Source organism: Caloenas nicobarica, chromosome 8 (assembly GCF_036013445.1).
Source record: "Caloenas nicobarica isolate bCalNic1 chromosome 8, bCalNic1.hap1, whole genome shotgun sequence".
In the NCBI taxonomy this organism is placed as follows: domain Eukaryota; kingdom Metazoa; phylum Chordata; class Aves; order Columbiformes; family Columbidae; genus Caloenas; species Caloenas nicobarica.
The window spans coordinates 19,438,911-19,510,999 of NC_088252.1; the positions used below are offsets into that span (position 1 = coordinate 19,438,911).

Sequence of the window (72,089 nt, forward strand, 5' to 3'; positions counted from 1 at the left end):
TCTTCCTGTAGTGGTGATGACTCCAAACAGATAACAGCTGTGAGAGGTCCAGCAGGTAAATATGGCACTTGCATGAAGGTCTTAGTAGGGAAACGTAAAGAATAGAGTCTTATCCCAATAGAGCACAGGCAGAAATAATGGTCAGAAGAAGGCACAGTCACGATCCCGGCTCTTCTCATGCTACCAGTGCTGCTGAAGGCAAAGTGTGTTCTTCAGATCAGCTCCTACATCCAGGTACCTCTTCCCACCCACCCTGCTACAGCAGTATGATTTAGCTCTTCTTAATTCAAAAGGAACACGGGTGATTCCACTCGCACCTCTTTTATAGAAAGGCCCAGTCACCTTGCCCTTCATTTCCAAACACAAGCGGTTTCAGCAGTTTATCGATGCTGCTCCCTGGTACACGAGAGGAGAAGACGAGAGGTTTGTGGCAGAAATAAACCCACCCGCAGCTAGGGCAAGCTGTAGCCTAATTAAACTTAACTGTCCCCAAGTGCTTTCTTGAGAAGAGTTGCTCAAAATTACCTAAACTAATCCACTTTGTTAAAACCCCCCAAGGTTTTGTTTTCCTTTGGTTTATTAGGATTTTACCTTTCTAATATCTATGATTGTGATAATGTGGCTTTAGGTTTATGCTGAGGAATCTGCAAGCAGAATTTGACCACTAGGCATTAAGACAGAAGTACTCATCTTTAGAGAGATCTTCAGCCTGAGAATATTTTCATCGCTTGCTCACTAACATTAATCGCAGCATTCTCCATCTGTTAGCAAGTAAGTTGCAAGCTAAACTGATTGTTAGAATTTTTTGAGAAAAAACAAAGACACTGAAAACAAAAGTTCACACTGACTTGAACAGTGGATTCAAAGCCCCAGAAAGAAAATGAAAACACTTTCTTGTTAATGAGAAAATATCGTCTTCTATTTATATAACTCCTTTTTGTTCTTGAGAACCTCATCAGTTTGGGCTTGACCTTATCTTTTTCCTACTTACGTATTTTCTATGCAGTGTCTCACAATTAAGGAGAAAAAAAGCAGAATTAGGCCCTTTAAAGTGAGTATCTAAATGAGTAGTAATCTACCACTTAACAAAAGCCTTTCAGAAGGCAAAAGAGCACTGCAGTGTTGTATAATGACTGTCACAGCTGAGTTCAGGACAGGAAACGGAGGAGATCCCAAAAGGAAAAGGGAGAATTTAGGCGCCTGGAAAATAATACCACCTTAAAAATGCTATTTTATCTGCTTGGCAGGCAATTTTCTTTTGAGGTAAAGCTGAGTAGTCATAGAAAGGCTGTTTTTTCCCTTTTCAAGCACATGCAAGAGCCTTCTGGACCCTTTCCTAAGTAATGCAAGACATATCTAAGCATTATATTCTGCCTTCAAATTGTGGATTTCTGCATAGAGGAAATACTTCTGCTCACAAAAGCAAAGCCTGGGGCCATCTACATTAACAATTGCTCTCCAGTATTTGCTAAGGACCTTTGGTGCCACTCACCACCGTGCCGTTACAGCCACGCTTTTGTGGTTACAGAGTTTGACAGCTGAGAACTCAATAGAGAAGGTAAAATGAAAGCAGTTGTGACCCTAATCGGTTTATGGGCTGGATTCCAGTCTCCAACACCCTCAAACCCATTCCATTTGCACATATATAACAAGCACTTTGTAGGAAAAAATGGAGATGAGAGACAGAAAGAGGATAAACACAGACTTATGTATCCAATAAACTAGAGGAGATTATTTTTCTGTTTGTCAGCTGAATATAGCTGCATCCCACCAAATTCAGTCTCTACTCAGTGTGATTCTCTGCATACTTTGATCAAAACCACAGGAATGTACTAAAGACAATAAGACTCCTTCCTTGCACCCCTTTAATTTTGATCGGCTTTTACCTCTGAAGCAGCTCTGACTGGAAAACTGTAAGAAATAGATTTGTAATTAATAACAACAGAGCCAAAATTGTGAAACTCTGAAGATGTAAGAAGGATTTTTTTATAACAAAAAGGACTATAATTTTATCTCTTCAAGGCAAATGTTAATATTTACTAATTTTATCTAGCATACTTAGCACATTAGGTTCCTCTACCTAGTTAAGGAGAACAATTTAAAGTGACAATACCAAACGCTCATTTTGAGTATTTGGGTACTTCCGGAACCTGAATTTGATTTTCAGGTTATGAATGGATCTGAGTAACAGTAATTTCTCTTTGGAATTCTTCAACACATCAAGCTGTTGCAAAGGCTTTGAAATGTGCTCTTTTCACTGAGATTTCTGACCCACTGGAGGATTTTAGGCAAGTGACTTGACCTCTGTGTACCTCAATTTCCCCATCTAGAAATTGAGGGTAATCTTATTTTTGTATGTTACTTTGAGCCCTACTGATTGCAAGTGCTGTATGAGAACAGTACTATTTTTATAAGAATTTATTTATTTAAACGCCTACATCTTGATAATTACAACAGTTTGGTTTTAATTCAAAGTGACAAGAAGAGACTTAAATGAAAACAGGGCAATTTGTGGATATACAAGATAATTTTTTTCATATATAATTCTTTTATATATGAACGTATGCATTTATTCTATACAAAATCTTCCTGAAAAGTTCAGAGCTCTCACCTCCCTTAACTGTAAATTATTGCTCTGCGCAACAGGTCAGACTGTGTGCTGCCCTGAGCAGCAGCTAATGATACTCTTAGAAGCCTGTTTTTAATGATTTCAGAGCACTGGTAATATTTTAAGCATTTTTAAAGATGCAGCCTATCCAAAAAAAAAAAAAAAAAAAAAAGGCAAGCCAAACAAAAAACCAGAGATTAAAGTACCTAAAGAAAAATTATATTCTGTGTCTCCATCAGGCAATAATCTCAGTCACATTCTAGCACTGAGTCGGGTAAGATTTACTCCATCCCTCTTCACAGACGGTGGAGAGGGAATTTTTGGCTATAAATAGATCTGAGGAGCTGGGTTCCTGTTAAGAGTTTGCTCATGAGCAAGAGAGAGGTGAGCTCTTGTTGTTCGCATCTTTGCCTGCTTTTCACAGCTGGGGAGCCAGCAGTAACAAGGCTGTTCTGGAGATAAATAGTGCCCTGGTGACACCAGACGGAACAAGAACAGCAGCAGCGGTGCTGCAGGTGACCCTTGTGGCCTTAGGCTTCGCTGATCAATCAGCAGAGCCTCGGAGAGCTGGCAGCTGGGAGACCATCTGGATCTCTGTCCCTGTCTGATGATTCCTCCTCATCCTCACCTTTGGCATCTTTTAGTTTGGACCTTGTTAGATATGCGGTTCAAAGCATTATGTATTAGAGCCCAAGCATACAAGCATGTGCAATTAACAGTAGATTTATAAATGTCACTGGCTGGCATTTTCACTGTTGTGGCACACAAAAGGCAGTTCTGAACTCTGGACTCCTGAAGGCACAAAATCAACGGGTAAAATTGTTTAAAAAATACACAGCTATACAGCTTTAGGTCCTTGTGCTTCTCTCTGGAGAAAAATGCATTAGTTCCCTGGGGAACCGTGGGAAATTACAACGGCTGTTCTAATTTTCTCAATAAAAGAAAATGTCAAAAGCCCTCAGCAAGCACTCGGGAAGTGGCACTTTGCAGTTGACGCTTGATGATGATAAAAATATTTATTCAGTGGAAGAATAACTGTAAGAGAACATTTTAAGAGCTTTTATATAGGCTTTTTCCACCCAAACTCATGTTGTACGTAGGCCTGTCAATCACGTGAAAATGCACATTCCAAAAATCTTTCCAAAAAGTACAATGAAACTATTCTTTGAGAAATAGGAAAGTTCTGAGTTGGCTTTTCTCTTTTCTATTCTTTCTTTTCTTTTCTTTTCTTTTCTTTTCTTTTCTTTTCTTTTTTTCTTTTCTTTTCTTTTTCTTTCTTTTTCTTTTCTTTTCTTTCTTTCTTTTTCTCTTCTCTTCTCTCTCTCTTCTCTTCTCTTCTCTTCTCTTCTCTTTCTTTCTCTCTTTTTTTTTTTTGGAATGGTAGCTGTTTCCATTGTGACATTGGAAAGTTCAGCTGTGACATTAATGGTTCGTGAAGATGAACTGGCCAGTGACTCACAAATGGCTCCCGAATTTGCTGTTCCAGGAAACAGCAGGCGAAGGAAAGCCGCAGAGTCTGTCAAGAGTTCAGCTGTTTGATCTGCTGCCTGGTAAAATCTCCAGGCACTATGCCCTGCTCTACCTTGTTTCTTATTATTTGTATTGAAGTTATTTTTGAGTCAGTCAGCAATTATGTATTGTGCTTTCTCTTTGCTACAAATTTAATGTTTAATAATATTGGTACAGCATCTATAGTTACGTATTTGCTTTTCTTGGGAAAATGTTTGCCTTAGCGGAAATTGGGGTAACATGGAGGCCATGGTGTGATAAATTCCAGCCCTACTTTGTGACCTAATACTTCTGAGATTATATTTTCTCAAATGTTTCTTTTGTTCTGAGCCATGGGCATCAAATTCAGAGATGAGCTGAAATAACTGCTGGCTGAAAAAGTTATAGATGATACAGATATCCATGGGAACTGGATTTTAGAGAGAACATTCAGGTTATACAGAAAGGAACACCAAATTATATGTCATTAGGCATGGGTACAGTTTCCTGTAAATGTTTTGAAAAATACAGTTGTGGACTAATGCATTTGGGCTAAATTTACTGCTGCCCTAAGTGTTGTGACTTCAATAGTGTTTGATATTGTGGAATTCTGACCTTTCTATGTCAATATTATTAGAAAACTTGTGGGGAGTGTCGTAACTTTCAGAATTCATGGAGATTTCAGCATGTTTTGATGATGTCCCAGAACACTACAAAATACATTCAGGGGATGGTCGCAAGAGAATGCAGAGGCCATTCCTTAACAATACATCCCTGTTCAACATACCACTTAAACATATGCTTGGTCCAGAGGCTTACAGATCACACTATCTTATACCATGATCTCTGCTGATTTCTTTTGTCTGCGACAAAACCTGTGGGTTCTGTTGTTAATCCGACCAAAAGAGGTACAATAGCAGAAGAGGGTGCCAGCCAGGAGAGAACTTCCCATGCTCAGGAGTCGTGAAGGGCACATCTACGCCACACAGTGAAATTGAGAGCAGTGTAAATTCTTTAACGCAATGTTCCTGAACTAATGAGCCTGCCTGTGAAGCTGGTGTTATCGCCTCAGACTTGGCACCGCACCAAAGCAGCTGCGTTGCAGTCGAGCCCTCGGCGCTGGGTGCACTGTCTGCGTGTCCCGGTGCTGGTCAGCAGCGGCGATGGGTTCTCCTCATGGTCCGCCCGTTGCCATAGAAAGCTGACTGCAGGATTTTTGTGTAAAAGGCACAATAAGGTTGAAAGACATATCGTAGATTAGACTGTATATTGATTTGTAGATTCTGAATTACGTCACAGCCCAGAGAGTTGATCAGACTTAAGTCGAATCCCCTATCAAGCCATAAAGCAGGTGTTCCCAAGGGGACTGAACCCACCACAGGTATCACCCAGTGTGGTCATGTACTGGGAGCAGATGCACAGCACACCAGCACCGTTGCAGCCGCTCCAGCTCTGCATAAGCCGTGCCGTGGGCTAGGATTTCTGTGCCGCATCGCTCGGAGGCACAGCACAGGAGATCACCATTCATCTTTCTCCCCTGTGGTTTGGCACAAACAAATAACAGCTGGAACTAAAATGGTTAGCATAGGTTTATTAACTTTGAGGGAAGCAAGTCATAAAAGGGTAAATTGAAATTAACTGGGTTGAACAGAGGGTAAATCAATAGGATTATACAAGGGTCACAAAAAGGGAGGACTTTATTCTGTGACCTTTTGTGAGGACAAGCTTGAAGGAACACAAGAGACAGAAAAGATTCTGAGCTCTAGCTAGTAGCAATAACCAGATGTTTTTAGCAGGTGCTGTAAACCCTGAACAGTGGGGTTTTGCTACGTGATGTCTTATTTGTCTAAATCCAAAAAACGACTTAGAGTAAGGCCAGAAATATGCAGGTGGCTATGGGATCTGATTCCAAAAGCTCAGTGGCATCTCATTTGCTCTGGCTGGAATGCAGAGGGAAAATTTCTTCTCAACGGGCTACTGAGCTAAGAATAACTCCATCAAACAGACTTTCAGGCTTCTTTTGTGCATAGATATTAAACAGAAGTAATTCTATGACTACTGAGACAAATTTTGTTGTTAGGAATTTGCAGAAAGTTCTTGAGGATTCCAGTTCACCATCCAAGGCAGTTTATACTAAGGTTGCACAGTGTATTTTAATAATGTCTAAGGCTGTGAGCTTGCATGAGCCGTTGCTGCAGGCAGCAGTTGCTGCAGTATCTACTATATTACTAGAACCTGATTGAAATAATTTTGAGTACGAAATACAAAATTATAATCTCTGCAGTGAATCATACTCATTTTCATAAGTGTACCTGTGCATATACACACCAAAATTGCAGTTGTCTCCATTCCTGGAATGGGATTTTAATGTAAGCCAAACAGTTATTTTCTAAAGCTAATGGCCAGTCAAGAGTAATATCAAGATCCAGTTTGATAACGGGGTGAATGCTGGGTTAGAATAAGGTGACTAGTTGTACAGTAGACATCACTGGTAGCTCCTGGGAAAATATAGTCACTAAGAACCTAGACAAAGAAGTAACTCACATGTTAATGAAATCTCCTGACTGTGCTTTGGGTATCCTCTGGATGAGTTATGAAAAAAAAACGATAGCAACCGGGAAACAAATAATCTGTTTCTTGGAAGTCTTTAAAACTTGATGAAATGCAAGAAAAATTGGATTCAACCTGGAAAAATGCAAAATAATCTATCTCAAGAAAAATAATTCTTGCTGTACATGCTTACTGTGAGGGACAAATCTGGAAAGCAGTAATGTGAAGGACCAAGAAACTGTTGGAGTGCCTGTGCTTGTGCAACATGAATAAGGAGGTAATTGTTCATCTCCATACAATTCTGATAGAATACATGCATTTCTAGGTAGCTCATTGCAACAAACAAATTGAAGGTCATCCAGCGTACAGCAGAAATAACTACTGAGGGATTTTTTAATAGACAAAATAGGGTAGATTGGAAGGGAACAGTATTTATGGGTTGGTAAAAGGCAGGTTAAATGGTTGAGAATCAAAGAACTTGCCAGCAATGTACAAAGGAAATAAACAGTAAGAAGGATTATTAGGATGTTCTGAGGCAGAAGGAAGGAAGAAATGAAAATTTAGGCTGGATACTAAGATAAAAACTCTTGATACAGAAATGAACTATACAGTGTAAAATTCTCCCAGGGAGCTATTTAAACTTCTTTGCTTGAAGCCATGGACAAAGTCTTGACTAATCTACTTCAGCAAATAATTTGTTTCTATTAGCATCAGGACACGACCTTCTCACAAGCTCCCATTAGCTTCAGTGCATTTTGTAGGTGCCGTATGCAGCGGCAGCAGGGACTGGGCCACTGTTAGCGCTGGGCTGGGGTGCAGCCAACTCCCAGCAAACGCAGTTCAGACCCACGACAGGACCTGGGACCAGTCCGACCTCCAAGATGAGCCTGTAGAGATCTGTTGGTTTTGTGTTCTAGAACAGGTGAAGAGAACATTTTCACTGACAGGATCCTTTTAGTTTTCAAGTGTGTTTTGCCCTGTAGAAATGTCCTCTGGTGTCATTTGTTGTGGTTTTGTTTTGTTGTGTCTTTTTTTGTTTGTTTGGGTTTTTTATTGTTGTTGGTTGGTTAGTTGGTTGGTTTGTTTTATGTCAATATAGGAGTACAGTGTGTGCCTGGGAGCAAATAATGACTTTAAGATGATTACCATGTTATTATTAAACTATGGGATAATCACCATCCTGCCAAGTGTCAGTGCGTGCCTTTCATCAGCCCCCATGTGACTGTGGCTCCTGCACTGAACTCCCAGTAGCTTTTTCTGATCTAAGGAGAATATTTTTCCTGGTCTGCTGCTGAATGTGATCCCTTTGGAACTGCAAACAGCACAAAGAAAACAAAGATGGATAAACACTACTAAGTCACCCCCCAAAAATAATACTTTTTTGTATTTGAAGTGAACCTAGGCTGACTTTTCAGATGGCAACATACTGATGTGACTGGTAACAGTGAACAAGCTGAGGCATAAGAAAGTATGAACTTCTCAATAAACAGATAATTTGGCTTTTAAGACTGCTGACGGGTCACAGACAAGGCATCTGCATGATGAAATGGACCTGTACCTCATGCTGCAACTGCTTTTCCACTCGTTGAAGTGCAAAGCCTGAGTTTGTGCCAGGGCTTTGAGAATACGCCCTTCTGGAGTCTAGTTGGCTAAGTTAAGAAGTTAAGTGGGCTGAGCTCTAGATCAGCTCCTTCGCTGACAAGAACTACTGTGAAGAAAACTAGAAGACAGTGCCTGCCCCTCCTTTCTCTTGGGAGTTGCTTTTCAGCTGAGGGTTTCCTCTGGCTTTTCCTGTGCCAGGCTCTGACCTCCAAAGTTAGACCTGGGTCCAGACTCACTGACTGGGCTTCTTGGCTGGGAGCTGCCTCGTCACTGGGGACTCACTGGGTGATTGCTGGGCTGTGTCCGACCCTGATCACTATCCTCAGCCCTGGCCCTGACCTGCTGCTCCACTTTCCAGCTCCTTGGTGGGGTCACTGCTCCCACCGGCCTCCTGGTTGTGCTCACCCCCCGCTCACCTTCCCTTCCACACGCAGATGGCCCTTGCTGCTCTCTGACCGTTTGTCCCTTCACTGGTTTCATGCACCTGAGTGACTGGGCTAATGCTGTTTGGGCGCTCAAAATAAAACACGTGGGCTTCCATAACAATTGCTTTCCACGGTCCAGCATGTTGCATAGCCAACAACTGAAGTCAAGTTTGTAAGTAATGGTGTATTTTGACCAAACAGATGAGTGAGACTGAAGGCAGAAAGAGATTCCCTGTGAAGTGGTATGTTCAAACTACAGTTCACCTGCTGATAGACTTTAATTTCTACCATCCTGCTGCTGTGTCTTTTCATCTGTGAGAGCCACTGTACAAGATAGAGAACAGTGGCTTTTTCCACTGAAAAATTCCTTTGGTTTGGTTTTTGGGTTTTTCCATGGAGCTGGCATTTAATCACTAAGATGTGTCATGCTGTTAAGCTGCATGACAGCTTGATGCACCAAAGGATGCTCCCCACTGAAAATGTAAGCTATTTATGCTGTATATTTTTCTACCTAAGGAACCCTGAGATTTGCTAGTAATGGCTTTCCTTTTTTCCAGCTAAATTACAAAAAAGTGTCTACATTTCCTTTCTGGTATCAGTGAAGATAAACAGCTCTTGTACTCTTACCTTAACAATATATTTTTCTTCTCTGTGATCATTATTTTAAAGCAGAAAAGCAATAATATGTTTCCCCTGTGAAAAAAATAAAGACTTGTATATCACACTAGCCAAGCTGCTGCTTTGTCCTGCTCATTCTGGCTTGTAACATAGCTCTTGAAGAGACCAAATGACTGTTTCATCTGCCAGCTGCAGGAGATGCAATTTCTGAAATAGAATACAGAGGATTATAGTCCATTTTAGGTACCAACAGGAACCTACTACTGCTCAGAGTCTGCAATTACGATATCTTAGACTTCTCATTGTAGCCCTTGTTGTATTTTGATATCTCTGTTTGGCCTTCCTGAAGATATTATGTACCCTAATCTACTTTTTCCCTATAATTTCCCTGTCCTACATCTTCCCTTGTTGTTGGGGTTTGGGGTATTTTTACAGTGCTTTGCAAGAAATGATTTGTCAAAGACTCTGGGTAGTTTCTGACCAGGTGATAGCGTAAATCTTTTCTCTGCTGCTCACTCACCCCTTACCCAAAGGCACTGCCAGCTCTGGTTAGGGAAGACTTTTCCTTTTACCTTGGCACTCAATGCCAAAATGACCCTTGCACTCTATGGAAAACCTCTTCTCACATTTTTAAATTTCCAAACCTCTTCTGAACTGCAGGACTCAAAACTCTATTTGGATGCTGTACATTATTTGAATTAACTGATTTTGAAGAAAAACTGTTCCTTGTATTTTTCAGATGTACTTTGTGATCACTCCTAACACAAGGCAGACGTTTTCAATTTTCAAGAAGCAAAGCACTACATTTGCATTATGAGATTAAAAAACAAGTTAGAGAAGTGAAAGATAAAAAATAATGGAATGCTGCATTTAAGGGCCTGACTGACAATAATCTATTTCCCTGTCTGCCACTTAAGTTTCTCAGAGGCACATTCTGGCAGCGAGAACCAACAACGCAGTTCAACCACATCTGCTCGAAGGGTTGCTCTTCAGGACCAACCTTCTCCTGGAATATTAACCTGCTGTTTAAGCTTCTGATTGCATGTATGCTACCTGGCATCAACCAAGCCTTACAGCAGGTGTAAAGTGCTACATCATTTCCTTCCAGCTTCTCAACTTAAGGAAACATTGTGTTGGAGCTTTGATTAACTCTCACTGTCAGGGAAGATACAGAACTTGACCAGACTGAATTGTGCTTACAAGGGTTTTGTTGACAGCTTTTTATAGACAGTATGTTGACATTTTGTACAGATGGAGAAATTTGGATTTCTTTCTCCCACTTACTGTTCTCCTACACACGTACACACAGTCCCTCACGTATATATTTGCCAGTTTGGAGAGGATCAGATCATCACAATTGCAAGAGGGGAGTTTTAAGCACCAGTATTTTAAATTTGTATGTTTATTCCTCATTCACAATCAACTCAGCACAGAGCTACATCTGTAATTAGTTGTGACAGCAAACAATTCCATCTGCATATGTAAGAACTTCATTTGTGGTACTAATTATCATCCTTTCCTAGGGCAGAATTTGCAAGGGTATTTACATGCCTAACCTCCTTTTATGGGTTTTGAAACCTTATTAGGCACCATTCTGTGACTTCAGCTGCCAATACCTTGAAAAACAGAACTTGGTATCAGTGTAATAGAATATGCTACAAAAGAGAGATGAATGGAATACATAATTTCTTTTCTGTTTGCATTTGATTTGGAACACAATTTTAGAGGGTTTGTTTGTTTGTTTGTTTGTTTGTTTGTTTGTTTTTTAGGAGATAAATTCTGGCTCTTGGGTCTCTTCTACTCTAATTCCGTTACGTGCACACATAGACATCTTTTTTTTTTTTTTCACAGAAACATTATATTTTTCACATTTCAAGCTACTTCTTGTTTCTGCTTTAGACTTTTATTTGTTTCAGAGCTTCTGTTCCCTGTGATTATGTATTTGAGTTCAACTGCCTCAATAAGACAAGAATATAGAGAAAATCAACAGATGTACATTACTTACATTTCAACAGCCCCAGCCAAACAGTGTCTGGAATTTGACACTTGATTGCACTGATGTCTTGTAATTAATGCTTTCCTAATTGCAGACAGTAGTGCAAGCACAGAAAGTTTAATGACTGATTTCTGACTTTCATGCTTGACCTGGAACCTGCTGAAGTCAATGGGAGCGCTCAAAGTCTCCATCCAAAATCCATCAGAGGCACTAAACTTCCCATTAAAAACAGTGGCAGTTGTTTCTGTCTCAGCCTTTGTGACTTGTTCACTGAGTCAAAAGGCAGACTGGGACACCAGGCAACAGATTTTACTTACAGATTTTAAAAGTTTTATGATATAAAGTGGGAACCTCTAATAATACATTATAAACCTAAGGATAATTATGAAGTTCAGAGCAGATACATTGTTTTTGCATGACTTTTTAATTTACTTGCAAATCAGTTTAGCTTTCTGGATTTAACACTCTGAGGAATTAGACCAATTTTTAAACAAACAAACATCAAACACATACATCAGTTTGGCATTTCACTATTCCATTCAGCCTCTGCTTGTGGTTGTTGATTGGAAAAACAAACCCGATCTGTCAGGAGACCAATGAATGTCTACACATGAGGGTTGCTACTTATGGCCATTAGTTACTGGAATTATACCATCCAGATAATACTGGAATTAACTTGTCTTTCTATTTGCAAAAGTATTTGTTCATCACTGTATTTCCAGACAATTCTAATTGAGATAAAAAATAATTGGAAACCACATTAGACCAACTCAGCTTATCAGCTTTAATGGGAGTTTCACCTGCTTAGGATGAAACTTATTTTTTTATACTTTTAATGTGTTTTAAATAAAGGTAAGCTTATGTATTAAATGAGAGCAAACATGGATGTAATTAATCTGTGTTGTGAAGTTGCCAACTGTTTAACTCTTCATGAGTTAATTAAAACAATTTTTAACGTTTCCATTTTGATTTTGTTTAAATACTGACAAATTTTAAAGAAGAGGCTGATATTTAGTTTGTGACAACGGTTACACGCCTGGTTCATTGTAAGCAATTAAGAAAACAACTTCTGATATTTATTAATTGCTCTTTAGTCAGTATTTATTACATGTGCTGCACAGATGGAATGTTAGAGCAACTGACCACGAGATACAAAAAGCAGCACTTTGCTTTACCAGGAATAGAAGAACTCCAACCAGTTTAGATCTTCAAAGTACTTTAGAGACTTCTTTGAACATCTTTGGAAAGTTCATATATGTGACATGACAATTTAGAAAGATGACAATTGCTGGAGAAAGTATTTTACAATTTACAAATATGTATACAGCTCTATTACGGAGAAGAGACTTAATAATTCAGAGTATTTGCATGTTTAAACACCTCTTCATAGTGCTTGCAGACTTGAGATAAATATTCTTACTGTATTTTGTTATATGTTGGGAATATAATTTTGGGGTTTAAGTAATGATCTACACTGCTGACTGGAAAGTTGTGATTCTGACTGTAAGCTGCAATGACTTTAAAACCCAGAAACAGGATGACTCTCCCTTGCTATAAAGCAGTAGATACTATCAGTCTGTGAAGTGTTAGAAGCTGGAAAAATCATTAAAAAAACCCTAAACCTGTCTGCTTGGCATGCCTTCTGCTGAGTCCCTTATGTATCATAGGAATTGGCTCTGTAGGCAGTATTTCTAGATATGTGGCAAGCTGTACAGGTGGGTGTATACATATTGTCTCTGCCATGATTACCACTAAGTTGCCTGACTGGTGTTCCTGTCAGAAAAGCAAACCTTCATTCATGACAGCCTGTTTTTTCATAATTAGGTAAAAAAATGTCAAATCCAATGTTTCCTTTAGTAACATTTTCACCTGAAACCTTCAAACACTTGTCAGTAATCTGCAGGCACAAAACACAGCACTAAGTGCACAAGCAGTAATCCCTGCAGGCACACAAAGGCTCAGCAGTGCCACTGCCTGCGCTTTGACAGAAATCACCACAAGTCAGAGGGGGTTCTCAGTTGACATTTCTTAACTATTATTTCTGTTGTTTTCCAACAGGGCCTAATGGTTGATTCAGAGCCTGGGCAGTTTCCATGGTCTGTCTTTGCATATCTATTATGTGCGACCGACTATACTTTGTCTACACATTTCCAGAAATCCGAGACACCATAAGCAGGCGCTCAGCTTGTCTCCAGGTGAGTCACTGAAACCGTACTCTCTCCCACAGACAGTGCCAAAGTTGGACTTGATGATGAACTTGCTAAAAAGGGAAATGCTTGAATGGGCATGGCTTGAGTTGTTGCATCACTCTGGGTTTGGTGTTGTTTTCACACCTTCTCCATCATATTTGGCAATCATGATTGCAGACATAATGTTTTCCTCAAAGTAGAGCTACTAACTGGCTAGCAATTATTTTGTGCTGAACTTCACTTCATCACTCTTGAGCTAAAATAAAATCTTGGATATCATGTCATCTTTGAACAATCCATTTGCTGCTTCATAAATTAACAGAAAGTCTGGGCAGCAGGACAGCTTTTGGCAGAGTTTGCCAAAAATCCAACAACACAGCTGGAAGTATAGCTCTTCATGTTAATTCTCATTAGTTCTATTAGTTTCATCTTTCTTTGCCCAAATAACATATTTAGCTTAATATTTCATTCCCACTTGCAGTAGGCTAAAATTTACCTCAAATCTGCTGCAACTTTGCAGAAAATAATACTTTGACAAGCATGATCTTGGAGGATCTAATCTTTTTGTCAGAGATAAAATGTGGTTCTTGTCACAAAATCCTTTCCTCCATGTGATTTTCTTGTAAGCTGTACAACTGATACTGGGTATTTGGGAACATTTGAAAAGCAACTTGACCTTGTTGCATTCAAACTGTGCTTACTCAAGTTTGATGAAAATCTGCGTAGTTTTCACATAACTGCTTTGAAATTCTAACATGCCTACCAGTTTGGGGGTTGTTCAGGTGACCTAACCCTGTGAGTGTGACCCTGGGTTCAGAGCTAGCTTGGTGTAAATTCACACGCTTGTTCAGACACGTCTGGTTTCAGAGTATCTGGAATCTTCCTCTTCGAGTAGCTTGATGTGTTGACTTGTACCACTTTCTTCTGCAGAATCAGGACTCTTCCTGCCAGCTCTCTTTGTTTATTTAGTGTTTGGGATGAAGCACTATTCATCCAGGCAGTTCCTAAGTCAATGGAACAGAGGATTAATGATGTCGTAGGGTATGGAGCATGTCCCCTCCCCAGGCCTGGGTCTCTTAACTTGTATATATTCCCCTGGGTTTATTCCATACTGTCCCCTTTAGCATTATCCCTGCCTGAAGTGTGGTGGCTGCTATGACCGTCTATTAAAAATATTTTCTGTTGGGTAACTAAAATAAAACAAGTAAAAACTGAAGAGAAAAAAAAAAATCCACTGCTGAGATATCCACCATGCAGAGATATTTTTAAGAGCACAGTGGATATCCAGGCAGTATCCCATGAGATAAAAGGAGGGCAAAGGCTCGTGTGTGCCCTGAGCGAGGTGGAACAACACACAATGTGCCATAGCCTTGCTTTGAGTTCGTTACCATAACCTGAAAAATAGGAAAGAAAATTAGAAGCTCATGCTCACATACCCTGCTCCAGCAAAGCTCTTTCTAAAGATCAAATTATTTGTAGTATTTTAGTTTGTTTAAAATAACTAATAACTTTAGAATTTGTTTGGCCCAGTCAAAGAAAGGATCACTTTAAATACGATGTTAATCCTCATGTTCAGGGGCAACTAATCTACATTCTGTGTGTTAATATGATATAAATTATTGAATTTCCTAAAAAGCAAATGATTTCTTCTTAGAGATGAATGTGTCTGTAAGAAAAGTCCATAATAATAGGTGGTTCAGCTTTCACAATGATTTTTTTGCTGGTATGTGAAGTCCAAAAGCCACAACACATTTAAAGTATTTGTTCATAATGTCTTACTTCTTGTACACTGTGTGTGTACCTGCATATTAGACTGGAGAAAAGCTTACACAAGCAGAGTTTGTGTTTCAAACTTTTTTTATTTCTGGCTCTTTGTATTTACTAGGCAACACAAATCAGCTCTTCCTCAAAATACCATTCCCTCAAATAAAACTGCCATTATTTGCAATAGTTCAACACAGTTCAGGACATTGCACTTGCAGTCTGATTCCCTTTCTGCACCAGATCTTTGCAGGTGCATTAACCTTTCCATGTCAATCTCTCTCTAATCCGTCTTAATGTCTAGAAATTTCCATCTAGCATTCATGGGGTTTTTTCCACCACGGTAACCAGAAATCAAAGTATGCACGTGGTCTTATACAGATCAGGAAGACTTTAAATCAAAATTCTGACAGCTGTTTGGTACATAAGAAGTGTCCTTTATCTCGTTATATTAAAACAGGGGGACATGAAACAAAAATAAAAGATAAATTTGCCCTTCTAGTGTCTTACTCAAGTCTGCTATACCAGCAATATCCCTGCTGGCTTTGAACTGAGCTTCTGAGACCAGTGTCTTTGATATGATCCCTGCCCTCTCAGTCATGCTGCTTCCTAGAGGAGTCTGTGTCACTGATCTGCTGACAGCCAGATTGCTATTTTTTTCTTCAACGTTGAGCTGAGGGTAGAAGTGACATTATGCTGTTTGCAGTGGGGTTTCTTTTCCTTCCCTGCCCCCGCCCATGCCCTTTTAAAATTAATTATTAAATGCAATGCCATGGACAAATTATTCTTGGTGCGTGAGGGATCTTTTTAATAGACTGGGATTAATTCCAGCTGGTTTTAAGCACCTTTCTCCATTAGCTAGAGGAGGTGATTAGCATGAAGAGCCTCCTAAGTGTCTTTTTAGCATCTAAAGTTGGTGCTGGTAAACTGAACCACCGAATCCTGAATTAGGCCTGTTTTAATGGCTCAACTATAATCTCAGTACATTATCTTTTCCTGAGGTAATTGCCCATTTTCCCCTAGGTTTTAGTAACACTATTCTGACAAAGCAAGCCAGAACATCTCTCACCCGCACCCTTTGTATGAATTTCTGATGAGGGACAGACCAAGGAACCTGCATTATGGACATGGTCGTGGTTTCCTTCAACCTGAGCCCTGTCACCCCCTGGGGTGTCTGTGATACCCTTTGTTTATTCTCTTTGTCGTAATTAGTGCAAACATGTATGAACTGACTGAAAAGTAATCGAGAACTTCTTGAGTGAAGTGTCTCCTCAGATCTGAATGATCGCAGAATCATTTTGGTTGGAAGAGACCCTCAGGATCATCGAGTCCAACCATAACCCAACTCTAACACTAAACTACGTCCCTAAGAACCTCGTCCAAACGCCGTTTAAACCCCTCCAGGGCTGGCGACTCCACCACTGCCCTGGGCAGCCTGTTCCAATGCCTCACGACCCTTTCGGTGAATAGTTTTTTCCCCATATCCAATCTAAACCTCCCGTGGTCTGACTTGGGGCCATTTCCTCTCGTCCTACCACTTGCTACTTGGGCGAAGAGACCAACCCCCTCCACGCTCCAAGCTCCTTCAGGCCGTTCAGAGATCAGAAGGTCTCTCCCCAGCTCCCTCAGCCGCTCCATCACACTCGTGCTGCAGCCCCTCACCGCCTGTCGCCTCCTCTGAACTCCACCCTCTGAAACAACCACCGTCCAGAAGCAGCGCCTCCTCAGAGCGAGATGCGCAGGTGAGGAAGCGCTGCCTTTTCTCTGTGAGCACGGGTATTCGGCGGCACTGCGGCACGCAGACCGGCGGTGCGTGCCGGCCCCGCTGCGCTCCCCGCCGTGCGCGGCGCGGGCCCGCAGCGCCCTCTCCCGGCACCGCGCTCGGGGTCGCTCCCCAGCGCTGCCGGGCCGGCGAGACTCTCCGCAGCCGCCCGCCGTCTGGGTAATTTTTACTTTGGATATTTTTCTCTTTTATTATTCTCGTGGTGCTTCTCTAACACTGGCAAGGCGAACCCTGGAGGGGCCTCCTCAGAGCGAACCCCAGGGTCCTCCTGCCCCCCAGGGGGCGCTGCGCTCACCCCGGCCTTTGGCCCCGCCGTCTCCGAGCGGCGCACGCGCGTTGCCTCGCGGGGTCTCCTGAGGTCGGCGGGGGGTGGTTCCGGTTCCGGTCGAGGCGGCAGCGGCGGGATGGACCGGGAGCTGCTGCGTCAGGCGCTGAGCTACCACGGCCCCGCGCTGCTCTCGCTGCTCCGCGCCGAGCAGCACGACAACCCCGACTTCCGCGGGCTGCTGCCGCCGCCGGGGGCCGCCCTGGAGCCGCCCCGCGGGGCCCCGCACCCACCGGCCTCCTGGTGAGGGGCGCCGGGGCTGCGCCGTGCAGGGGAGCGAGCGGGCGAGCCCGAAGCGGCCCGCGGGGTGTTTCTCACCGGGTTCTCCTTCCCTTAGGAAAGAGAGGGCGAGCATCGACACCGAGATCAAGCGCTTCATCGCCAAAAAAGCCGATCTCCTTTTCGCTCACTCCTGGAAGCCCAACGGGCCTCCGGCCGACACGATCGAGGAAGATGAAGGTGAGGCTGTTGAGGCGGGTGTCGCTCTGTCTGCCCGCCGGGGAGTGCGGGGACCCTGCACGACATTAACAGAATGTTTATAAACAAGGTGAAAAAATTTCGTTGCTGCTTTCTGTAAGCTGTGCATAAGCTTCCTGTTAGTACAAATAAAGCAGATTTCAGCGTGTTTTCCTATCGTGATGCGGTTTGTGTTTTCAGGCTGTAGCTTGGTCGCTTCATAACTGTGAATTTCTCGTGTGTTGCAGAGTGTTACGCTGTTATGCCGCCCCTGGAACGGTTCATGGACGTTCCCAGGGAAGACAGGAGAGAATTACTTTTTCGAGACATCGAACGTGGTGACATCGTGATTGGGAGGATTACTTCGATTCGTGAATTTGGCTTTTTCATGGTGCTGATATGTCTGGGAAGTGGTGTCATACGGGAGATTTCGGATTTAGAAATCACTGTAAGATACAGCTGTAATCAATATTTTGTTCTTAATAAGTAGGAAGTTGTTGATGTATTGGTTGTTTCTTGCATCTGTTAGTGGAGTAGTACGTGTACAGGTAAAACTGAATTTTGGCACACTTGGTAGCTGAATTTGTGGACAGTTTATGATGCTTTGCTGCGTCAGCAAACACTTCTTTTATGACCCGTACTTAATATTTTGTCACAGAATCATAGAATAGTTTGGGTTGGAAGGGACCTTCAAAGCTCATCTAGTCCAACCCCCTGCCATGTTCAGGGGCATCTTCAACCAGATCAGGTTGCTCAGAGCCCCATCCAGCCTTGGATGTCTCCAAGGATGGGGCATCCACCACCAATCTGGGCAACCTGGGCCAGTGTTTCACCACCCTCATCGTAAAAAATTTCATCCGTATATTTAGTCTAAATTTCCCTTCTTCTAGTTCAAAACCATCACCCCTTGTCCTATCACAACAGGCCCTGCTAAAACGTCTGTCCCTGTCTTTCTTATCGGCCCTATTTAAGTACTGAATGGCTGCAATAAAGTCTCATCAGAGCCCTCTCTTCTCCAGGCTGAACAACCCCAGCTCTCTCAGCCTGTCCTCACAGCAGAGCTGTTCCATCCGTCCGATCATCTTGGCAGCCTTCTCTGGCCCCTCTCCAACAGGTCCATGACTTTCCTGTGCCGAGGGCTCCAGAGCTGGACACAGGACTCCAGGTGGGGTCTCACTAGAGCAGAGGGACAGAACCACCTCCCTTGGCCTGCCGGCCACACTCCTTTTGATACAGCCCAACATACGATTGGCCTTTTGGACTTATTTCTCTGGAGTTGAAAAGTTCATCATACATGGCCGCATAATTTTTATTTGAACCAAGTCATGGTTTTAACTATCACAGCTCTGGTGTGCGTTAAGATTAAACTAATCTTCTGTCTTAATCTTGGGGAGGAAAATAAATTTGGCTTTGTTTCTGATATTCGTATTTTATTCTATTGCAGGCTCTTTGTCCTTTGAGAGATGTGCCTTCTCAAAGCAACCACGGAGATCCTTTATCTTATTATCAAACTGGAGACCTTATTCGAGGCAAGTAGCCACAAAAGTTGCCAGGAATCTGTCTGTTTTGGTTTTGAGACTTTCTGTAATTTTATCTTAACTTCTATTGTTTGTGTAGCTGCAATCAAGGACGTTGATCGTTACCACGAGAAGCTCACAGTGTCGCTTTACAGCTCAGCTCTTCCACCCAACCTCGCCAGTACAAAACTAGGTGTAATTACTTCTGATGACTTCCCATTACATTATAAGTAAGAATATGCTGTTCATCTGTACTTGCTAGGTGTATGTAGTGTGTGTGAAGAGCATCTCTAAACTTGTCAGTTCTGATTTAATTGGATGATTACATACTTTTTGTTGTTCATCTCTTCAACGTACTTATTTCTGGATATTTCAGGTGTGGCTAGTTTTATAGCATCTTTCCCAAAATGTAAGGAAAGGAAAAAAACAGTGAGATATCTGTCACTGTGGGACTGTGCTAAAACAAAACAGAACAAACCAACAAACCAAAAAAAAAACACCACCAAAAAAACCCAAAAACCAAAACCTTGGGAGACTGGAATGGAGTATGAAACTCATATAAATTTTAAAATTATGCTTAAAGACAGAAGGACACAGCTATCTGTGTGGTTTTTGTAAGGTGTCTGTACTGAAGATACCTAGATGGGTGACAAAACAGGTTTCTAAAGCTCACTTAGGCTAAAGCATGTAAGGGTTGCTAAATAGTAGGAAAATACAGGCCTATAAAAGAGAAGAGTTTGTGAGCAGTAACAAGTATCAATATAGGCGGTTTTGTCCTAAGCATAAGCATCATAAAATGGAGTATAGTGTCTGTGCGATTGTGTTTGTGTACATTGGTGCTTTTTTAAAGGCGAAGCATGGAAGTCGCTAACACAGGAGAGACTTTCGAAGAGGTTTTGCATCGTTCCCCAGGATTTGCTAATCCATCGTTAGTTGAATATTTAGCAGAAAAACTAGGACTAAGTGAATCAAATCCACCATCTTTGTTGAGAAGTCTTCAAATGTAAGTGATTTTTTACGTTGTTCTTATCCTACAGCTTTATGGAGATTATTCAAATCCATTGAGATAGACTTGTGAGTGGAAGTCCTAGACCACTTATACTTAAACCTTTTTCATTTTGATTTGCATGACTGTAGCTTACATGTCCTCAAATATTTAAAAGCAAACTTTTCTAGAGTAAGAAATTTACATTTGAAATTCTCTTGCTCTGAATAAGCAAGTCGCTTTATCACACAATGTTTGATACCAAATGCTTTAGGAATTTATTGCCTAGATCTCATCAATATCTTTGGATTGAAGTAGGATGTGTAAGTTTTGTTGTTTTCTGTCAGATGTTTATTTACAATGTTTATTTTAGCAACAGATCTGACCTCTTTAGTAAAATAGGCTTAAAGATATGCAATGATCGATGTTGTGAGCTCTCTCTATATATAAGGCATCAAAGGTGTGACTAAGATATATTTTTGTTATATGTGCTGCAGCTGTACTAGTTCGATTCAGCACTTGTAGAACGGGTTGGGAAAAACTGGTTTCAGAAATGTGAAAGAACATTCTTGACTGATGGAGAGCAGTAAAGCATTGTATAAATAACATTTCAGTTTATTTTAACTGCATTGCGTATTGTAAGTTTAACTTTGTAGACTCAGAAGCCCAACTTGATGTTTTTGGTTTTTTCCTTAAAGGAAAAATTTCAATGAAGAAGATTTTGCCCCTGCATTGAGGAAAACACAGTCTGCATCTTGGGCCTTGAAATGGTATGCAGTACTTCTTGTCAGAGCTTATTAGTAGCTTAGATTAGGTTACAGGTTATATTTCTTAAAGTATACATTGAACCAGTTTTTCCACTGCATGTGTAGTGATGTAACCATGAAGATTTTATTGAAAGTAACTGTAACTGTCAAGCGGGTATGTGGTAGATGAAGTCTCCTGATTCAGTTCCAAAATACATGTCAGGTTTAAGGGAGAGCTTCTTAGAATATTTATAATATGCTGACCTACTGACGAGATGAGAGTGAGATTTGTGACAATACCAAGTACACGATTTTCCATTTTGTAATTTGATCTTGAATGACCTAATACTGTTTGTTGTGCCATTTAAGTCTCAACACATAGATGTAACAAGTGCACTTGCTGTCTTGGAAAAGTTAAATGTATTTCCCTGGCTGCATTTGGAACAGCAGCTCTGGACCAGGGCTGTTGCCTTTACACCATGCAGTGTATTGGGGCATACTACAGGATGGAGACGGCAGAAGTAAGAGATTTCTCCTAAAAATGTAATTTTCTTTGTGGAAAAACTTGAATCTTGGATCTACCAGCTCAAAAAAAAAAATCTGAGTGAAGCCTCAGTATTTCTGGTTTCTGTGCTAACAAAGCAGTGTTTTTCTTAAAACAACAGTGTTTTGCTACTTTCTTTAATTGCAGAAAAAGGTGCTCATAATGTTAAAGGAAATACAAATTTTAATTTTTAAAAGAAGTGTGTAACAAAAAGCTCTGAAATTCAAGTCATATCAGCTCTCTTCCAAGAAGTTAATCTCTTAGTAAATGCAGAAGAAAGGTTCAGGTAATATGAAATACAAAACCTCAGAATATTCCAGTTTGAGATGAACTGGTTCAGTGTTTATCATCTACCCATCTCACCTCGTGTCGTTCATCTAATGGTGATTTTTAGCTTTTGATATAATTAAGCCTGTTACAGTTTAGTGGTGGTAGGTCACACATAGTTTTGTGCAGAGAAGTGCTTAAATATTAATTCTGTAAATGAAACACAGTGTAATACAGATCTGCAGAAATGCTCTCTAGTGCCTTAAGATTTTGGATTGAAGACAATATATTGTTAGGTAATTACGTCAGAATCATGTTAATTTGAAATACCACTGTTAAAACTTGACCTTGTTATCTTGTACTTATTACCTATTACTTTCTGGAACCATATTTTGTGAGTAATTATCAGTATAAAATCTGCATAGGCTAACTGTACAAAATAACTTCTAAATATTTTTCTGCAGTGTGAAGGCTGGGGTTGATTATTTTAAGGTTGGGCGCCATGTGGAAGCCATGAATGAGTACAACAAGGCTTTGGAAATTGATCCACAGAATGTTGAAGCTTTGGTAGCACGTGGAGCTCTGTAAGTCTACTTGTTTCATTGTTTTTTCTACTTTATGAAAGAGAAACAGCACTAAAATCCATCTAACTTTTCTGTTGTTCTAGGTATGCAACAAAAGGAAGTCTGAACAAAGCCATAGGTGATTTTGAAATTGCTTTAGAAAACTGTCCTACCCATAGAAATGCAAGAAAATATCTTTGTCAGACACTTGTGGAAAGAGGCGGGCAGTAAGTCTTTAGGCTTTTTCTCCTAATATTTTTTTAATAATGTGCTAGTTAGAATACAAAATAGGATGTTTCTTTCTTGGTTATGTGTTTCAAAAAAAAAAAAGTTTTTGGAAATAACAGCTGCTTCACCTGCTTGTGCAGTTGGTTGACACTTTCTCTTCTGTCCCAGTTAGAATCCTGGTAAAATATTTGAGGTTTAATCCTTGATAGCCTTTCACTGGTGGGTTACCAGGCTTGCATAGTGTCTTGTGAAATGTTTGAATATATTCCAATAGGTTTGTTGTTGTTGTTGGGTTTTTTTAAGAAATTATTTGTAACAAAATTATGTTCTGTTACTCTACTGACATATTGGTTAACCACTGTAACACAAAATTTTACTTTTGAATGTTCAGGGAATAGATTTCTTTTAAGCTGTGTGTCAAGAAGAGAGAGACAGTATTTTGGAAATTGAAATTTCAAATTACTGATGATCAGGAGAGAACGTGTCAGAGATACTGTTTCATTTCTTTACTGAGGTGGGCTAAGCAAACTATGATACATAGCATGTTGGGTGGATACAGTGGTGGTGTCATAGTGCAAACAAGAAAAGTAGTTCTAAAAGTAACAAAAAATTGTCAAAACCTGTGGCTTAACTGTATATGAGTTATCACTTGAATTCTAGGTTGGAAGAGGAAGACAAACTAGTAAATGCTGAGAGTTACTATAAAAAAGCCTTAAGTTTGGATGAGACGTTTCAGGAAGCAGAAGAGGCCTTAACGAAACTCCGTAAGCATATGCAGGTGATTCTTTACTTTCTCTTCATATAGTGCTCTCAATAACAGTAAGTGAACATCAAAAATCATATTGAATCTTTTGAACAGGGAGAGTTTAAGTTGGTGGTTTGTCTTATTCCCTGCTGATCTCGAATAGACTTCAGTAGTTTAAGGATTATTCATCTGATGAGATGCCTTTCTGCATTTACATGTATTTTAATACATAAGTCTGGTACTATCACTGTTGTGCTAGAATGGTTGAAACAACACTGAAGTCTGTTTTCCTGTAATACTGATTATGTGTTTTTCTCCAATGCATTTTCTTCTGAATTGGACCGTTGTTGCTGTATCTGACATCTGGTGCTGCTCATCACCAACAAACCCTTGGAACGTGATTTCTTACATAAACTATGCATCAAACTGGTCTGTGAAATTGTTACAAAACGGTTTGTATTCAAACACGGCCAACTTGAATACACTTTACAATGGGTTCTACCATGTTTTACTTGTAAACTACCATAACGATACTTTCCCTCAAATGTTTTTGGTTTTGTTTTTTGGGTTTTTTTTTTTTGGTCTTCTCCATGTTGCTAACACTGTTTTTTCTTGCATATTCTATCTGTACCTTTTGGGCTCCATGCTTCACGGTGTGCTGGATCATGGGTACCTCTACAATGGCTGGTTAAATATATTTTTAATGGAATAAAAACTGCAATATGGTCCTTAATGTAAACCTGATTATCACAATGACCAATGCCAAACTCCTGAACAATATTAATTCTTGATCTGGGAATCCTGGTAAAACATCCCTGATGTAATTATATACATTTGAATGGGGTTGGGAACATGGGGAAAAATACCCGTGTTAACACTTTTAATGTAATTTTTTTTCTGATGCTTGGGTTCAAAAAAGAAATCTTTGGAAATGAGGGAGAAACAAGCTGCCAAAGAAGAGAGACAGAAAGAAAAGAAAGTAGAAACAAGTGCAGAAAAATTGCGTAAGCTCTTAAAAGAAGAAAAAAGGTAACTTGGTTATATTCAGTATACTGATTATGTGGCAATAAGTGAAGACACGACTATGAACAATCCCTTTCCAAACAGACTCCAGCAGTAAGCTAGGTAGAATTTCTACCTAGGTAAGCTGCTTTTCCTCCAGAATTTCTTTGTGGGTATTTTCCTTTAGTGCATATAACCTTTAGTAGAGATCTATGCGGAAGAGAAATTGTTTAAAAAAATACTTTGCAATGTGAAGCATTTGCGAAGTGTAATGCCATATTAAACCGGGAAAGATGAACAAACTGTTCAGTGGATTTAATCTTAATTTTTTTATGAAGAAATGACATTTGAAATTGTCTTGCCAGATCAGGCTCAGTTTCCATTAATGCCTTACAGTCCAATCTCAGCCAAGCTCTGGGGAGTACAAATTTGCTTTCTACATATATTTTTTCTGTGGTAGTGAAGATAATCTCACAGGTTAATTACATTTTTTAGGTTGAAGAAGAAGAGGAAAGTATCAACTCCTTCCTCCTCCTCCTCCTCAAGTGATTCTTCATCAGATGTATCAATTTCGTCTTCCTCCTCCTCCTCTGATCACAAGAAACGTAAGAAAAAACGTCGGCATAGATCTGAGTCTTCCCGCAGCTCCAAAAAATGCTCATCTAGAGCTTCTTCCCATTATAAAGATCAGAGTAGGAAAGAGGAGTGGTATTCGCCTCCAGCTGATACCTCTGCTTCCTTTCTTAACCAAAATTTTGAAGTGGAAAAACTGCTGGAAAGGCAGGACAGCTTAGTGTGTCCAAAAACAGAAGTAAGAGAGAAAGGCAGACACTGTTCTTTTTCGAGGACTTCAGGTGATGATGAAGACACTTTTGGAGGTAGGTCTGAAGATTCAAGGGATTCTTACAGTAGCTCCAGAACTCTGCCAAGTAGTAGCAAAAGTGAAAAATACAGTAAAACTGACAGATTTTTCTCCAGTCGGAGCTGTTCTTCGAGTTCCTATCATAAGTCAGGTGATAAACCCAGGATGCATCATTTTAGGAAATCAGAAAGGGATGTCGAGGGGAGAAAAGAGCAGTTTAAAAAACATGGTTCAGGTCAAGGCAGGTATTATATGTCTCCAGCAGGGTCTGACTATTCTGGCAGGTCAGTGGGAAGGTACAGATCGTATTCTAGCACCTCCTTACGTGAGGGTGATCGAGGTTATGATAGTGATAGGCATGTGGTAAGCGAGTCTAAGAATAGGAAAACAAATGATGAGGAGTCTGACGAAACAAAGGAACCAGAGGAGGAAATGTCTTTAAATGGTACAGCCCAAACGGAAAGTGGCATTAAAAGAAACCTGCCCCAGAACTTAGTTAACATATTTAATCAAATAGCTGAATTTGAGAGGGAAAAAGGAAGTAAGCAGAAGAAACAGTGAAGTACTCAAGGAAACACTATTCCAATCAGTGTAGTTAAATGAACTTTTATCTGAGTATCTCTTGAGGAAATGCATATGAAGAGTGATAGGCAGAATTTGTTCTGTCTTGCGGAATGTCAAAGGATTCTTAAAGATTGTGTGGTGGAAAGAGATGCAAGGATATCTTACATAAAATACCAGTTATTTAAACTCTTCAGTTTCTTATGCTCTCAATTTGAGATGTTCCTGTATAGTATTCTCTCTCTGATGGGCTGAAATCCTTGGACAGCCCCAGACTGTAGTTAGCTGTGTAACTCACATCAAATATGCACTTTAACGATGGCTTTTGTTTGTTTTCACTCCCTGGGGTACTATTGACTCTTGATATTTTTGTATCAAACTTAACTTCCAGCTATACAAAGGGGATAACTGAAAATCACGTGCCATCAATGTATATAGCTCATTTGATCATTAAATTTTCTTATTTTTTCTTGATTTTGTGTCTTGATTTTTGTTTGGGATGTTTCATACTGGTGCACTGGTTATATATGCTGCTGAAGGCAAGTGTATTACGTTCTTTAAATGCATCAAATGCATTCTCTAAATAATGTAAAAAAACCCAACTGAAGTAGAAGAGAGTTTTAAAACAGTGGTTATTATCTAGGTAAGTCGAGGTCTGGACTGTTTGGTGTTTGTGTTGTTGTTGTTTGGTATTTGCTTTACAAGTAGCTTGAAGGCAGTGGTTACATTGCTGTGGAAAAAGTCACGCTCTTATTTCCAGTGAGTTCCCCAGAGATGGTTGGCAAAACACGCCAAGGAGCTAATATCTGGCACACACACAATACTAATTGTACTTCACCTGTAAGTTGTCCATGTAATTCTGTAGATACTAATCAGTTGTAAAAAAAGGTATTGCATCATTTTGAATAGAAAAAGTACAGTTTTACTGACTTTAATTATACTGTGTCATCTTTCAATTAAGATATGATCTGAGATGACTATTTGATTAATAGTCAGGGTTGATCTTGAAACAAAGCATACATTTTCTTGTCTGGGTTGTTGCAATGTAATCTAGAACTATTCTGACAGCCATGAGATACCAGTTCACTAAAATTAACGGCTTTAACATAACTCTCCTTTTCATTCTATGATTATAAGAAAAGTAAATTAATGGCTTCTGAAGGGTTTTGCGAATTTTTAGTTCTCCAACAGCAAAATGAGAAAGAGAAAGTAATTTAAAGGTTAATTTATTTTATTATATAAAGCATATGCTTAACATTTCTCCTAGATAATTCATTGCATACTTTAGAAGAAAGTTGAAACATACATTTCTGAGAGAAATTAATGCTATGATTGCCAGTAGACCTTGATAAACAAGTTAAGACTTCTTAATTAATTAGTCTAACTAGTGTGAAGCCTTTACCATGGCCTTCAAAAGATTACTTAAGACTTTTTTTGCGTTTACAAATATCGGAGGTACTATCTCTGCTGGACGGCTGTGAACCAGCAGCAGCTTCTCCAGGAGTGTCGATAGGCAAGCTCAGGTCTATGACTTTGAGTGATGACGTCTGACTAGAGCCTGAACTTGTGCTTCTGGAGGATCTGAAAGACACAAGCTTACTCCTCAGTACACAGAAATCCCTGTACATAAATAAAACAGCTTCTCCTGGTGGCTTACAGCAAAGCCACCCAGTAGCAGCATATATTCTCAATAAGATCGCCTGTAGACATTCCCACTAATCGCTGAAGTAACCTATGGGAATGTTGTTAGATCATAACTGGTTCACCACATCACACGCACTGTTAGTTGAATATTATGTTGAACAGGGGAAAAAGGAATCGGTAAAAGCATACATGGCTGTCTTTCCTATTAGGAAAGGGAGCTCACACTACCAAGTGCAAAATGTGGCTGGAGCTCAAACTTGATGTGAAACCACTTTAATTAGAGCACAGTTAGCAAACTTAAATGTAATTATTCTGTAATTACAGTTTTATTTTAAACTGAGATGGATGCTGAAGTAAACTGAATGGTGTGCTAAAAAAATATCTAGTAAACTTAAAGGTGGGACAGCATAAGGAGAAAGTTTTCACAGAGCACTCAGGAAGATGAGATTGGAAGACCTTCAGGAGTGAGGAATTGAGTCATTTAGGGACTCACTTTGCTGGTTTAAGCTTTAACTTTAAAATAAATTGAAAAAAAATAAAGCCAAGAAAACAGTGCTAGCACTTACCTGGTAGAAGCTACTGAGCTTTGTGTGGATGATGATCGAGAACTTTGACTACTAGCAGCAGAAGCGATTTTAGGAAACTCTAAATTGGACTAGAAAATTTGGAAAGAAAAAAAAACGTTGATGTAATGGTGGTTATAATAGGACTGGGTATATCAGGAGGGTTTATAATCCTTTATATTTGAAGAGATGTTGAAAGCAGATGAACGCTTCTCCTCTCTTACCCTAAGTATAGTTTATTGTTGTATTGAGGACTTGCCCTTGATATCATCAGTAGACTAGAGCCATCAATCAAGATTTTGGGGGCAGTTAACTGGAAAACTCACCTGGTGGAAGTACATTTGAAAGGGTGCAATTAAATCAGGATTTGCTTCTAAAACATCAGCTAATAATTTGTTGATGGTTTTGTTGAAGATTTTCAATTCACGGAGATCGATGTCTCTTTCTTCCTGTGTTTCTGTTTGAGTTTTCTTCAGGGACTGAATTTCTCTGGATAGTCTGGAACACTTTTTAACACAAATACTTTTAAAGCATTGCTAGAATGGAAGTGCAGCACTTTTTCATAAACCTGCCAAGTTTGAATTATGTGGTTTTAACCATGCTACTGTCTATCACTACAAGGTTAGAAGTTGTCTTTAATGAATATACAGACCTGTTTTATAACCCTTTCCAGTTTTGGCTTCTGTTCTTTGATGTCTTTGTTCAGCTGCAAAACAAGTGCTTGTTTTTCCTTCTTTTGCTCTTGGAAGAATGCCTCCTGCTTCAGGAGTGTATCAAAATTTTTTTCCATGCTCTGCAAATTCATTTGAACAGCAGTTTTAGTTTATAAAGCAGTTCTGATATCCTTTCAGTGCCCGTGTTACTTTGTGGGAGGGTCTGTTATTGCTACTGCTTGCTTCTAAACGTAGCTCAAGCAATTAGTACTAATGGTAACACAACTCAAAACTTTCTGCCTGTCAAACTCTTTAGTAGATAAATACCTGGATAAAGAGACCACTACCTAATTTACTTATCTGTAAAAAAAATATTATTAATGAAGTTATAACTATATATTTTCAGGTGTGCCTCTGAGCAGTGTCTACTTGGCACAGTACCAACTTACCAGTGCAAGCTATCCTAAAAAAATAAGATTGTTTCCCATGGAGAGAAATGGATACTTTTGACTGGAATTAATACATTCAGCTCCATAAAGGTAGCTCTAATTTTTAAAAAATAAATACATAAAAAGACCTTAAGACCTCATTATATCCTAGGAATTACTCCCTGATGAAGATATGTATCTTTTATTTCAGTGATATTATTTATTAAATAACATATATGTCGTATGGTGGTAGAATAAGCAGCAGGAGTGTTTGTTGACCTGTAGCCAGTGACTTAGGGCTTAGAATAAGATATAACATGGATATAACAGGGTGCCTTTGATTTCTTCTGCCTAAGAAAATTTTAGCTAAAATGTCACACATCAGAGTTAAGTGTTGTTCCTTCTTAAGGGCCGAGTGGGCTTTTTGATAACAAAGGGAACCAAGAGTAAGTCCTTATGTGGAGCCTGAACACATGCTGTCCTTTGCCTGCCCTTAGTGCTCATCCTGCTCAGTTAAGAGTCAGCTAGCTTGCTTGAGCTAAATTAATACTGTTTAAACTGAAGCACCCTGAAAGCTAATGAAACAATATGTTCTCCTAGAAAAATTCTGGGATGTGAATGCCAGAGACACCAGATGTGCGGATTTTAACCTCTGCAGTACTGGACAGGATGATACAATATAGCCGTGGGTGCCAGAACAGAGCATCTGGCATTTTGAAACTTCTAGCTGTAAAAAAAAAAAACAACCCCAACAAAAAACAAAAAAACCAAAAACAAACCTGAATTTTCATTGTGATTCAAGGAAATTCAAATAAGCACTCAATTTTCGAAAGAAGCCTTCTAAAAAAGTTGTATCCATTCATACAAAGCACAGTATATCAAAGAACAGACAAAAATTTCCTATTCTGTCAATAAAATGGCTTGCATGGATTTAGCTAGGTGCTGCAGCCTTGTCCGTTCAACCAGAACTTTTGCTTGTATTTTACCTGCAGATTTTCCTGAATTTCCTTGATCTGTCTTCGTTTGTATCTGTATTTTTCATCAACAGCCCTCTTCTCCTCCTCTAGTTTCAATTTTTCCTCATATTCCTCACCTGTGATCCCAAACAATGAGGCAGCATTAATGCTGGACAAGCAGTGTATACAACTCAATTTTCACTTTAAATAAGTTGCACTTTGTAGTAGCTGCATCACAGAGTATTACTAGATTAGTCATGGCAGTATTACAGAGACCTCAAGGTTTAAGGGGTTTTTTTTAAATACTCTACTACTAATTCCAAATCACTGGGAAAAAATAACCAGCTTCATGGGAAGGATTTAAGAGCTACTGTTGCCAGAGCCAGCAGAGGGCACAAAAGTTAAATAATCAAATATTTTCTATAATTAACTTTATGCTATGGTGATGCTTTTTATATGCTAAATGAAAAAGTTCCACTGAAGGAGAGCAACCTTATGAAGTCTAAGTGGCAACACGAACAACAGATGAAGATATTTTCCAGAATTCTGAGGAATTTCCAGGATCCAAAAACTTGTAGTTGGGTAGTCTGTATTTTAAAGTCTACTGACACTACACTAAAGTAACACAGTTTAAGTTTTACTCTTCATTTTCCCAGATGACAGTTTGCTATTTTTTCCTCTCTTCCATGTGAAAATCAGAGATAATGCTGGTGTAGCTATGGGATGGATCATTCTGCTGAATGAGTAGCTATGTGACTCAGCACTACAGAGAATGTAGTGGGGTTTGTTCTGTGCAGTTTTATCCTCTAGCCCTATGTACTTCAGGGGGCACTTCTTTCTGCCTGTAATGACTTTTTTTTTTCTCCCCCCAATAATCGTCTTTATGCTTTGCATCTTCTGAATGACTGTTAACAAAATGTATATAGTCTTAGATATTTTCACATAAATCAGATGTGAGAACATAAACATTAGTTAATTATGCCTTATTGCACTTTCTTGTGTGCTTATTCTGCTGAACTGTTCACAGGAGCATGTGAATTACACCCTGCTGCTACTACCAGTTTTAGTCTCTCTCTGTGATTCATTGTTTTGTGCCATGGAATTTCCCCACTCTCTACCCAAGTTACACCATCATCTGTAACTCACACAGCAAATAACAATTTGTATTTTACATACTTGTCTCAGTGACCTCCTTGAAAGAGTTTCGGTAATTGCCGTTGCAGGTATTAAGTACACACAAAGTGTTTTCCAGAGCTACAATTTCTTTTTCAGCTGTGCAGATCTTTGCATCTAAATCATCACCTTCACGCTTAAGTGCTTCCTTTTCCTGTGCAGCCTGGAAATAAAACTGATACGTTAGGTGATTGCAGGCATACTGAAAATATTAGGACAATTATACAGAAAAAAATACCTGCAATATTTACAGGTTAAAATCCTAGGTAGATATGGGGCTTATCTGTGTTGTCAGGCTTGAACTGAGATTTGAGTTACTAAGTAACTGGAAGGAGTAGTTATTTACAGCACGGGAATTGTTTTGAGATATTTAATCCACACGCATTTCATTATTGGTGTCTGTCTCTCCATCTCAGCTCACAAAGTCCTGGTCAGCAGCATCCACACCATAAAAAGCAGTTTCCATGCTTTGCGCTGCTGATGGGAACTGCAGCACACGCTTCACGTCAGTTTTCCTTACCCACAAAATCCAAGTAAGAGTTGAGATTGTACGTTATATAAAACCACCAAGAGTGTTAAAAGTAAGCTAGTGTGACTGGGAATTACTCGCTTTGAAGTCTTCATTCATCTGATCAGCGAGATTTAAGAAACAGGCAGTTGGTGAAGTATTTTCTATAGCTCCTCAGAAAATCTGAGATGGTGAAAAAAAATCTCCATAGTTGTAGAGGATATACTACCAACTGTGGCCACAAGGGTTTTACTGAGGGTCTTCTGCTGTGCTAGATCTCATAGTAGCAGAAATACCATAATTCAGAAATTTAACACTTAAGAATGAGAAAAAGATGGACTTCAGAGCCAAGATCACAGCTAGAAGCATTTTGCTTTAAGAGGAAATAAAGAGAATTTGTGGACATCAAAAATAATAGATTTTTATTCTAGAATCAGGGCATTACATTATGGATAAAGACTGGTTTATTTTTTTTCTCCAATGAAAAGCTGAAGTATACATGGGTGATTGATAAGTAAGGAGGAAAGTTGACATTCTGCAAGGTTTAAACACCATAGGGTGAAATAAATACCTAAAAAATAACTCTGAAGGGTAGAAAAATTTAGAATCGTGTGAGGATGTGATAATCAGTCACAGATTACCACGTGGCTTCTTGTCTTTGTAAATTAATGAGCGCTGGAGTGAAAATTTTCAAGCTGCTCAAAATTAAGGCACCAGTGACATTAGGACTGACCACAGAGATTTACGTGAAATTGCTATATCATCTGAATAACCAACAGCGTCAGATAATGTAAAACAACTAGATGGAAAGTAAGCAGTAGGCAAGGAGCTTATCTTATTTACTTGAATAGAGCCCAGGGAAATCTATAGCTTAAATACTCAAATTAGAATGAATTATATTAATAAAATACCTTTATTACATAGTAGGTGAGGGTTTTCTCCTCTTCTCCGTCGGACGGCATCATGACAACAGTAAGAAATTCGTATCTGCATCTCAGTTTATCAATTTTACTTAGGCGATCTTGAAATTCGGCACTGATTTATTTGGGAAAAAAATAAATGGGTTGTGAAGGTATTTGTCTAGTAGTGTTTTGTGGGCAGTTCTTGCTGTAGCAGTTTGAATTACTGGGGTTATGGCAGCAGTTGTGCTGCTGCTGGTTTTTGCTGCTTTCTGTGTTGTTCCAGCTACAGTCATCTTGTTCTTGTGGTTACCCACACTTCTCTTGCAGTTCTAAGACTGGGACAAAATTATTTTCATATTCCAGATCATTGCATCTTGAAGGACTGTGCCGCAGTCCTTCCCCCAAAATTTTAAAGGTTTGGCATTTAAATTGTACAGCTGCACAAGCTGCCTCCCGCTGATATTATCTTAATATTGCCACTACTAGATGAGCGTAAGCAACAGTAGGCAACAACCCCAAATCAAATTACACGGAAGTATCAATTAGCTGTGTAATTACCAAAGGAAAAAAGCCACACAGTCTGCACTCTCGGTGAGCAGTTAAGCTTTAGTCACACTAAATCACTCTAATTTCCTATTGTGTGGGGTGTGGTTAGCAGAGGAGTGAATAAAGAGCCTGCCAGCTTTCCACAGCTCAGCTGCGGAAGCGTTGATTTTTGACAGGCTACAGATACTGGGATTGCAGAGCTAAAACTGTCTCAGATATTTGGCACTAAATATTACAGAAGGGGAAAGTCATTTCATACATGGTTACTTTATAATAGTGTATATACACAATTCACAAGGTTTAATTTTGTTATATAGGACAAATAATGGATAGTTCATTTGTTAAAAAGACAAAAAAAAAACCCACCACCAAACCAAACAGACATGCTATATGAGTCAAAGAAATCACAGTTTTATCAAGTTGTGAGTAAACCCTCTTTAAAAGCAACTTTTCTGTCACACCTCCAGGCACACTGATTTCACATTTCCTGATTACTTTGAAAAATGCACATGACATTTACTTTAAAAAGTTGTCTTCAACTGAGGTTTCCTCTCAGTACTGTAGAGGATCATCAGAATAAACAGAAATCTCTTGTTCACCAAGCTGTTAAAGATGTAGGCTGGATTTCAGAGAAGGGATTTCTTGCTAACCTCGACTGTCTTGCTAAATATATAGGGACTTATTTCATCTTCAATTTCTCTAACTGGTGAAACTGGATAAAATGCTGCTCTTTTTTCAGTAAGTCCCCATGTAATCTATACTCAACAAAATTACAAATTTAATTTATAGAAGAATAGTTACCTTATACGTTGCCGTTCCTGATCCACAAGTCTTATCTGGGAATCCAGCATTGCCTTATGAATCTTAATTTCCTCAGTTCTTTCTGCTATTGCTTTCTGTAACTCCAATTTTTGTTTTTCCAGTGTCAGAACTTTCTCTGTCTTATTATACAGAATATCTCGAAGACGGTTCAGTTCTAGTTTTAAGAGATTATCGTCGACCATCATCTCCTAAATAAATGCCAAAAAGGTCTCAAAATAAGAAAGCATTGTTTATAATTAAGATATCTATAGCAGTTAATAAGTTGTTATGTTTTGTTGGTGTTTTTTTTTAATAAAGCATCCATTATTTTACCTTTTACATATACAACTGTCAGACTCATTTTGCTCCACATTTAAAAATGTTCTCAATTTCTCATTTGCTAACATTTCACATGGTGAGTGCAATAGGGGTAGTTTGTTTCCTGAATGTTTACACAAATTCAGACCTTCTAATTCAGACTGAGATAGGGGTTGTGAGGCTTTTCCACCTACAGCTTTCAGTCAGCATTACCAGTGGTAAGACTATAAAGGTGGTTTCAAAGAAAATAAGTAGATCTTACAAGGAACTTTCTGAAGCAGTTAATATCTCACTGGAACCATTTTAACTCCCTTGGAATGTGTTATAGATTTTGTAGGTCTAAGAGTCCTGTTGCTATATGAGCAAATTTCTATATACCAAAACTCATGAAAAACAGCAAGTGGTGAACTCCATTACCATGCAATCACTTGGAATAATTTATAAAACAAAAATCTGTTATGGATTCCAAACTCTGTACCATTTCTTCTCTGAGTTCTTTAATGCCATCAGCTGCTTCTTTTGTTCCCCTGAATTTCATCCCCAAAGCAGAGTTCCAGGTTAGGGAGCGTTTTCACTGAGGAGCAAGTGCCCCAGTGAAGTCAACAGCAAAACTTCCCCCTATTATTTAGACCCTGTATTGTTCTACTGTCTTAGTGCTTCTTTTAGAAAGGCTAGAGCTTATTGCAGGGAAAAAACGTGCAGTAATTAGAGGACTAGGAACTGGGTTTTTTCTGTTTACTAGAATATGGGGAGAAAGACTTCCATTTTATTTCTAATACCTTAAATTGAAATGTAGGTAGAGCCAAACCATCTGCTGGGAAAAGTCCCACAACATAATAACAGAACTGAGCCAAACTTCTTAGCTGGCATCACAGATTGAGAATAAAAATTCAGTGCAAGGTAAAGATGTCCTTGAGTAGTAAATACATTTTCTATTTTAAAGGCAATCATTTATCAGAAAAAAAAAAAAGCAAAACCAAACACTGATCAAGTCGATATCATGGTATAAGTAATATGCAATTAAATTAATAAGCCAAAGAAACTTTATGCTGCAGACACAGGAGAAGCAACATGTTGACTAGTAAGAGAATAGTGACAAAAGTCAAGGCAAGACAAAAGGCAAGAAACTACAAAGAGGGTTGTTATGGATATAATGATGTAGCACTGTGGGAGGCAGACAACAGCCTTCAGACCAAGTCATGAGTTTATGTGTTTTAAGAAACAAACAAACATGTTCTGTGTTAGTAAAGCTGCAAAATGAAACTGTACCTGCTTAATGGCTTTCGCTTTTTTCAACTCCTGATCTGATCTCTCATTGAAAAGACTTAGTTCATTTATCTTCACCATCACACCACTTGTTTCTTCTCCTGTCTTATCCATTGCTCTCTTGAGGAAATGGACATCACTCTGTTTCCAAATTAAATTATGTTTAATTTATTTCAGCAAATGTAGTTTGCACCAGAAGCTACCAGTTAATTTTAAATTAGATATTTTTAAGTCCTGAAACCAGGAACCATCATCTTCATGTGTCTATATGCTGCTCTGCAAACAGTGCCTAGAGCATTGCAGTCCGCATGCGGAGTGCTGTTGCAATATTAACGTCATTGCTTGGTTTATTTGGAGTGTAGTAATTGTTATTTATACAGTATAGATATTTTAGCCAATAAGTCAGTTCTAATATAATAATGTAGTTTGGTCTGGATAAAAAAAAAAAAAAAAGAATCTCCTGGTGTTTCTGACCATGACTTTGATATTTGTAGTGCATCTTTGTAAAACCATCTGTCTTTGATAATACTCCAGAGTATGAATAAATTCCCAGAGGCATGTTTCAATGCTTGACTATACTCACTGCTCAAATTTTGCATCTCCCCAAAACTGAAGTGTGGGCAACAGTTGCCCAACACTACACCTTGTCATTGCATGCAGCTTCAGTTAAGGGGCTCTCCTATAAGCAGTTTCTTTCCCTCACTAAATTGATCAATTTTTTTCTTAACTATCACTTTGAGAAACCAGTTGTGATCTTTTATTCTTCTGTCTTTGTAGGGTTTCTCCTTGAAAAGAGGTTTCAAAATGTGCTAAAATGTAGCTGATTAATAAACAAATACATTACTTACAAAAAGAAATTATGAGTTGGCTACAGAATAACTGAGTGGTTCATATCTACAAGTGCATTTTTAGAGAATTAATGATGGTCACTAGATAGTGGAAAACCAGAGAACAAGCATGTATATGAAAATTCTTGCACAGGAATAAAGACAGAAAAATAGTATTTCTGAATTACATAACAGGATGGAATCAACTAACTCAAATACTGTGTCTTCAATTCAGTAATGTTACTTCATACAATTTTAAATGCAACCATACTTATAATTGTATGAAAACTATAAAAGCGAGTAGTAGCATCACAGAATAACGTTCTCCTATTTCTGCACGGTGCTAATGACAAATTCTGACATTTACAAGCAGTCAGTCACACCTTGAAGTGAAAGCTAAACTCGCCTTTCCAACATTTCAATGCTTGTCTTTCTGCTAAGGTGCTTCAGTTGTACAGTAACAACCTATTTTTCTGGAAGGTACAGGGAATGTATGAAGTTTTCCACATGTTACACAAAGTTCAGATATCTTTTAATCTGATACCAAGTTATTAATTAATAAGACCCAATCTACTTTGTTAGCTGAGGTTTCTAGATGTTACACAGTCAACCTGGATGTTCTAAGGAAGTTACCTCGAGTTTCTTGTGCTGCGCCTGTAAAACATCATATGCATTTTTCTTTTCTACTAAGGTTTTCTTAAGTTCAGCAATTTTTGCTTCCAAAGCTTGCCTCTCATCTGCATTAAGATCTCCTTCTAACCGTGACAGGCGTCTCTGTACTTGCTGAATATAAAAATCCTGTTAAAATAATTTTAAAGAGAATTAATAGTCTGAAATAAGCAATTATAGCCTTCATATAAAACTAAAACACCGATATAAACTTGGATCTAAATGTTGGCTTTAGGACAGTCACCCAATTAAGCTATTGTTTTATATTAATTTATGGCTTATAGACCTCATTAGCAAAATATTCTTAGATGACTGATGTGCAGTGACAGTTCAGGAATAATCTTCCAAAGCATCCTCAGCACAGTCTGCTGTAGGGAGGCTCGCAGTCGAGTTGCCGTCTTGCTGTTACCAGTAGATGCTGATATAAAGGAGCAAATTTCAAAGTGGTGCATAGGACATATGCACAAAATCCAATTAGTAAATAACAGGATTTGGGCATGTACCTCTTGTATTGCTTTAAAAATTTACCCTGAGGTGTCTTGTGGTTCAGAGGGATCAAAGTAAAGAACTGATTTGAGAAATTAGTGGGGAAAGCAGCAGATCCAAAAAAATAATGAAATACACAAGTGCATAATGTAGGTAATACTATAGCAAGTTTCAGTTATTTCAATTTTATCCATACATCCAGAGACAGAAATAAATGCAAACTTCAAATTATACTGCATGGCATTTCCAAAATGTTGACAAAGGTTACAGAACTCAAGCAATTTACTCTCATCAGACCCAAAAATCATAGTATGAAAGTGCGTTAATATTTTACCTGGTTATATATGTGTTCTTGTTGTTTTAATGCTTCTGCATCAAGTCTGTGCAGCTGACCCTTAAGATTTTTAAGTGACATTCGACTTCCCTCAATTTCTGCTAGAACACATTTCTCCTTATCCTTCTGCACCTTTAACTCTTGAGTTTTCTTGAAAAGTAGTTCTTTTAACTGGTTCACTTCTGTTTCTTTTTCCTGGTGACAAGTTAACAACTCAGTAGTAAGAACTAATTAATCACATAAGAAGTAATTTCTGAGGAATTATTTGCCTTTATTAATCGTATGTAGGACAATTTAAAAATTTCAATACTATATCCATTAATATGAACACAGAATTTCTTAGGTCTTCAAAATGCTTGCCAAGAAAAGTCTTTGACTTAAAGAGAAAGTTGCAGGGGTTTGTTGTTGGGTTTTTTGGTTGTGGTGGTGGTGTGGGTTTGTTTTGTTTTGTTTTGTGGGGTTTGTTTCTTTGTTTGTTTTTAAACTTGGATCCTACCCTACTCAGGCCATTCAACATGCTGGTGTCCCGTAAGGTACATCTCCAAAACGAGTGCTGTGGCATCACAAGCCTGTTCTGAGAGACTCATTTACGTTTAGCTCAAGTCTGGTACAGAGTTTGAAGATGCACATTTAAATTAATATAGCAAACCATCTTAGAATTCACTTCTCTAATTAAAAATGTGCTTCTTCTTGATTTTATATGTACACATTGTGAAATTTGCTTGTGAACCATTTCACTGGGTTTAATAACGGCAAAAGATAACTTAACTCCTTCTCTAAGAGTTCATAATTACATTCTACCAAACTGAATTTTTTTGTAGTTAAACTTGCTGTAAGTGCAATTCCAATTTGTAGCTCAACTTGCTGTAAGTTTAATATGAAATTTTACGTGATGTCAGTGGGCTTTGGATCACGCCTGAACAAAGGAATTCAAGTAAATTCTTTTTATGCAGATGCCCAATACCAAGCTGTATTTCTGAAACTAATGACAATAATGAATTCATCTCCTAAAACTGGATCACAACTGGACCTTCATTGCGTAGTCATTCTTGCATATCTAAATTAATTTATTTAATGGAAATTGTTTCTCTCCCTTTAATTGAGGTTTTTAATAGAGAGAAAATATTCAGTAAGCTTCACCATGCAACAGTGTTTTGCCACAGATTGAAGAGGGAGAAGTATCACAGAACTAAAGTGCAAAATGGTGACATTTCATGCACACTGTTCCTGTAAACATCTCTTCACAGTAAATTAATAGATGCAGCAAATAGCTATGTGTGTCTAATGGTGATGGGAAGCATGCTTCTGATTAATACGTCACAGACATTGTTCAAGAACAGTTCATCCTAGTTAAAATATCACCCTGAAGCTGTGGAGCTGCCAAGCTCAATGTCATCTTAGGTTATCCGCCAGAGATGTGAGTAGAGAAACCCTGCTAATGGTTTAGCCGCCCCAGTAACAGTCTTAAGGGGAGCAAATGAGATTTTAATTTCGATGAAATGTTATCTCATTCTAACTTGTTTTCAAATTATCTCAAAAAACCAAACAGTAAGTAAGGCCTGTAATTTAAGAAACTCTATAAAGGAAAGACATCCCCTCTCTAGTTTCTGTATGTATATTTAAAATGTACAGTTAATTCCTGTGGAGTTAAAAGGTTTGAAAAATAACACTCCGTCCTCTCAGTTCATATGTTAGTACGGGGGGACACCATGTTCTGAATTACTAGTACCATTTATTTTCCTCCAGTTTTCCCCAACACAGGTACTGATGTATCTACATGCACATTACTTCATCATTTGATGAAATAGCTACATGTCATATTAACACTTACATTCCATTTTAATCCATCAGTGTTCGTTCTAGATAGAGCTTGTAAATTAAATGAATCCTCATTTGCAGAAACCATTAAAAACATTTTACCTTGACAATTTTTTCTTCTTCCTTTAGCACTTCTTCCATCCTCAAAGCTTTTTCTTCTGAACTGAGTGTCTCCTCAGTCACAAGCTCCAGCTTGTTGGAAAGACTTGCATTTATTTCTTTAAGAAAGCTTGCTCTAAACAAAATTACATGATTTAACAAGTTAAATGTATGTTGCATATACGACACTGCCAAAGTTTATTAGGCTAATCTTTAACCTATGATAACCAAGGTCCTGATTTTTTCACACCCTTTAAAAACAAGAATTACCAGGAGTATTTCCTAAATTGCTCAGTGCCAGGAACTATGCAGTACATGAAATAACCAGAAAGTTGGAGGCTTTAATCATCAATGTTAAGGTTCTTCGCTAGCTCAAAGATTTGATTATATTACTAATCCCTACAAATTATGTTTTAAAGGTATGTTTCTTACCTGGCTTGTTTTTTCTGAATTTCTTTCTTCAGATTGGTTACTTGTCTTCTCAAAGACTCTAGATCAGAAGCAGTTCTGTCCACAGTGCATTTCAAATCATCCAGCTAATAAATTACAAAATGGAGCAACCAAGCTCTTATTTACTTTGGTATGTGTTAGGATAGTTAAAATATTAAGGGATCTATTTATTGCAAAGTATTCCATTTCTTTCTAACACTCTTCCAAATGAGAAGTGCTGCAAATTCTGAGGTGCTGTAAATCACGACAGCTAGTAAACTCAATAGACTAATTTACATAATCTGAATAGACAAAATACGTAAGAATACGCAATGAATCATGAAGGTGCTGTGGGCTGCAATTCTTCTCCAACAGCATCTGTATAAGTGGAACCATGGTTTTATAGAGCACTGCTTACTTGAATGAGGTTCTTTGTGAACATGGATAGCCTTACGTATCTACTAAATACCTCTAATTCAAACTTTGTTGGGTATATAAAACTATTTTGATTAAGGGAACACTGTGACAAAAATACACAGACATTTAATTTAGTAAAAGAAAACATGACAGCATACACTCATTAAACAGGATAGGAATATTTTACAATCGGTAGCTCATTAATCTTCACAGTATCGCTTAACACCATAATTGTCTTCACTTTCACAGATGAAGAAACCTGATCAAGGCTGCACATAGAGCAGGTCTCTCTCTGTACCAGAATGAGAAACTGGAAGGTCACAAGTTGTCAGCTGAACTGTAAGTCTGTTTCTTTCCTTGTTTCTCACTTATATGCCACAGATGTTCTAACACCTACTAACGGGAGACTGTCCTCATTATCACATTACGTAGTATTAATTGGAAAAAACATCAAATAAGAATATCACAGCTTAAGAGATGAAAACCTACCAATTCTGGGAACCCTCAAATTTGCATGAATTATAGGGTAATCTAATAGCCTACACCTTGCTTGAGCTACCTGCAGTTTAATTACTATATCAGTTTATGAACCATCTGCCGCAGAAAAGCTATCCAACATTAAGGCAACAGCAGATGCAGGGTTTTTAATCACCGAGCTTGCTCAGTAGGCCAGAGTTACCATTTTCTTGTTAAGAGAAAACTTAGGTAATGCAAGTGTATCCCTTCTCAACAGGGCCACGAGACTTGAATTACCTCTTAGAAGTACTTCTACAAGCATTTACGTAATTAAGCAGTGCACTCATTCCTAGTTTTAAGTGCAGATTAAATATAGGTAACAGAGTTAAGTATGGACAGCATCAAGCACGGCCCATTGACAGAGGAGCCCTGTCCTACTGCCTCTGGATTAGAAAGCCATGTGAGAGCATTTGGGTTTTGTTTTTTTTTTTTCAATAATTTCAACCTGACTACAAGGGCCATCAACACTCACTTCTGAGAGCACAGGATAGGAACTGTTTAGAATCTAGAAGAGGTTTCTCTCATCCTTATACAATACCGCAGCCTGTGTACCCTAAAGGCAAGACACGCCTCCTTGTGAAGCATCTAATAGCGTTTCAGACAAAATTCATCAATTTTATACCAACACAGAGAACACAAGCTAATCTCTTCACCACTACCAATGGAAGGATTAAGTTGAGGGTTCAGATCCCGATAATCACAAGTAGACTGAGAAGAGCAGACATTTTGTTGAATTATTAAGAGTCTAGTACAGAAACAGAGAAAAGCAAATGTGATTCCTGTATTTCCTCCATGTAGTCAAAAGTTAGAGTTAAAAGTTCTAGTTCCAGTCTGTTTTTCTGAACAGTTTGTTCATGCTTACCTCATCCTGCAGCCGAACTCTGTAAGTCTCCTGAGTTTGGTATTCATTTCGGAGGCTGGCAGCTTCCCGTTCAGCCGAAGAAATTTTCTTTTCGTATTCCATATTATTAAGAGTCTCATTTACCAAAAAGGAAGTCTTCTCTTTCAGCACAATTTCTTTCTCTCTGATCTCCTGTTTTATCTCTGCTATTAGCTGTCAGGATAAAAACGTTTTAGATTTGCTTGCATTCCTTAAGATGTGTTACATTACTAAAAGTACAGCCAGAAGATAGATTGCTGTTAAGACTATTCTTTGCATGAGACAGCCCAGTTAGCACATCATTTTTAAATGATTTCATTCCACCAATCTGAACACCAAATATAATTGTTTTGGATTGGAAACTTCCAAAATTTTCCAATAATTAAAAAAAACCCCATGACACTGTACACTTGTATGAAATAAAAATCATTTTTGATTGAATAGTTAAAAAAAAAAAGTCTATGCAAAGAAAACTTCAGAAAGACTTGAACTAGAGAAAATGCAAGAGGAAAATTACCAACAGTAGTGATGCATACTTTAGCTGACAGATTTATAGCTATTCAGTGAAAAAAAAAAAAGTTTACAAAAGCATCAGTAGGTCCATTCTATGGACCTAATATATACAAGGTTGGCCATAGCTGGGGGTTTTTTTGTTGTTGTTGTGTTGTGGGGTTTTTTTATATCTCTGTGTGTTGTTTGTTCTTTGCAGGAATCTTCTGACCTGAAATACTATGAAATCCAAAATATTTCAGCTAAATTAGAGCACTGTATTTTCTGTTTGGTAGTATTTCTTCTGGCTTGCCATTTTCTATTATTACATTTTTTTAGTGTTCTATCTTAAGCCTGTTTAAACCATGTTTCTGTATATCGAATACCCCTATGGGCAACATAACAAAGCTGATATTCTTTCAGCAAGAAAATATCATACTAGCAGAGCTAGGGATTTAGGTAGAGCCTTCCTGTACATGTAATTATGCATTTTTCTTCCCTTCAGAAAAAGCCATTGTTACTTTGGAATCCACATGTATAAATTTACATTGACCCTTGAGGCTTTTTCTGGTGCATCTGTTCTATTGCCCTGCAGAACTTTCTGAGGAGTTCACACTTCTTCTGATGGAGGATAAAATATACTTTATTTGTACCTCTTGCCTTTGTACCATCTGTGCATAAGACACTGACAAAACCAGTGAAGACTATATCTTTTAGAAATTAACATTAACTCATAATGCCCAGCAGGAATTTTTTTTGGATTAGAAGAGTATTGTTGCTTCTCTCCATTTGCAGAATGTACTTGAGGCCCAATTTTAATCTTAATCTGATTATTTATCATAATTCTGACATAAATGTTAGTCAGGCATTTGTTCACAGAGGCAGCAATGCGAATTCCTTCAATAATAATTTTTCAGTTTTCTTTTTTATATTGCATCTCAGACAAGGAATCCCCTCCTTGCAGTTGAATATCCTTACTCTCTCAGAAATAACACTTCATCTTGTTGCTTCTAGGATCACAGAAAATACTGAAACTGGCATGCTTTGCATTTTCCAGTGACCTTGAGATTGAAAATTAAATGTTGTATAGTATCAAGCAGAGCAGCATTACTTACACTGTGAGATACTGCTTTCAAAGTAAATTCTGAATGTATTTCAGTAATATCTGGACTTCTATACACCTTAATAAAATTCAGAGGTTAACACAAAGAAAACACTGAACATCTAAAAGACCAAGTAATTCTGTGTTTGACTGGCAAAATTCCTATCAATATCATAGATACAAAGTAGGCTGATATCCTGACATGGATCAGTTACAGCAGTTTTACCAAAGCACAATGATCAATCTGTTCATCTCTCTTCTGCATCTGCTGTATCGCGTTCTCCCACTGCTTGATGACTTCTTGCCTTTCCTGATGAGCTCTGCGAAAATCTTCAGCTGTCCTGTCAAGCTCTATCTGTTTAAAAGAAAGCACTCCCATGATTTCTGATTTTAAAAATTTCATATATAACAAGATCTCTTCAAGAACCTGAAGCACAAACCTGAGCCGTTATGGTTTCTGTAAGCTCATTATCAAGAGCTCTGCGCTTTTGATTTGCTTGCATGGTCAACTTTTCAACTTGAAGGGTTAATGCCTAAAATGAAAGGATAAAAAATATTATGTATTTGAAAACAAATATGTGATGTCTTATAAATTCTTAAAGCTCTGCTATAATTAGAGGTGAAATTACTGAGGCATCAATTTTATTGTGTTTTAGAAAAAAAAAAAAAAAAATAAAGAATCTAGCCTTTCGAGTTTTTGGCTATACAAGAGGCCATCATCTCGTCAGCCTCTGGGACCAGACTGGAGCTAGGTCAAAGTAACCCTTCATCACATATAAACTTGTATGCGGTGTCCTCAGCATCAGCTATTTTACTTCACTCTTCCAACTATGCTGTGTCACTCGCTAATGTAAATGATATCAGTAAGACTGTTCGTGTATGCTAAAGTTTTGGGGTTAAGCATTTAATGAGAAGAAAATAATTTTCTCCTCCCTGTATTTAAAGGCTCAAAAGAATATTAATCAGGGATACTTATCTCTAAATTAACATACTTGAGAACTAACCCTTATGAAGTCTGAACTCATGACTGGAGGGTCTATTTATACCATCTTTCATTATTCTAGGCAGCTTTACCGAAATAGACATACTTTGTTCTCAGTATTAACAAATTCAGTTCTAATGGGAAAATCTACACTATTTGTCCATATTTGGCATGCATTTTTGAACAAGCTCCCCTCTTAATTCAGTGATACTGTTTTCTAGACTTTATTATCCATTTGTGCACTTTCTTAGAAAAACTCAAACTTAAGTTTCACCCAAATGAACAAACAAATTAATGTCTTCAATTATGCCTTTCACCGTTTGTAAAACTTGTTCTCTGTCTTCAAATGCTAAAATGGTTCTGGTTTGATTCTGAAAATTGCTGTCATTTCTACTTACTCCTAGTTTCCCTTCATCTTGTTGTGCATACTTCTGGATTGTGAGAGAATCATTATCTTTACGATTAGTTTCCTTTATCCAGCTCTCCAGAACTTCCTCATCACAGTTCATCTGTTGTTTTAAGTCTTCTAACTTCTTTGTGGTTTTATCTATAGTATTCTAATAAAATAAGATATAATTAAAGGGTTAAATTAAATATCTACTATTTTATTTGAATAGCAATTGAAACAACCAGTTCAAGTACTGTAACAAGTTTACATATATCTTATTGTCAACAGAACTGCTAGTTTTCTTTGTTGTTAGTTGTGTATTATACTTGAGGAATGCTAATACATTTCCTAGTCTTAAAGAAGAAACAAGACCACAAACTTAAAATGCAAATAATTTTAAACAGAAAAGTCAGCCTCTGGTGAGGTATACCTATATGTGGGATCTTTACTTATTATGAGATAATAAACTCATCTGAGGCATCAGAGGGTAAAGTTTCTCCTTTGCACACTAAGGTCCAGTTCTTGGATCCTTATTCTGCATATCAATTTACAAGTGGCCCTTCATGACTGTGAAGAGATTTCTGACACAAATATGAGAGAATCTGGATCCAGCTGAATAGCAAGGATACCTCCATCATGCTACCGATTCTGAGGGACTGGAGATTACAAACAGAGTTGATGAGAACAAAGAGAGCAAATAAAAACCCAAACATACATAATTTAAATTATTGGTAGAAAGAAAGAGACAGTCCCATAAAACAGAAACACACCTGTAATTAGATAGCATTAGACTACTTTTTAATGTAAAGCAAATTTTTGACCTTGAAATCACGCACTCAATTTATTTATGTGGGGAAGAACATTTGCCATCTACAATTTAGTTTTAAAAACATAAAGAAAATACCCGTGAGAATTAACAAGATGGTGATATGGATGTGTGGCTGTGTATCTGGCATTAAGAACTGCAATCTTTCAATATCTACTTAATATTTGCTAAGCCTTGACCAATCTATGCAAGGAGATGCTCAGTGTCCCTCTACTTGCCTACACAGGGAAAAGCATATCCAGGTCATTTATTATACTTTAAAAGATTTAATTATAATTAGTTATTCTTGACTTATACTATTATTTCTGTAAGTGCAAGTGAGGACAAGTCACTTCAATATGGGTGTTCTACAAAAATTTTAAACCTTACTTCTTGGCTGTTTTTCTTTTCTCTTAAGGAAACAATCTCATCTTCCAGTCGTTTGATCTCACTTTTGAGACGTCCTTGTTCTCTCTCAGCAAGGGCTTTAAAGTGTCGTTCAGTTTCAATTTCATTCTCTCTGGCTCTGTAAAGAGACTAGAGAATAACACACTTCAGCATTTTACAATAATAAAGAGGCATATATGGATTAAAAAAACCAACTTTTTTTACATACAGCCAAATCCCAAGTCAGAGATGGTATGATTTTGTCATGCAAATATAGGAATTTTCAGAGCAACTCTTGTATAGATTTTAGTATCTCAAATGTATGTGTTCTTTTATATATATATATATATATATACATACACTCCCCATTGTATCAAATATCCACAGATCAACCATTTATAGCCCTAAAAACTCACTTCAAAGATATTTCACCCAAGATTCAGAATCTTCATCTTTGAAAATCAAAATCTTAGTGTCTTGATCACCAGCAGCTTTATGTCAGATTGAGGAGGCACAGCAAAATAAATCATTTTATTGTTGTGTCCAGAGACAGAGACCAGGCTGGCCTACAGTAGTATCTCTATATTGTCTAATCTATCTGACAAATGCAATTTAACAGGCATTATCTTCCTTGTGTAATAACAAATCTATTACTTGCTAGAAGCTTCTCTTGAGTAGAGACTACTATGTGCTGCCTCTTTATGTGCAAATTAAAACTTGAGTCTAGCACCAAAAATATTAAACAGTTGTTCAGCTGCAGGGAAGTTTCTTAGGACTTTTTCACCTAGGATATTTTACTTGAAGGGTGCGCAGCTTTGCCTCAGGACTCTTCAGAAATCTAAACCACCCATTTTGACCAATTAATGCAGAGTGTAAGCGAAGACTTGCACCTTAACCATCTCACTTCATTTTTCATGTCCACAGATTAACTCTTCACTAGCATTTCACAATTAACTCTTGGCCATTATAAAGGTTCTAAATTTGTTTTTCCCCTTACACTGATGTTTTGTTTTCCTTGAACAACTTTTTCTTGTCCTCTACAAGAGTCTCCATTAATCAAGAATTCGAAAATGCATCTTTCTTGGCTTTCTTCTAGGTACAACCATTTGATCTTGGAAAGTCTTTTTAATGATGATCACATAATGTCACTGAGATATAGTTTAACTTTTGTTTCCTGTGAAAATCCTGACAAACCTCCAAGAAATCTCCCAAAATATACAGGGACACCAGCCACAGAAAAATACTCAGATTACAAGTCTGTCTGATAAAATGGATCTGCTAGAGGTAGTGATTTACCGCAGTGAAGCTCAGCTCTTCTCTCACGTTTCTCAGATGAGATGTCATTGCTTTTATTCGCTCTTCTAAGTCGGTCAACTCATTTTGCAGGTTCAGTTTTTCTTTTTGCATCTTCTGCAGCTATTTAAGAGTTAGACTTGTCAATTATCTGGTTTTAGTCGAGTCCTTATTACTTGCAACAACTTAAAAATATAATAATTGCAGTTACTAATATATAAAAAAAAGTAACAAGTATGCACGGCATTCCTCCAAATTAGTGAAACGAGAGATTTGGGAAGAAAAGGTAGTGACAAAAACTCTTTTGCCGCTAAGTCCTGTTGTTTATTATCGGGACAACCAGACCTGCCCAGGCGCTGCACCTGAGGCCAACCGGGGGCCCGTCCGGGCTCTCGCTGCCCCCGCCGGGCCGGGTCCCGCAGCTCCCGCCGTGCGGCCGGGACCGCGCTCCCGGCCTCCCCGCGCAGCTCGGCGGAACCCGGGGGTTTTCCCGGCGGGAAAGGCTGCCCGGGGAAGGCGGGGAGGGGCAGGGGATGGTTCCGCGGCCCTACTGGGCAGCCCTCCGGGCCGCTGGCGGGCGGCGCGTCCCTCTCCCTCCCGGGCCGAAGCCCCGCGCTCACTTCGTCCTCCAGCGCCTTGTTCTCCGCGTTGGCCACGGGGATGGCGTAGCCATCGTCCCAGTGGAGCTCGGCCAGCACTGAGGCAGTGGAGCGGCTGCCGACGCTGTCCATGCCCGCTGGGGAACCGCGCAGGGCCCGGCCTGGCGTCCTCGGGCCCTTGGCAACGGCGAGTCCCGGGCAGCTCCCGGGGACCCGCCTCCCGCCCCGCCCCGCGCCGGCCGGTGGCGGCTCTGCCCCGCGGCCGCGGCTGGCGGCGCGTCCGGGAGGCTCTGGTGGCCGTGCCTGCGTCAGCCGCCGAGTGCGGCTGTGGCCAGCGGGGCTGCCGAGCTGTCCGGAGGCGATGGCTGCGGTCACTCGTCACCCTGTCAGACCCGGTGCCTTGGGCTGACAGGCCGCTGGCAGCACCTCAGAGCCCCCCAGGCTCGACCGCTCCCTGCCGAAGCACCAGCCCGTGGCACAGCTGCGGCAAACGCGGGGCAGCTCAGCGGTGGCTGCTGACACCTCACAGCACATTGCTGGGGCGGTACATAGTACGTGTCCTGTTTCTGAAGAGGCCTCTAGCGCTATCACAGAATCACAGAATATCAGGGATTGGACGGGACCTCGAAAGATCGTCTAGTCCAATCCCCCCGCTGGAGCAGGAGCACCTAGATGAGGTTACACAGGGAGGCATCCCAGGGGGTTATCTCCTAATGACCATCAGGTGGGTTTCCTCAGCCAGAGATTGCATCCAGGTGACCGTAGACACTAATGCCATATCCTTTGTAAACTTGGCTGCTACCTTTTTGAACTTATCTATACTTCTGTGTTGCAAATCATCCTGTGCTGTTGAGTTCTGTCATTTGTAGCTGGAGGAAGGCTTGGTAGGGAGCAGAGTCTTGCTGCAGAAACCCTCTGTTGGTGACTATTTGCAATATTGTCTGGCTGAAACATCTGAAAAGACTTAGAAGGAATCAATCAAAGCATGACTAAAAAGTGGATGAGCAAAACAGCCATAAGCACTGGGAAAGGGCTGGGAGGTGGTCTGGAGGAGAGAGGAGTTTGCAGGGAGGTTCGTTACAAAACATCGGCCTATGGCATAGTAGCAACACTGACCATAGCAGGAGATGTTATTCTTGCTAGATATCCACATATGTTATGGAATTATATTTTCAGAGAGGGAACAATTGCTGAAAAACAGTGAAAGTCAGTCCTTGATTAAGATACACCAAAATGGCAACTTGCAGTATTGTACAGATTATTGTTGGTTTTTGATTGTTGGTCACTTCACTGATCATCCCCCTGAGAAAAGTCCTGAGTTATTCTTAGAAGTGTTGTTCTTTTTTTCTTTCGATGTGAGGAGGCAACCTAGTTTCTTAAAAATAGAGGAATGGTACAGGGTTCAGTGCCTCAAGCTACCTGTGAAACAAATACAGAGGTCGTGAGGAAGGTATTCTGTGCCTCTGTTGTCTTACCTGGCATGGTGAACTATGGATGGTTCTAAGATGTGCTGCATAATATTTTTTAAGCAAGCTTAACAGGAAAATGTAGTGGCTTGAGACAGTAATTGGCAGCAGGAAGCCTCCTGTCACCTTCCTGTTTGCCCTCTGGGATGTCTGAATTTGTAATGGCCAAAGTCCTCTGTTTTGATCTCCTTGCTGTGCACTTTTACAGGCTGCAGCTCACTGATGCTGTCTGTCTGATTGTGAAAATGATATGCACAGTACGGTTTGTGTCTTCCAGAGGAATGTGGAATGATTTGACCTACATTACCAGTGTGGACAAGACAAAGATGGTCACCTGCAGGAGGATAAAAGATAGCTGAGATATACGGCCATTAAGAAGAAGGGAATTTTCTATAGGCAGAAAAATCAGGCCTCTTAAGACACATGTATTCCTGATTCCAGTATACATGGAGGGGACTTGTAGAAGATTGACATGCGCAGACAGTTGGCTTTTCAGAGGAATTCTTAGGACCAGCAGCTCTCAGCGCTGTCTCAGGAATGGGGATATGCACAAAAGGGATCGGTGCAGAAGTGATGTATCGGTGCGATAACAATGCGGGAGCTCCAGCTGTTGGGAAGGTGTCGGGTGGGAGGGCTGCTTGCTAAGTACCGGCTTTTTGACCCGGGGAGGTATTGCGGAGTGCGGCGTGGTGACCTGACTGAAGGGAAACGTTGAATTCCAAAGACACTACAAGCTACTAGAAAAGACAGCAGAGAGTGCAATGGCACATCGCTGTGCATGAATTAGGGGCCCCTTCATTTCCTACCCAACATGAGAACCTCCTTTCACTCACTGTATGTGAAAAATAAATGCAACTCACTTTGCAGGGACTTTAAATTAACATCTGTAATGCAATGTGGCATTGCAGTGATGAGCACCTGAATGTCTTGTGTTATCCAAGCAGAGCTTGTGTGTTAAATAACACATAAGGCCACACAGTGCCCACACAGTGCCCACAAAGAAGAAATCAAATTATTGGGTAGCTGTTCGTTATTAGGTAAACAGTCCTATTCGCTAAGCAAGACAGGCATCCAGTGAAACAATATTTATAATAATTTACCATGATGTGTACATGCAAGAATCAAAATTAAATCATTCTTGATACAGTTATTTAAAGCATATACCAAACTTTTGAATTTTTGTAATTATAAGTGTTTCGTTCATATGTTTTTGTGAGTACAGCATTTATACATAGTGCCTGGAAAGTGTAAAGTGTTATATGAGTAAAGAGTATTATTTCACAATTTTCATGGAAATTCCACACCCCTTGATTTCTCTTGCCTGATCCTGACTAAACAAATCTCCATGATATGCTTTTGTTTGTGTGGCTTTTCCCTTTTTTCTGCCCATGGTAACATATTCAGTAAGTGCATCCATGTCTGTTAGACACTAGTCCAGCAGATGGTGCTGCACGTCTGTGCATTTCAGGGGGATTTTTTGCTGTTTTCTTTTTTAACAATAGTTATTGACTCCCCAGTTAAAAGGGAAAATATAATTCCTATTCTTAAATATATGTATGCACAGAAGTGGGTTTTTTTCCCTAAATTATGTGTGTTATTTTTAAAGCTGTTAGAGAAACAAAAGTAATTGTAACATGACAAACTATTTTCCCCTGTTAACATTCCTTTTGGATTGAATTTTCAATTATGTAGACCACTGTGCCCATTTGTTCAAATTACATAAATGTAAAACAACTGCTTCTGGCCTTTAAAAAGACCTGTAGCTCCTCTTGTGCCTGTTAAAAAAATATTTTTTATTTGTTTATGCCAAAGCTCCTGAAATGGGTATCTGTGTGAAAACAAAGATTTCAATTATGATTTGCTTTCTAGCAAACAATACTTTTGTTATCTAAAATACATGAAAATATTTTTTCCTGGCTGTACATATAAGCCATCTAACTGAAAAAAAGATTCATTTAAAGGATTGTTGGATTATTTATAACTAAACCAATGCAGACAGTTATTGTCATTTAATCACTGCTTATTATAAATTTCACATGTGAACCTTTTCCTCTATAAGTCACACAGTGTTTTTTAATGGGATGTAGTGGGACACATTATATCTTTTCTTTCAAATGGGTGCACTAAGACTAACGCAATGAAAGGAGCAAAAATGGGAAGAGATACTGAGGGGACTGTGCAAGTGAGTGTGGATCAGAACATACAGGAAGTTTGAAGGATGGAGCATCTGGCATCATAATTTATGTATTGACTAAAAGTCTGATGGCTTTATTGAAACCTGGATCTTCTGACTTAGGAGAAACACAGTTGCATAAAAAGGAAAATTGCTCATAATCCAGGTCTGATGTGTTATCAGTTACTTCTTGCTAACCGGTGAATGATATAAATTGACACCAATTTTAATATATTGATCTTAGAAAAAAAATGACAAAAGCCAAAATCAAATACTTTTGAAGTTTGAGGAGGTTTAAATTTCTCACCAACAGATGCTCTTTTTCCTGTTCTACACTTTTTGCATAGTCGTGCTGGTGAAGGCTGTGACTTTTGCTGGCACAGTGCTGTGGGCAGGGGCTTTGGTGTGGTAGAGATGGGTGCAGAGCAGAAAAAACCCCTCCTTTTGCTGCAATATTCATTTGAAAAATTACTAGAAGCCTTACCAACATAGGGTCATTTATTTTACTTGTACAACCTGAGTTTTCACTAAGAGACTGCTAGGGCAGCTGTGACAACAAATCCCTTTAAGCATAGACAAAAGCTGATTTTATGTCAGTGGCGAAGGGTCCGCACGGCCCCTTTGAGCATCAGCCAACAGAGGGCATTGCAGCCAGCAGTCTGAATGGTGCCCAGTGGGTTAGGATGTACGTTTTCAAAACACTGTTCAGAAAACGTTCATGTAAAACCATTACTAGGTTTTATTTAATAACCTCCTAACCCCCTCTCTCTCTCCTCCTCCTCCCCTGTGTTCCTCTAATGCCTTTTACAGCTCTTGCTGCACAGCGTGAAGCCTTAGAGCTGTATTCATCAATGACTCACACCCTTGCTTAGGGGCCAATTTTCATGGAAGCTATACAGGAAAATCTTGAAATGCACCTATCTCATGCAGGGCACAAGATGATTTCTCTATTCATTACTATTCCAAAAGGACTTGTTGCCCTTTGGAAATGTTCAGATATTGCTTACATTTGTGTGCGCATGCATACATGTGCAGAGCTAACTTGCCTTTAGATTTGAGTGTTCTAAAAATAAAAATGTATTGTTATTATCATTGACGCTAGTCAGCTGAAAGGTAACTAAGGACCTGCTTACAGTGGCTGGAAGCAGGCAAATGCAAAAGAAAAGGCAGCGCTGTGCTTTAGATGAGCAAATCCTACAGACTCAAGCACAAAACTTGTTAAAAATCACCCTTTTTGAATGCTATGATTAGCAGCCTTCTGAGGAATTTGGGAGTAAAGCCAAGGACTTACTCTGAGAAACCAAACTGCACTTTTGCCTCCAGCAGTTGTGTAGGTCAAGGTTTCAGTACTTTTGTAAAACACTGGAAGAAAACATGTTCCTTTCCCTTAAGACCTTTCTGTTTAAAGACTAACAGGGAGTCTTGACTGCAAAATGACCACTCGTAGAATAATTACATTCTGAGAGGTTGCTGATTATAACCAAAATTACTTTAAACAGTTTTAAGGAAGGGACGGAGACTTACTGCTTAGCATAAAGGAGTTTTATTTACGCATGTATAAAGTGGCTTACATCCCTACAGGATTACAGTAATTGCGATATTTTACTGTAAGTTGTAAAAATTGTGTCACACAATGATGAATCAGAACTGTAGGAAAAAAAAGAGGGTAAAATTTTCTTTTCATAATTTTTCTGACTTAGGCATTTCAAATCATAATTCTAAAAATAGCATTTTCCTTCTCTTTGTTTCTTAAACAGAATGGAAAAATCTCTTTCTGCAGATCAAGCCTATTCAGTGATATTAATTTCTACCTTCAGTCTGCTCAGGTGAGTTACTCAGGAATGCTAAAGATCAGATTTGTTTTTTCCCTATTCGTGGATATTATTTTGTCTAAGGGAGTTTTGCTAACATAACTTTTTGCTTGGCAGATAGTTTCTTCCTTGTTAAGATGGCCTAACGAGAGAGTGTTGCCTTACAAGAGTGCATAGAATTACCAAGCTCTACTTGTGTGTTACACATAACAGGAAAATTCTTGATCCTATCAGATCCAAGAAATAGGAGGCAGTGAGTCCCATAAAGGCAGTAGCATGATCCTTGTTTTAAAGGTGATGAAACAGGGGCAAAAGAGGTTAAGCGACTTGCCTGACATTGCCCAGAATGCAAAGTAGGAGATAAGAATTTTTTACTTGCGTTTTACATTCAGACACAACCATAAGACCTATATGAAAGTAATTGCTATTTTGTTTCCATAGGGCAGCCTGTTCCATTTCTTCCTTTCTAAAGTCCATTTGTGCTGTAGAGAATATGTAGGGATTGTGAATGTACTCGTAAGTAGCATTCCACAGTTGAACTAATTGCCAGGCCAAGCAAGGGACCACAGTAAATGAGTGAATAATTTGATCCAAGATGGATTTGTACTCTGCCAACACAGCCTGAAATCTTCTAATGCTTCTGGATTTGGCTGTGAGCTGTTCATTGTTGTTTGTGCCTGTTCTTTTCTATTGCCATATTTTCTCTGGATATCGTTTCTGTTCACCTTATCTTCGTATAAAAGGCCACATCTTTACCATATTTCCAGGGAGTAGTCAGTAGTAGCATATGAAATTTACTGCTATGGACCAAAATATGACAGATAAAGGTAGTGCATTACAAAGTTCTTGCCCTCAATCATGCAGAAGGTGCTCTCTGCTTCTGTGAGCAGTGGTACAAATGTGGCTACACTGTAATGGGAGAAAGGTTAACAGCAAACCAAGACATTTTCTGCAGCAAAAGGAGCTGGAATCTTCCCTAAGCAATTACCTTTTATGTAATAAATAATGTCAGTGGTCAATAGAGGGAGTTTCCTTACCCTAATCCCCTTACATTTAACTGAAAATAGAAATGCTATTAGTTTGACTAGCAGGCTATATCGTGAGGTATGGCCATACGTGGTTGTATGGTAACTTAACTGCCAGCAGAACTGTTTCTACAGTAGCCTCTGTCTATCCTTTCCTTGAATGAAATACAATAAACGAATAAAATGCATGCTAGAGCTTCAGTGGTGTTAGGTGCTGTTGGCAGACATGTCTATTGATAAACTGCAGTTTCTCTGGAATATGGAGTACATTGCCTTTTATTACAGATTCCACTGGCATCATGAAATTGTGAGTAGCTTCTCCTGTAGTTTTAGCTTCTCTTGACTCTGAAAATCCATCTCTAATTACTAATGGATACTTTCCAAAACATAAACAATGTTACAGTAAAGCAAGGGCAGTGCCCTGCAAGGCCAGTGGCCTTGTAGTTACAGGAAGCTGATCAAAGAGAAGAACCTTAGGCTGACCTGAGCCATGGCCTTTCCCAGTGTTCTGCTGAAGTCTCAAGTAACTGCAATTTCTTCTGTTCCCCTCTTGTGTCTATGAATCCTCAGTGCTTGAATCTTTCTGCTTCTGGCTTATAAAATCCTGTGTCTGTGGTAAGATTCCTCATTTTCTTCCTCATTTTGGCAGTACTGAGACAATCAGATCAGTTGTTAATTGTTTATTTCTTAGCAGTTCTGGTTTTTGTGGAAGGAAATTTGCCTGCCTTCTACTGGCATATGTGTTGTCAAGGCAACAGCTTTTGCTTGGGGAACAGCAGAAGAGAAAGTGACAGGAACATCCTCCTGAGAACCAAGGTCTTATGTTGTATGTCATATAAACATGTGCGTGGTCTTTTTACTGCAAAGAGTATCTATTTACTGGTTAGTGAAAATAGAAGTTACGCACAGTGCAACATAATGAGATGGAGCTTATGCTTCTGATGAAAACATTCTAACGTATACACAGGTATATAATTGCAGGCCCGAACTGGGCTTCTCTTTCATGTATGTGTTCTCTTGTGGAAGGTCATTACATGGCCATGTTAAAACACTGGCATAAATCAAATGTTTTTGGACTTTTGGAAGGAAAAGGGAGCTTGTTTTTCTTTACTACCTAGAACTTTTAGCAAGCAAAACTTTCTACTTAATATTTTTATCACTGTTCAGTGCTCCAGAAGAAGGGTGTCTAAACTACTAACTGGATTTTTGTGGTGATATATTGCTTGCTTTCACAAGGAGATTTGTTTCTCATCTTGGACAAACTTTAAAAACAGTGGACCAAGATCTTTAGCTAGTAAAAATCACATAGCTCATCCGAACCAACAGAGCTATGCTAAATTTTATCTGGTGCAGATTGTGGAATGCATGAATTCAACAGGGAAAATACCATTGCGAAAGTGCTAGAAATGCATATAACCCAGCAGAAGTACCTTCTTTCTGTCACTAGGGCAGGATCCTTCTCCATTGTAATATTTCTGGAATTTCTATTGCCTCAACAGCCAACAATTAGAAAATCTTACATCTGTATATCATAGTTGGAATATTTGATGCATATTTCTATGATGCATTTCCCTTTAGACACAGATTGAGGCTATCAAGAGTTTAACAACACATTTTGTATTGGGAGATCAGATACTTCTAAGACTTGTTGCTGTGCTTAGTGTTTGACACACAGTGTTACCATCTTCATGCAATAGTTACTTGACATCTCTAAAGTGCATATTTGCAGTCATGTTACTGCTATATGTATAGTAAAATACTATATAGGACATAGCATAATCTTCTTTGATATTATGATCCTGTAATTTTCTTTACAAAGATTAATCTTTTAAATACGGTAAAGTTATATTAGTAGTTGCAGTAAGCTGTTTAAGATTAATGTTCAGCAGCATTATTTATATTTATAGTCAGTGACCTTGATAGCTTGCACTTACAGTTGAGATATTTTTCTCTTACTTTGTTTCGTTATTTTCTTGGCCTTGGTTAAAAATAACCCCAAACACTGTTTGATTTCTGATTTACAGAATAACTTCTAAACTGTTACAAACTGTGATACACATAGATTTTGGAGCTATTTTAACACTTAGTCCTATTTCTTGTAGTCATTCATGTCACTAGGGAGTCAGGTACACCTACAGATACAAAACATTACCTATGAGTTAGGCTCTTTGAAGTGCATTTCATTGCAGTTATCAGTCATTGCAGAATAAGGTTCTGAGCCTCGGAGTACAGATGAAAATATATACAATCCCTTTAAAAGGCAGAATATTTGAATTTAGGTTGCAACACAGACAGTTGCATGAAATGATCTCTCCTGACATGTCAGCTGAAATATCAGAAATCCTATTTCTAATCCCTTCCATGTAATATGGCATGGGGACATAGATACATATCAGCCATAAAGAGAAACAGCACAGCCTTTCAGGCAGGCTCTGCAGGCTGCCTAGGATTCAATCCCCCCTTCTCCAGCCTCTCCACCCACTGGTTGAGTCTCTTGTTGCCCTTCCAACACCTAATGCACTCCTGACACAATGGAGGGAGGGCAGGAGGAGCAATGTGGTGAAAAATTACACACTGCAGACAAAAACTTGACAGACTGTCTTTCTCTTGGTGCCACAATATGAACTGGCCAAGTGAGAAATAATGGCCATTATCCTGTCTCACTGAGTGACTTAAATGACTTACAGCCACATGCGGAGAAAGTTCTTTGGACTATTTCCATGGGGCTTTTTAATTTCATTTGCATGATAAGGTGTACTAGGTGGGTTTGTACAGTTTAAGCAGCTTCATTTTAATCTGACCCCTGTGTAAAGTGAGGATAATTTCACTGAATTTATTGGAGTAACTTCATTATCAAGTGGATGTTGCGAGAGCACTTTCGCAGTCTTTAGGCAACTTTCCAGTTGTTGCTTCTCTATGCTTATGATAAACTGCAATTTACATCTTCCCTAAGACTGAGGTTTCCAGGCCTGCTGGGCATTCAGCCAGCGCTGTACTTCTGCCTCCTGAGGCAAGGTGGCTCTTTGTGAATGGTGTCAGTGTTGTGAAGGTCGTAAGTTGAGTCAACATCCAGAAGTCTCAAGCAGCCAAGCAGCTGCCATATTGGTAACACTCCGGAAAATATAGATATTCTAATAAGTGCAATGCTATATTTACAGCTTTACAAAAGCTGTCTCAAGTTCACTTGAACACTTGCCTTTGACATTCCAGACTAGTACCTGCATCCCAGGATGCTGGTCAGGCCGCTCTTTCTTACCTTTGTCAGAAATCCTGTCTTTGACTTGAGATACTTTCCCCTCTAAAAGTTTCACTAAAATTGGTAAACTCCAGTGAAAAGTTTCAGTTCTGAGAAGAACAGTTTTCCTGAAGAATTCTCAGCAAGTTCTTTACAAGACCTGTGATAAAAGCAACTGTTCGCTGCCTCTGTGTCCAGTTACTCCTGCTAATTCAAAAGCATAGCCGTGGACTTGAGACGAGTGGCCGTATGAGCAGAAGCAGCCAGAGTCTAAATGTAAGAAGAGAGGGACCGAGAGCTGTGCAGTACTGTGAGTGCAAGATCACATGGGAATTGGAGCCACAAAACCCAGCTATCCCCTATTGTCTGCTACAGCTCCTGTAACCTGACCTGACCAATAAATCCTTTAATTAATTACAATTGGGGCCATACTTTTATACATGTACTAAAGCCAGGAGAAGACTGCTTGTACCTATTCAACCAGTTGCTGTTAGCGTGCACAGCTCTTAAAAATCACACTTGAGGCAGCCACGAGCATGATGTGCATCCTGAGCTTTCCATCTCCCACCTGCGCTGACGGCGTCTGCAGAGCCCATGGACAGCGTGGGCACGTCCTGGGTGGAAGCCCTTCCAACCCCCTGAGATGCTGCCTGGAGGTGATCGTGAGGCTTTTCTGGGTGTGCTCGAAGCCGTGTTTATATGAACAGCATGTCTGCTCTTGAGAGGACATGCAAGTATGACTTGAGAGGCAACAGAAGATGCTGTTTGTCTTTTATTTATTAGAGAAGATACTGGAAATGACGGCAAGCCAAATTCAGATTATTATAAGTGCAACACACCAGAAACTGCTTCCTTCCCTTTGCAGTGGAAATGTGTTTATCGATCTCTTCCCATTTGTTATTTCTGATGGAAGCATAATCTTGCCACAGAATTAGCCAGTATTTTATATTTATTCTACCATCAGCCTCCTTCATATTTTCTTCATTCCTTCTCTTTCTTTTTGGAATTTGTGGTTAGATGGAAGAAGGTGTTTTCTCAGAGCGCGTTAAAAAATGTCTTATCTCCTCCTGGTTGTTATTCTTCAAAAAAATGCTTACTGTATTTTGTCGGGTGGTATGGAAGTGAAATAAAATCAAAAACTCCCTGCAATGCATATAAAACTATGAAAGATAAGAACCTGAAATCCAGTGAAGGAGTTCTGATTCCATATTTAAAATGCATTAGAAATTTAATTTATAGTAAAATCAAATTTTAATGAATTGTTAGTTGCAGAGAATCAAATAATAATCTGTGTGCTCTTTTTTCCTTTTTTACGATTGTTCCAATGTGCTAAAATCATCTTTTTTCACAGTGTAGCACTCCTGTTGATGAAGCCTGAAGTACATGACACTATGACTGAAATTCATTATCAGGCAAATAGTGTAGTGAACTTTGCAGCAATTCATCACCAAGTAATCTTGCTTTTCTCTCTGGCCTTGCTCTAAATGTGATTTGCACCCTTATGGAAAGAGGACCTTGTGCTGGTTTTAATGTTACAGACAAATGCTTTTGCTTTATACAATTTCCACTGTGCCTGTTTACATTTAGTAGCAGTGTTATTGATTCAAGCTGTACTGATTTGAAAGTAGAAGTCTTTAACACATAAGCCTCTTCGAAGTTTCTCATAAATTTGTGGCATTTTGCCAGCTTTGCTCACAAAACAGCACAGAGCTGCTGGAAGGAAATGCTCCAGCTGCAGGAATAAGTGGAGCCAAAAAGTAACGTCCAAATAGAAATTATCCAGTTTGTGATTTTGCTTTGATCACCAGATGTTTGTCATGTGACTTCAGCATTAGAAAATAAGAGAGAGGAGACAGTGGGTGCTGTGATGCTCAGCTTGAATCTAACACAAAAGCTCATAGCTCAGCAATAGATATACACAAATAATTATTGGCTTTATCCATTTTGGTTGAGAGATTCCTTGTTTTATCATGATGTAGATTACAGCAAACAACGTCCCCATGTGAAGTTTTGTTTTGATGTCTTAATTCTTAAAACTCTGAAAGACTATGGAAGCAGGGCAAGGTACACTCCAGACTAACGGTATTGATTACTCTGGTTTGATTGGTAATTTGACTCTAACAAAGCCTAACTCTTCTCTGTGTACTGGTTTATAGCAATGTTAGTAAATTATAGAGAGTACTATTCTCGGCTTCTAAGGGCTGTAGAATTAGATTCGTATCTTCTTCCTGGTTTTAGCATTGGCGTTCATTTGATTTAACTTCCTCCAATACAGTGTACTTGAAGGAGCTTTTTTCAGCTTCTCTTAGTTATGAATTAGTTGAGCCATTTCAAAATGCATAAATGGAAAGAACATTTTTGAGTTTTCAAGTCCTTACCCTTTATCATCTCTGTCAACCATCTCATATAATGCAAAGCTCCATCTAAAATCTCCTTATGATTTTTGCTTTTTTTAATTTTTATATATATATGTGTGTGTATATATATATATACACACACATATTAACCTCACAGAATGGTTGATGCAAACTTTTGGTGATCTAGAGATTTAGAAGTCTCTAGAAATGTCCGTTCTAAACTTATTCAGGATCTGTTTATAGCTACTTATTGATATAATATAAATACTACACGATGCATGCCAGAGAATTTCTAAGTGAACTTGGGTAAACAAATTAATCTCTGTGTGTGACAGTTGTCCCAAAGCACGAGTCCTTCCCCTCCATCCTCTCCCACCTGGCCACACTTTTGTGTCCCCTGCTGCCTCTAGTATTTGTCAGTTCCTTTCTCGACCTATGTCAGTACCTTAGCCCAGCAAAACTATGCTCAGTTTGGAGGGGATAGTTTGACACTGGAAGAGTGAACTAGAACGACCCAGCAAATGGCCCAGGAAGCACAGAGGGAGGAGAGGGCAGACGCAAGGCCTGACACCTACATTTCTGATTTAGGTTGTTGTGGAACTATAGACTCAATTCTAGGGTGATAAAGCTATGATAATACTTTCTTGTCCAACATTTTGTCCGTATTATCTGTTTAGTTTTTAAGCTCTTCAGGTCAAAGACTGCATCTTTTAGTGAATTGCACAGTGACAACCACAGTGCATCCCCACATTTAGGTATCGAGGCAGTGCTGATATAAGTTCATAATAGAAGCAGCAGGCTTTTTTTGATCGCTTATTTTCTCTATTTTTGGGGGGTTGTGCTGCAAACACATCTAGCTTTACTGAAAACAGATCATATTCTCTGCTGATTGTATTTCAGCTTATTATTTATGATATAATGTGAATTTATAATTAAGTTGACTTTGGTTTTTTGTAGTGCTTCTTCTGAGAAGCATAGGTTTCATTAATTATATAAATATCCACTTTTCTTTATAACATGAAGTCTTTTTACTTGTGAACTTCCTTGACCTACTTAGCAGTCCTAACAGCAATTAGTTTTGTACCCTTTTTTCTCTATTAACCACAGAAGTGTGTGGTATAGGTTTTGAATGTAAGAGAAAATAATGCCACCTATTAGTCTGGAATCTGCAACCAAAAAAAAGTGCTTTTATGTGAAAGAAAATATTCTTAATATTTTTAACAACTTCTGAATGTACTGTCTCCACCCCTCACTGTAGTATTTTGCATACTTCTGGTATTTCTAGGTCTGTTTCTCACAGCAGTGTTGAGAAAATTTCATGCTTTCACATTTTTCAGCTGTAATACTATTTACTTCGAAGAGAAATTAATATCCACCAGTATTCTGCCAGGTTTTTTCTAGACATCCACACTGAGGTAGTTTTATTTGATCCTTTTATGCCAAAGATTAAATTTCCTTGTGTTGTATGGTGAGATACCAGTGCTTATTTTCGGGCAATAATCTTATGGAAAGTTCTGCGTTCAAAATTGTTTACACCAAAACTGAAAATGCCAGTAGCCTTTGTTTCAGTAACAGAACATCTGTTTTGCTGTCATGCTTCCATAAAAAGCCCATTTCTGAGTACTTACATATATTCTTCATCTTCCACTATGAGACCAACCCCATAGTTCTTATTTAGGAAAAATTATTAGTTAAGAATACTAATATTTTAGTATTATATCAAAAATAAATCCATAAACTTACATTGAGTCGATTGATGGGAAGGAATTGACTGAGGAGTTCTGAATGTTCATAGGGTTTATGGTATAAGTTTGAACCGCGCTTAACACATTTCTTCTATAACTTTATGTGATTCAGTAATTCTCGACTTTCTGAAGTGTTTGTTTAACTTACTATATAAATGCTGCAGGTGTTTCAGAGCCTGATCGTACTATCTGTGTTCAGACAAATATCCACTGTCTCCAATGAAGAATTTTACGTTCAAAGAGGTTCCCCTGTGACAGGAGTTTTGCCTGAAGAGAGGAAGCTGGATCAGTCCTGCATGTTGTAGGGACTTAAAATTGGGCATTAATATGCAGTAGAGCTATGACAGTGGCTTTAATTCTACTCACATTAATTTTCACTGTTATTATTAATTAAACCCTGAAAATCAGGGATTTAATGGAAACTCTGACAGACCTTTAATTATAGCATTTCAACAGTCTTATAGCATAGAATGTCCTCTACTAGTGCACAGGACATTCTGTACTTGAGAGGATACAGAGAGAAGTCATAGTTTTTGGTGTTCTTTATGTTCAGAATGTTTTTTAATTCATGACAGGCTTTTACTCAGTGTTGTCTGCTGCATCTGGGTAAGTTCTATAAAGTGAATAATTATTGTCTTCCAGAACAATTTGGAAACAGAGATTTTTTTTTTTTTTTAAATGCAATTGCTCATTATTTTTAAAAATTATCTGTCATTGTTTTAGGAGAATGTATTTCAGTTTATGGATTTCTCACAAGCTATTTATGTAGCATATTGCATTATGCTCACAGATATCCCTATGACTTCTATTATTTAGATTGCAAACTTGTGGCAGGATCTTTTTTTTCTCTGTTTGTCTAACATCTATCATAGTGGGATCCTGACCAGAATTCCTATGTGCGCCCATGATATAAGCCATAAATTACAGTAATTCATCACAGGTGATTTGTATCACTGCGTCTAAAGCCTTTGCATTATGTGTGTGCCATTAAGGCCTCAAGATGAACTGCTTAGGCCTTGACTGCATAGGGTAAGAATTATGTCAAAATGTATGGTGTAATTTACAGATACTGAATTGTCAGGAGGGATAAGAAACTGCAGAGAATAATCACATATTGTGGATTGCAGTGTTCTCTCATATTTAGTACATTGCATTTCAATTTATTAAAACATACAACCATATAATATGGGTTTTTATGTGTGAAACACAGTATTACACCCTACTTGATAATTTTTAAAATTTTTTTCACAACTTGTGCAATGTATACCTTCCATTAAAGAACATTCCTGGATTCACATGAACTTATGATAACTGAAATTGTCATTGAAGGGTGGAGGGAGATGGATGCAAAGTTTTAACTCCGGAGACTATGAAGGAAGTACAGTCTGAAAGTCTTGAAACCAGAGACAAATTTAACAGTATTTGTAGCTATTAACAATATTTGTAGCTATTAACAATATTTGTAGCTATTAGCAATATTTGTAGCTATTAACAACATTTATAGCTAAAACAATTAATAATTTTCTAGAAGCTGAGTAATGATTTTTTAAATATTTTTGATATTGATAAAAACTGGTATTTAATCAGTTAGCCACCTGTCCTCTTAGTTAGATAACAGAACTGTAAGAAATGAGAGAAAATGTGTATGTTCTAAAATTCATAGGGAAAGGAATTTGAGGATGTTCCATATTAGAAAGGATTTCAACTTTTATGTGACTTATTCTAAGATTTCTGAATTTTTATAGTATACAATAATGTTTGGGTGTGTATATATGAACCAATTCTAGAAACATTTTAGGCAGTTAAAAAAAGTTTAGCTAGGAATCCAGTGAAAACCATGTGCAATGGTTTGCATTTGCATTGTATATTCTATCCAAGTAAAAACATTTTAAGAGTCAAACATACCTTGCACAAGGTATGGTATGAATTGTTTCATTTTTATACAGCAACGTATGTAGGAATGTGAGTTGTTGAGTAGAACCACTCTCTGCATTAGTAACTACTACTGAGCATCAGGAAGCATTCCTAAGAGTAAAAAACTTCTGGATTACTTTAGGAATGATAAACACATGAGTTTCTGTGACCAGAAGTTGTTCTCTGAGATCCCAGTCCCAAGCACTTGTTGGTTCTTCTCACATTATTACCCCGAATGAGGCAAAAGTTACTGATTTGAGTAAATCCTAAATGATCGCATTTCTTTTTTGTCTGTCCATGAAGGTGGACCCACGCTTGTTCTCCACAGACAGTACTTGTGGTGGCCGTGCATAGAAGTGCCTTAAAACTCCATTTAAGATCTTGAGTGCTGGCCCAGGGGATTCCATCACCAAGTTGGCAAGTCCAGAAAACCACCAAAGCCCTGGTTCTACACAGTGTGCCACCTGCTATAGGGAGAACCTAAGCCTGTGTTCACGTGAAATTAAGACCCAGAAACCAAATTTACATGAAAAAACTATTCAGCTGATTCTCTCCATCTTCACTCAACTTTAGAAAGAACCCAGACTTCTAGCTTTGGTTCCTGCAGATTTTCAGAGCTCCACCGTTTCTTTGCAATCTATGTCTAATTTTACACCTACTGATAATTTTTAATTCTCCTATCTATCCAGAGCCTTCTTTAATGGATAGATGTTTAAAATATCTCATTGAGAAACTATTTGTTCTTCTCTGGAATTTGAATTTGCTGTGGAGAGCCAAGGAAGCTGGTTTCACATCATACCTAGGCCAGTCTAATAGCTACCTCCAGCCTAACAGAGCTGCCTGCTCCCCCTTCCCTTTGCCAGCAATAAGCTCTTTGCTTCTGTTACCCTGCTCTGGCATTTATTCAGTCCCCTGCTAAACCAGTTACGGAAGCTCAAGTATCAGAAAAAAAATATATATTATATATATATGTTATATATAAAATATAATATTAGATATCTGATATCCAATAGATTTGCAGGGCTCTAATGTGAAACAACAGCCTGAGAGCTGCCCTGCATTGTCTGTCTCTAGTCCTCTCTGAGAATGCAATACAAAATAAAAGAATACCTATGGCAGATAACAAATAAATATGCATTTTATGTAAATTTAGTGAAAAATGCCTCCAAAATAATTGCTTCAAGTCGTTAGGAAAGCTGCTTTAGTGTAAGAACTGCGGAGACTTCTTCTTAGCAGTGCCAGCGTGGATTGGCTGGGTTTAGCAAAGCGCTGTGGTTGTCAGCAATGGACAAAATTGTTGTTAGCATTAGAAAATTGCCTGCTGTGTGGACGGGCTTAATGCGCTATTATATGGTATGGATGCAAATTTAATGGGCTTGAAAATAGAGAGATTGAGCCTGAAACCTGTAGGGCACGTCCTTGGCCCAAACTAACCCACAGCGCTTCTGATCAGGAGTCAGTCTACCGAAGTGGAAGGCATTAAACCAGCAGTTGATTAGAACTGGGTCCCAGTTACTTAAAAGGGAGCTTTGGGCAGGTGACCATGATGGCATTTTGTTGGGGTTTTTTTTTATATCTGTATTTTTTTTCAAGAAGCAGAGTAGCTATCTGTTTAAATGGACGTGAAATGCAAACCCAAAGTGTTAAAATGACATTTAGAAATGGCGTAACAATACAGACAATATTAAAAGAATGCAATTTGAGAAGGTGTCCTTCCTCACACAGTAATGGGATTGCCACTGCTGCTCAGCACATCACAAGAAAGTTTTATCTTAAAAGAGCAAAATAATGTCATTAACAGAAAATTAAACTTAAAGTCACCGTGAACTATGGACTTAAAAGACCCTGAAGAAATGAAAACCAATTGTCTGTTGGAAAACCAGGAGGTCAAGTAGTCATTGACCAACCAAAAGCTGCACCGTTGCTGAAACGTACAGTACTTTCAAATCCAATTAACTGTTTCAAGCAGGCAGTCCTCATTTTCCCTTTCATCAGGAGGGGAAATTTGCAATCATATATTCCAATGAAAGTTAAGTTGTTTTGATCTGATAATTGTCAGATGTATTTATCTTAATTTGTACGTTTCTAATGCTTAAAGCTCCAAGCTGTTCAGATATAACAGAAGTACTGGGAAATGAGGTACAAAATGCTGGAATTCAAATTAACCAATAAATATATTTTAATATATATCAGCAGGACTCTAGAGGATTCCATTAATGTTGAAAAATAGAAAGGATTTAGGTTAATTTGGTAAGAAGGCAGGTCAGAACGTTTACAACAGTGGCATAGAATTGTATAGAGATGCAAAATTTTTCAAGAGAGCAGAATTTTTTCAAAAACGCTGACTCTAGCTGTCACAGCCCTGCCTTGGTTAAATCCAGTGTAGAGATATGAGGACTTTCTAATTTGCTTTCCCTCTATTTTAATAATAGCTGTGCATAAGTAATTTATGAAAGGCCAACCAGGCAGTGGGCAACAGAAAATTAAACTCATTTTATCTGAAAGCAGGTGGATTTCTATATATCATTAGCATGCATAGAATTCTCACAATGTTATTTCTCATACTGATGGAATGTAACCAAATAATATATGAGTTTTTTGCTTATGCACGAGTGAAATTTTTAGATAAAAGTGCCAGCCCCAATGGCAATTTTCTGCAAAACGAAAACTAATTCTGCGAAGCTTCTTATTACTGGGAAGACTCATTTGGCTTGCATTAGAGACTGACATAAGTGACTTTAGGATTTTACTAACAGATTAGATGAGATGTGCTATATGCAGTAATATCATTAGAGAATGTAGCAGCAGAAGCAGAAGAGTTTGTGGCACTTAAGGACACTGGCACAAGTAAATTGTTTTCATTTATGACAAGCTTTCAAATGATTTTTTTTTCTCCTGTTGAGAATATGTTTTAGTTTTAGGTTTCCCTCACCCTTCCACCAAGATTAAAAAAAAATACTCTGCCTCAATTATTCCTCATATTATTTCAGCTGCTGATACTAAATCTATTGTATATCCTTACCTTATCACCTGTATCGCTGCGAGAGAGGCTAGATCTTTATGAAGAAAACAACAGTAAAACTAAAGAAATATATTGTCAAGGTTATTCTAAGCTAAATGAGGAGAGAGAAGCAAACCACATATTTCTCTACCTGGTTCATTTTCACTGTTCACCAACAGAAATATATTTGTGATCTGCACACATATTGTTCAAAGAACTCTAAAACGGCAAAACATAGGCTACAGCAATTTGAATTAACCAAACGGAGCTTTTGGGTTTTTTTACTCATAAGACTCTGTTAAGAGTTTTTTTCTTTTAATTATGATACCAGAAAGTGCATCCTGCGTAAGGCCTTTTTTCACTCTTACACCTTGTTTAACAATAAATGGCATTTGCTACAGAGTATTTTTCTCTGAGGCAAGGAGAAGGAATAAAAGACTATGCTAAAGCCGTGTCCTGTATGATATTATATAATGTTTTACAAAGAAGATGAAGGAGCAGCCAGGTAGTTTGTCTCAAAGTCAAACTTTCAGTTTTCTTTTCTTTTTTTTTTTTAATTCAAGAAGCAATAGTAACAGTTACCAGGAGTTAGCAGGAACTACTCTTTTAATGGGTTGTATTAGTTTGTACTGATTCTTCGTAGTTGGCAATACATGTTGTTCACATTTGAATTTCAATAAAGAGGGAAGATACGAGTGTGTTGTTGGAACCAATAACACTGAGCAAGTCATATGACATTCAGTGTCCTTTGTAACCCTGACCCACGCGAGGGGACTGTGTCCAGCTGCTCTTCAGCTGCTTATGCAGGTTCTTATAGCAGCACTCATGTATGTCACACTTACGTGACTTCTTTATATGATTTTTTTCTTGGTTTACTCTGGTTGCGAAGTTTATATTTCCTCCATATTCACTATCTTTACAGAGCTTGACTACTAAAGGCCCTAAGAAATAGGAAAATAAAGTTCTCAGGTAAACTGCATGGGTATAAATGTAGAATGACTATGTTTGCTTCAGCAAAGCTAATCCAGGTGTTTAATGCTGTGCTTAAAAGGCAGAGTTTAGCCCACTGTAACCAATATTGAAAGCAGACTTGATGTTAAAAAGAACTGCAAGTTCTCAGGTGAAAAAGCTGGTCTTGGCCATACTGAGGCAAGTTCCCAAGAGTTCTGCTGAAATCAATCGATTTCCTTCAGAATCTGCTCAGCACAAACGGGGACAGAGTTTCGCTCTGTTGTGACATGGACTCAGTGTATTAAATGATAATGATTAGAATGGAAATTGTAACATTCAAGCAGATAGATTGTGAGGCTCTTTACGCACTCTGGTTCTTTACACACTCTGGTTCCCTGTTGCAATCACTTGCCACTCTTAGCAATTGTGTAAAAGAGAGAGAAGAAATAACTGAAGAAATATAAGAAATCTGAAACTTCTGTACCAAGGTACTCGGACGTTTTGCCACCATCTGCTGAGATATGGCTCCTGCTAGTGTCGGAGAGCAGAAATATGAGGACAGGATTATGATCTCATTCCAGATCAGCCCTTCTCCATTCTGTGTCATCTCGTACCTACCTCATCATCAAATGATCTGACCAGTGCTAATTTTTATGTGATGCTGATGCCTAGCATAGAAACCTAGGATGAGACTGTCTGGAACATCTTAAACCATTGCATCTGTTTCATGCAGTCACAGATATGTCACATAGTTCTGATCATAAAAGTCTGAAATTCCATCTAAAAGCAAATTACGTTCTCTGCCCCCACATTCTCTATTGGAAAGCTGATCCAAGACCTCCTTCCATGAAAAATTTTCATGACAAACCAAATGTAACAGCAAGTTTGTTCCTGTGCTTTGTTCTGTAGCTTTATTAGCTGATCTCCTTTTGTCATCTTTGTTTTAAATCCAACATGAGTTATGGAAGACCCGCACAGTAGACCTGGAGCTTTGTCCTGCTGTTCCATAGTCTGCCCAGATGCTTCCCGAGTCTTCTGGCATTATCCAGTTGTGCATTCAAACAAGTAAGTCTTAGAAAAGCCAGCTTACCTCCTTCAGTGCTAGGAAATGCTGTTGCCTGTGCAATATTCCCATTCACCTTTGGTGCTTAACAGCACTTACAGCCTTAACCTTAAGTCTTCTGTAGGGTAGTACAAAGTATTTAAGTTGTTTATAACAGCGATTACAGCATAGACAAAAGACAGAAGTGAGAACAGAGAAAGTAAATAATGTGGTGGAAGGAGCTTTGAAGAATTTTTCCTTGCAAATGGAGTAAAAGAAGGTGTACCTTTTTCCTCGGTTTGCATCTTATTTTGTCATAATTTATTTCCTGCTTAGAACATTAAAGTCACAACAGGCGCATAGATATCTTTATTTTTTTCCCCATTTTCATTTAAATATACAACTTTTGAGGGCATTCAACCATCTGCTTTTTATTTGCAGCCTGCAATCAAAAAGTATTTTCACTGTATTATTAAAAACTGAAAAATAAATACTATATTTTTAATCTTAAGCATTTTAAAAATGGAAGGAGATACTTTCCAGTAAGTGTCAGTAAGTCTAGCTCTAAGTTGCTTGTGTTGACATACTGCTGAAGGCTAAAAACAGCTTATACAGATTTTATTTGTTTATAGCGCAAATTATAAAATGTTCCACCAAAATAAGTAATGACAATTTTTGTCTACATAAATGTGCATGTAAATGTAATGATGTTTGTTGTCATTTCAACATGACTACCATTATTGAAATAGAAGAGCCAGTACTAATTCTTACTGTCATATTTCTTAAAAAATGAAGATAAGGCATTTAAAGAAGTGTCAAGGTTTTCAGTGTTGATCATTCATCTCCTGCATGCTCTTAGAATAACACCCTCAGCAAAACAGACAGACAAAAGCTAACTAGAGTTCTGCTTTCTAATCTCTTTAAAAAAACATACATTTGAAGATACTTTCCAACTTCTGAGTGTTCTGAAACTCAGAGAGACCTTAATGGATACAATGTGAGGTTTTGTCATTGTTTTAAAGGTTGCATAACCGGGGCACAGGGTAAAACCTCGCACTGGCCACTGTAGAGAGATGCCGTCCTCTTTGTGGGAATGTCTTCTGTGTTCTGTATGGTTTTCTCTGGTTTAAGTAGGGTTTATGGCAGAATAGATTTAAGAGTTCGGAAGTCTTGAATCTCAATCTTGTGTCTTCCACCAAAGTTGCATATGACCCCGGGTGGGAGACGTGGGGTAGGGAGGGTGGTGTCACCTGTTTTTTGAGGGAATGTCTAATTTTCTGTGCCTGAGTAGCCATGCCTCTCAAAGGCCTGAGGATTCACACCTTGAAAATAATTTCAGCTTTAAACTGCAGACATGCAAAGTCTTTGAAACCAGATGTCTCACACGTTCCAGAATGCAAAAGCTACTTTTGAAACATTTTCATTTCTCTGTGCCTCAGTTTCCCCCAGATACTTGCAGAATGAGATAGAATCTATGATGTGAGAGTAAGAGGGATACTAATTTATTAATATCTGTGAGGTACTTAGAATATGTGAATTACATTAATTATTACCGTGTGCTTTTCCATTCTAAGGGCTCAACAAACATTTGGCAACGAAACAGGCAGAGGTCCCGGTACCACACTGTGGCACAACTGCAATGACTTTTCTGCAAGGTGTAGGGTCTGCTTCATGCCAGTGACTTTGGGAGCAGTATAGTGGGGTCAGGGACACTCGTGGAGTAGAAAGGTGGAAAATGAAAGGCTGAAAACCGTAGGTTCACCTGAATCCAGAAGCTCTCTTCAGGATTCTGCCTACGTTAATCCAACAGACCTTTGCTAACTATAAACAACATCTCTAAGGGGCAAACACAAAACCAGCAAGGCACACAGCATTCTAAGATTCGTTTGGGGAAATAACCCTGATATAAGTCCTAGACATAGCTCTGATCATAAAACTCAGGAGAATATTGGAAAACTTTTCTTCTTCCTTTTTAAATTGATTGAATCCCCAGATACTGCTTTAATTATTCACGCTCATGATGCGGTATTTTGTTCAGCAGTTTCTGAGAAGCCAGCACCACGGTATGCTCACCGATTGTTACTGTCATCATAAACTTTCCCACCATCTTTCGTCTTATGTAAATTTAATTCCAAACACACCACTTCATGCTTTATTATCTCATAACAGCAATTGCATTTGGCCCTTTGATTCATCTGTGGAGAATGCATTATGAAGCAAAGCATAAACATCATAAAATGGTTAGTTCATGGGGCTTCTAATTTCAGGAACATCACAAAATGCTAATTCGTAGTCTTCATAGTAGGAAAAAAAATATATTTCAGTGGATGTCGTGAGGGTAAATCCCTGCTCTCATCCTTCACTTGGAAAATGCTGCAGCTTAAAGAAACTTAAAGCTCTAATAAAACTTAGAGCAAACCAACTTGCTGGAGGGTTCATCTACACTTCAGTGTATTCTGAGTAAAAAAAAAAAAAGTAGAGAGTCTTCAAAATAGTCTAGATGGGAAGTAATGAAAGAACAGGTTGCATTTTCTTCTCTTTTACCTGCCATATATTATGGGCTGCAGTTGTTTTCTCATTGGTGTAGTTAATTTTAAAAAGTGGTGAAGCTGCACCTTCAGGGTAATTTCCTAATTGTAATGGTACTGAACCACAGCACAATCAACACAATTTAACCGTGTACGGCTCTAGGAAGAGACAAGCCAGCCTGTTTGTGCAGAAGCCGGAGGAGTCCGCGTGCGGGTTCGGTGGGGAATGCACGGCACAGGCAGGAAATCTGGGCTGGGAGAGAAGAGAGTGTGTTGAGTAGACAAAATATGAACTACACTGCTTACAACCCCCACTCCTGCTAAGGATGGAGGAGGCACACATTGCTTTGTCACTTGACGATATGTATGTGTGAAGACTTCATCCACAGATGTTGCTATGTCGATTTGTCCCTATTTACAAGTATAATTCATCCTGAAGACTCATGGACTGGGCAGATACATAGATTTATTTTGGCTTGTATTTAACACCATAAGTAGCAGAAAAAGTTTAGACAAAATTTCCCAGCTGTGGGGTGTGCCTGTGTGAAAGAACCAGAGGACTGGGGCAGACTGGGAAGCTGCGCGGGCTCTTTCTGGGCAGCTCTGCTTGCACCACCTGCACTTACACAGTAGATCAATAGGTCTTAGTGCCTTGTTAGAATTTATGAAGCGATCTTTGCAGAAGACAATTTCCTTTCCAGCATTTATCAGCTCACTGAATACTACTTTTTAAATTTCTCAC

The 72,089-nt window shown here is 38.7% G+C and overlaps 2 protein-coding genes across 3 annotated transcripts; one reads left to right on the forward strand and one right to left on the reverse strand.

Moving 5' to 3' along the window:
* The first annotated feature begins 17,416 nt into the window (after positions 1-17,416).
* Positions 17,417-26,295, forward strand: TTC14 (tetratricopeptide repeat domain 14). 2 transcript variants are annotated; one of them, XM_065640515.1, is made up of 12 exons: positions 17,417-17,588; positions 17,683-17,804; positions 18,050-18,249; positions 19,246-19,330; positions 19,419-19,548; positions 20,169-20,321; positions 21,002-21,073; positions 22,325-22,444; positions 22,528-22,650; positions 23,312-23,429; positions 24,316-24,425; positions 24,894-26,295. In XM_065640515.1, exons 1-12 carry the CDS (start codon positions 17,425-17,427, stop codon positions 25,819-25,821), a joined length of 2,325 nt encoding a protein of 774 aa, XP_065496587.1. In that variant the 5' UTR covers positions 17,417-17,424; the 3' UTR covers positions 25,822-26,295. The 2 variants fall into 2 exon arrangements, 1 of the variants encoding a protein (XP_065496587.1); XR_010606540.1 differs by lacking the exon at positions 24,894-26,295 and having other exon boundaries at positions 23,312-23,848; positions 24,316-24,388.
* Positions 26,296-27,239: 944 nt separating this feature from the next.
* CCDC39 (coiled-coil domain 39 molecular ruler complex subunit) lies at positions 27,240-48,231 on the reverse strand. The gene is made up of 20 exons (XM_065640299.1): positions 48,121-48,231; positions 47,504-47,623; positions 46,211-46,357; positions 45,026-45,184; positions 44,086-44,178; positions 43,872-44,000; positions 42,037-42,228; positions 40,245-40,348; positions 39,816-39,948; positions 37,896-38,090; positions 37,040-37,204; positions 35,583-35,720; positions 33,996-34,204; positions 32,658-32,781; positions 31,242-31,401; positions 30,096-30,202; positions 28,681-28,821; positions 28,355-28,534; positions 28,032-28,120; positions 27,240-27,402 (listed from the first exon to the last, which is right to left on the reverse strand). The coding sequence occupies exons 1-20, from the start codon at positions 48,229-48,231 to the stop codon at positions 27,240-27,242; spliced, it is 2,859 nt and encodes a 952-aa protein (XP_065496371.1).
* Positions 48,232-72,089: the final 23,858 nt, after the last annotated feature.

What these genes read in the sequence shown, in the direction of transcription:
- TTC14 (XM_065640515.1), top strand. Translation starts at nt 17,425, where the DNA reads ATGGACCGGGAGCTGCTGCGTCAGGCGCTGAGCTACCACGGCCCCGCG. An exon ending in GCATCTTGGGCCTTGAAATG is followed by an intron (nt 21,074 to 22,324) that starts GTATGCAGTACT and finishes ATTTTTCTGCAG; the next exon opens with TGTGAAGGCTGGGGTTGATT. An exon ending in CTCTTAAAAGAAGAAAAAAG is followed by an intron (nt 24,426 to 24,893) that starts GTAACTTGGTTA and finishes TACATTTTTTAG; the next exon opens with GTTGAAGAAGAAGAGGAAAG.
- CCDC39 (XM_065640299.1), bottom strand. Translation starts at nt 48,231, where the DNA reads ATGGACAGCGTCGGCAGCCGCTCCACTGCCTCAGTGCTGGCCGAGCTC. An exon ending in AAGATGAAGGGAAACTAGGA is followed by an intron (nt 44,179 to 45,025) that starts GTAAGTAGAAAT and finishes CTTTCATTTTAG; the next exon opens with GCATTAACCCTTCAAGTTGA. An exon ending in AAGCGAAAGCCATTAAGCAG is followed by an intron (nt 34,205 to 35,582) that starts GTACAGTTTCAT and finishes GCATTTATTTAG; the next exon opens with GAGATGATGGTCGACGATAA.